Source organism: Archocentrus centrarchus, unplaced genomic scaffold, assembly GCF_007364275.1.
Source record: "Archocentrus centrarchus isolate MPI-CPG fArcCen1 unplaced genomic scaffold, fArcCen1 scaffold_87_ctg1, whole genome shotgun sequence".
Taxonomy (NCBI): domain Eukaryota; kingdom Metazoa; phylum Chordata; class Actinopteri; order Cichliformes; family Cichlidae; genus Archocentrus; species Archocentrus centrarchus.
The window spans coordinates 390,805-444,529 of NW_022060297.1; the positions used below are offsets into that span (position 1 = coordinate 390,805).

General features: G+C 40.2%; 2 protein-coding genes across 2 annotated transcripts; one reads left to right on the plus strand and one right to left on the minus strand.

Annotated features, from left to right (window-relative positions):
• Positions 1–11,597: 11,597 nt before the first annotated feature.
• Positions 11,598–25,519, plus strand: LOC115777930 (von Willebrand factor C domain-containing protein 2-like). Its single transcript, XM_030725949.1, has 3 exons — positions 11,598–12,054; positions 14,938–15,067; positions 23,078–25,519. The coding sequence occupies exons 1-3, from the start codon at positions 11,677–11,679 to the stop codon at positions 23,317–23,319; spliced, it is 750 nt and encodes a 249-aa protein (XP_030581809.1). The 5' UTR covers positions 11,598–11,676; the 3' UTR covers positions 23,320–25,519.
• A 1,570-nt stretch (positions 25,520–27,089) lies between these two features.
• On the minus strand, positions 27,090–35,111 carry LOC115777937 (60S ribosomal protein L23-like). Its single transcript, XM_030725960.1, has 5 exons — positions 35,038–35,111; positions 33,828–33,911; positions 31,903–32,031; positions 27,741–27,854; positions 27,090–27,219 (listed from the first exon to the last, which is right to left on the minus strand). The coding sequence occupies exons 1-5, from the start codon at positions 35,048–35,050 to the stop codon at positions 27,137–27,139; spliced, it is 423 nt and encodes a 140-aa protein (XP_030581820.1). The 5' UTR covers positions 35,051–35,111; the 3' UTR covers positions 27,090–27,136.
• Between the last annotated feature and the right edge of the window lie 18,614 nt (positions 35,112–53,725).

The window sequence follows — 53,725 nt, forward strand, 5'->3', positions numbered from 1 at the left end:
TAAAGGCATGGCTCTGAAATGTTAGAATATTGTATTGGAAACATTCAATGGTTTACTGGTAACTTTGGAATATTTAATGGCTATCGTTAATAATGAGCCAGTAATATAGTTAAGCAAATACAAAGTGCAGAATTTAACTTTTTTTTTTTTTTTAAATAAGGATACAGGAAATACACCTGACTATAAACCAATAACCCTCTGGGTCTACACATATACACAATGGTCCAATATCAAGTATTTTTTGACAAACCTCAAAACATCAATTATCAGGATCAAATAAACCACACAGTGATTCAGACTGACACAAACTAGTTCCTTCGTTGTATGTATTATATATATATATAATAAAAATGTGCCAACCCCGAAACATCACAGCATGTTATCAAAAAAGACAAAAATGTGCATAATTTTCTGTAATATTAAGAATTCATGTTCTTACCTTGCAACCTTACAACAGTAGAAAGTATGGTGATTTTATTCCAAAGACACTCTTGTAATCCAGTGGTTTTTGCCAGCTTGGAACTGTGAGGTACGCCAAAAAAGGAGGCAAAGTGTGGCTGTTGGCGCCAACTTCTTCTTTCTCTCCTCCAGAGATAAAAAAAATGTGCATATTCCCACCAGACCGCAGTCTGCCACCTACTGGCAGCCGGTTCTTTCCAGCAGAGCTTAGTTTGGAGGGGGAAGATTTAAAGTGATGCACAGGCACTCCTACGGCTGTAACGAAAACAGGGTACATTGTCCCACTTAACTGAATCTAAATTGACAATAAATCCAAATAAATTTGCTTTTTGCACTTAAAGAATGAAGTTATTTATTATTTTTTTTACTTTTCTTACTGCCGTGGAAGCAGAGTGAAAGGGGGACCATTAACTGACGGACCAGACAGCTGCTTTACTATCTGGCGCCAGTATGTGATTCATACTCGACTTGCAGTCCATTCAACATGAACACCGCTGAAAAATTATTAAACATAACACAAAGGGGAAATAAGAAGCTTGTACTTATAAAATGGCTTCAAAAACTGAAATTACTCTCAAAAAAGAAGATGCTCTCTGTGTGAAAGAAAAATGAAAATGAGAAAAGGTGGCAACACAAGAGATGGATATCGCTGGTAAGTTCTTGATTTCCTATAAATTTCTTAAATTTGACCTATGTCTTCCATATGCCTGAATTACACATTTCTAGGTTAGTTATTTGCATTTGGAGAGTACTTTGAAAGTACTTTAGTAAGACATTTTGTAAAATACCATCAGCTAATCAGCACAGTCACAAAATTTAAAATTATTATTGTTGTTTATTGATATTTAATGTATTAATTCATGTATTCATTATGTTTTACCAAATGGCATATTTTGTTCAAAGGGTGTGTTGAAGACATAATAGATTCATGTCCAAATCCATAAGAGATGGGTCTATTTTCTCAGGCTCTCGCTCCTCCTTGACTTCTTGGATGATGTTCATGCATAGGTTTGTTACACAGACATACATATAGTCATGATAAACAGTAAGTACATATGTACTGCATGTAGTAAACTATTTTGACTCATAGCATAATATTAAACACAAACTGTTGTAAAATTAGGTAAATGCAACCTTGAATGAGCAGCAACAACATTTCATTATTTATTTAACCCCTTAACTGGCAAGGGCCCGTGACGGGCCGTTTGTAGTCCCTTTTATATGGCAGGCTAGACCCTCCCATTTTTATTGACACGTCATTCGGCCAATCATGTAACCGGCTGCACCAAATCACCTGACAAAGCTACGTGACGCCCTCTTAGTATTTTTGGCTCTGGGAAACCCATTTCTTAACATTATTGGCCTATTGAGGTGTCAGTCAAATGGGCGGGTCTAGCCTGCCATATAAATGCACTTCATTCGGCCCGCGGACCAGACGCAGCTGATTAATAGGCTATGAAATGGGTTGTTCAGAGCCAATAATAACCAGAAGGCGTTATGTAGTTTTTGTCAGGTGATTTTTTTGCTGCCAGTTAAGGGGTTAATAAAAGCTACGCAAAAATGAAGAAGCAGTATATGAAAATTAAGTACTAACTAAGTACACCCCATGATTAAGTAGTGTGTAGAACCACCTTTAGTAATATCCCTTCTATTCTACCACATTATTATTTTATAATAATTTCATACATGTGACATAACAGTAACACCTTTTACATGATTAAGAAGTCAGTAATAAACTGTGTTAATATCACATTAACATTATTCATATAGGTTTACTACATTGCTGCAGGTTTGCACAAGGGCTAAGACTGAGGCAAGTGGACTTAATTGAAGAGGGAGTCTGTGGAAGCAGCCGCACTTTGTCCAAGATGTCCAAGACACTAAGGAGGGTGTGTGTGCAAGCAGTTAAGCACCTGAAGAGGACGGGGAAAATGAGAATAGGTGGAAGACATGGTTTTGTTGTCATTGATGAGAGCAAGTTTTGTCACAAGAGAAAGGTAAAGATATGAATTTATTTAAGATATTAATTGGTGAATAATGGTGATAGGTACATCTGTATCTATGAAATTGTTGTTCAGACAACTGCAAATAAATCATGCCTTAACACTGTCCTCTTTCCAAAAACTTCTAATTTTTCAGTATGCACGCGGGCGATTTGGTGCTACTTGGCGCAGGAGAGGCTGGGATTTTGGATTGTTGGAAGTCAATCAACGGAGAAGGAGGCCTGTGTTGAAATTTGTTCGCAGACGAAATTCTGAAAGACTACTTCCTATTATACAGCGATATGTTAGACCTGCAAGTACAATTTTGAGTGACTCTTGGCGTTCCTACTGCAGACTGAGGCAACATGGGTATATACACTACCAAGTCAATCACCAGAGGTTTTTTGTTCACCCTGCTACAGGAGCACATACCCAGCATATAGAAAGGTCCTGGAGAACCTTTAAGCAAGAGGTGTACCGTTTCAGAGGCAACATGACTGAGAAGTCACTGAGAGAGATCCTACATTTTATTGAGTGGAACTACTGGCTGGGTAGACAACACAGAAATGGACCCCTTGGTCGCCTTTTCAAGGATATAAGAGCCATACATCCAGTACAATAACATCACCCCTGTGGCTGGAGCCTTTTTGCATGGAGTTTGTATGTTATCTCCAGATCTGTGTGGGCTCTCTCTGGCTACTCTGGCTTCCTCCCACAGTCATGCATGGGGTTAGATAAATTGGTGATTAGCTCTAGGTCTGACTGTGTAAATTGACCCTAGTTGTAAATGTGAATAGTTCGTCTCGGCATTAGCCCGATGACAGACTGGTGACCTGTCCAATGTGTAGCCCATCTCCCGCAAATGACAGCTGAGACAGGGTCCAGCTCCCCTGGAAAAAATGCATAGATGGATGGCATTTTGTTTTTGTGTATTGGACATTTAAAATATGTATTCCATTGTCATCCAGATATAAAATGTGCTGTGACAGAGGATCTTCTACACTCCTATGCAATTTCAAAAACTATTTTAAATAGACCTCTTAGCAGTTTGTGATCCTCAAACAAATACAATGCAGTTATTTTCCAGCGAGCTTTTAATGAGTGTTTTATGCATGTTTATTTTTTTAAATCTAATACTTAATGTTTTTCAAACAGGTAGTTTAGCATTTTCCATGTGTTTCCAGTTCATCATCAGAACTCTTGACTTTTGTTTTATTCAGTGATTAACTTGGCAATAAATACAGTCAGTTTACAAGCCTGATTCTTGCTTATTACACAGAACCTACCACCATTATTTCCAGATAATGCTCACACTTCTTGTAGTTTGCTTTAATAGGTTATTGCATAGAAACAGTCGGTTTTGCATTTTGCAGCCCTGATTCCTGCTTAATACAAAGAAACTACCATGAGCATTTCCAGATAATGCTCACACTTGTTGTAGTTTAATTAAATAGGTTATTGCATAGAAACAGTCGGTTTTGCATTTTGCAGCCCTGATTCCTGCTTATTACAAAGAAATTACCATAAATATTTCCATTTAATAAGCCAAAGCATTAAGCATAATATTTAGGCTATTAAGCAAAGCAGAATGCTGAGAACCTAAGGTATAATTAATTCAAGCCTTATAACATGGTAATACCATCCTATTATGTTAAAACATTAGCCAATATTACTTCATAATTTTGCGTTTATTACAATTTATTAAAAATTATGAAAAGTTAAATGCATAAACATTACTTCCTTATTGCTATCTCCATACAATATTTTTACCACATTTTTAAGCTACTATTACTAAAGGGTTTAGCCTCATGGGCATATCTCTGTTTCCACAGCATTACCATCAGTTTTGGGGGCCTTACGATCCATTTACATAAATTTCAGTGGAATATTACTCAATTGTAACCGCTGTTGTTACCAGCAGTATTACTTGATATTAGCTGGTAATTACCTTGATAATTGGATGGCAATAACCGTTAAATTTCCTCATTATTACCTTCTGTTTCCAGCTTTTTCGCTGTTGTTACTAGTGGTATTACTTGGATATTAGCTGGTAATTACCTTGGTAATTGGATGATAATGTCCTGTATATTACCCCATTATTACCTTTTGTTTCCAGCTTGTTACCCCATTATTACCCCCTTATTACCACATTATTACCGAGCTGTAATAGAAAGTGCTACCAAATATTTTTTTTTTTTTGTACCATCATCTCAAATCTACAAAGAGTATTATGGTCACATTATGGCCACATTAAATAAAATTGTGCATTTTGAGAATGAAGTCAAAATTTCAAGAAAAAGTTGAATTACTATTGGAAAAAACGTTGTCATTTCAAGTCAAATAACAGCCACGGCTGCTATGACCACTACAAAATGCCTTGGGTAGATGAAACAACTCGATCAGCTGTCTTTATTGTATCTATTGTGTGATTCAACATATCCCCTCTGTACTACATGAAGGTGCAATCATCTATATCATCTGACCATTGCCAGTTTGTGTGGTTTTTCCTTCTCAGCCGATGCAGCTTTCTGCACGTCCTCGTACTTATCTACACAGTGTTTATGTACTGAAAGAGAAATAATTTCCCTGCTACTAAAACCGATTCTAAAGTATAGTTTCACTAACTCATAATACAAGACATTCTAGAGGGTACAGCAAATGTGGCGTGGCAGCTTTTTGACTTTGACTTAATTTCCACATTTTGACTTTATTCTCAAAATGCACAATTTAATTTTTTTCCTCAATGTGGCCCTAATACTCCTTTTATCAAATCAGTCCCACCATCAGTTTTAGAAGAAGAAAATTTCAAGCTCGAGACACCTAATAAAACTTTCCCAAATATCAAGACTTATGAAAGCAGACGATATCCTTCTTCATTTGAAAATGGCAGGAAGACAATGATGCCTGATAAAAATTTGGACAATCACATTTTCCATGAAAAATAAAAATAGCCATCATCTCATACAGAATGATATTGATCATAGAACACGTATTATAGTTATAAACTGTTGAGTTTGTCAGACACAAACAACTATTCATTGTGCTCCCTTGACACATTAGATGACGTTAGATGAACAAAGTCACCAATAAATTATCAGAATCAGAATCAGAATCAGAATCTTTATTGTCATTGTACACAGAAGTTGCGCAACGAAATTTAAAATGCATTCCTTTTAGGTGCCTCAGACAATAAATAATAAAATAATAAAAATATGAGTGATAAAAATGATTACTAAAATACAGTGCACAATAGTAAATTAAGACGAATCTAGCCCCAATACACACACCAACGCACGCACACAGTCAGCACTACCACCCCACATCACTGTCCAAACCACACAGAGTTCAGTTCAATGATAGCCCTGGCATAAAAGCTGTTCCTCAGTCTGTTTGTTCTGGCCTTCATTGTCCTGAAACGTCTGCCTGATGGCAGTAGCTGAAACAAGGAGTGTCCAGGGTGTGAGGGGTCCTGGAGGATGTTCTGTGCCCTCCTCTGGCAGCGGCCATTGAACAGTTCCTGGAGGGAGGGCAGGGGACAGCCTATGATCTTTTGAGCCGTGTTGATGACTCGCTGGAGTGTTTTCCTGTCTGCTGCTGTGCAGCTGTTGAACCACACGCACAGACAGTAGGTCAGGATGCTCTCTACACAGCAACGGTAGAAGGACACCAGCAGATTCTGGGTCAGATAGTTGCTCCTAAGAACCCTCAGGAACCTCAGGAAATTATCTGAAATATCTGATATGATCTGAAAGTTGAAGACTTCTGGCTTCCACTTTCTGCATCACTTTGCTTGTTAGATGACCTATCAGCAGCTATATCCCCCAACCATGTCACAATAGTAAACTAACTACTGTATGGAGGTGCTGAGAACCAAAGACCATCGTCCTACACTTTAAAAACTGAAGAATGCACATTACAGACAGCACTCCACTGCAACTTCCCTTTAAAGCCTACAATGATCTTCTAATTGCATCTGATGCAGGAAATTGTTCTGTACTCACATTGTTTGACTTCAGTGCTGCCTCTGATACCCTTAACCACAATATTTTACTGAAAGGTTTTGGCTAGTATTTCTGCCTGGAATCATTCAATCCTTTTCTGGTATTTCTGATCATTTCTGTGCCAGTGGCATTCAGCTGTACAGTCTTTCAACCAGCTGGTTCGGCCATCCACCAGAGTTGACTGTTTATCCTGGATTAGTGACGGACTCTTCAATAGTTTCCTCGTTTTAAATGCCAACAAGACTGAAGCTAGGATTATAGCACCTCCTGATATACATTCAACTATCAGTCAAATGATTGCTTCTTTTAGCCATCTGTGAAGATCATACTTTGTAATCTTGATGTAATATTTGATTCCTCTCTGGACTTTGATTCACATATAAAATCTACTACAAGTTTTTGTACTGTGGTTGACCTGTCTCATGTTTTTTTTTTCTATCCCCTCTTTTACTATCATGTTATCTCTGTGCTGAAAGTCAACAATTTATGTCACAATAAAAGACAAAATAAATATGTTTTGTGTGTTGTTACATTTGTGCTTACCTGAAATGAATTCTGTTCCCAGGATAACCAGATGAAGCAAATGCTTCCAAGTCTTTTCAGTCTGAGGAAAGCTTGTCTGTTATTGTTCCAGTGAGTGTCAGTCTGATTCCTACAGTCTTCTTTGTGTGTCTGTGACTATATAACCATACAGCTGCTATAGGTTCTAGTAAGGCACATATGCCAGAGTGAAGGTCATCCATATTTGTTTACCAAACCTGGAGGATATTTGAATATTTAAATCAAAGTGTCAATAAAACCTTCATGTTATGTGATATAGTATGGTTATTGGGGGGGTTAACATTCAGAAACCCGAACAAATCTATTTAGGTCTTTTAGGATGAATATTACATAAATATTTTATGAAAATAATAATTCAAACCCCTCAGAGGCTCAGGAAAATATTTAACATTTTTTAATTATTATTATTATTATTATTATTATTATTCTACACTCCTATGCAATTTCAAAAACCTATTGTAAATAGACCTCTTAGCTATGCTTAATATTGTGATCCTCAAACAAATACAATGCATTGTTATTTTCCAGCGAGCTTTTAATGAATGTTTTATGCATGTTTATTTTTAAATATAATACTTAACGTTTTTTCAAACAGGTAGTTTCGCATTTTCCATAAGTGTTTCCAGTTCATCATCAGAACTCTTGACTTTTGTTTTATTCAGTGATTAACTTGGCAATAAATACAGTCAGTTTAGAAGCCTGATTCTTGCTTATTACACAGAACCTACCACCATTATTTTCAGATAATGCTCACACGTCTTCTAGTTTACTTAAATAGGTTATTGCATAGAAACAGTCGGTTTTGCATTTGCTGCCCTGATTCCTGCTTATTACAAAGAAATTACCATAAATATTTCCATTTAAATAAGCCAAAGCATTAAGCATAATATTTAGGCTATTAAGCAAAGCAGAATGCTGAGAACCTAAGGTATAATTAATTCAAGCCTTATAACATGGTAATACCATCCTATTATGTTAAAACATTAGCCAATATTACTTCATAATTTTGCGTTTATTACAATTTATTAAATTTATGAAAAGTTAAATGCATAAACATTACTTCCTTATTGCTATCTGCATACAATATTTTTACCACATTTTTAAGCTACTATTACTAAAGGGTTTAGCCTCATGGGCACATCTCTGTTTCCACAGCATTACCATCAGTTTTGGGGGCCTTACAATCCATTTACATAAATTTCAGTGGAATATTACTCAATTGTAACCGCTGTTGTTACCAGTAGTATTACTTGATATTAGCTGGTAATTACCTTAATAATTGGATGGCAATAACCGTTAAATTTCCTCATTATTACCTTCTGTTTCCAGCTTTTGCTGTTGTTACTAGTGGTATTACTTGGATATTAGCTGGTAATTACCTTGGTAATTGGATGGTAATGTCCTGTATATTACCCCATTATTACCTTTTGTTTCCAGCTTGTTACCCATTATTACCCCCTTGTTACCACATTATTACCGAGCATAATAAAGTAGATACAATCTTGCTCTAGTTTCATATTTGATTACATGAATACTCAGTCAAACATACACACATGTCTCCCTTTATGCTGTTTTGTGTTACATGTTAAATTCAATTCAATTCAATTCAATTCAATTTCAATTCAATTCAATTTTATTTATATAGCGCCAAATCACAACAAACTGTCGCCTCAAGGCGCTTTTGGTATTGTGGGTAAAGACCCTACAATAATACAGAGAAAACCCAACAGTCAAAACGACCCCCCTATGAGCAGCACTTGGTGACAGTGGAAAGGAAAAACTCCCTTTAACAGGAAGAAACCTCCATCAGAACCAGGCTCAGGGAGGGGGGGTCATCTGCCGTGACCGGTTGGGCTGAGGGGAGAGAAAAGACATGCTGTGGAAGAGAGCCAGAGATTAATATCAATTAATGATTAAATGCAGAGTGGAGTATAAACAAAGTAATTAAGGTGAATGAGAAGAAACAGTGCAGAACCCTCCAGCAGTCTAGGCCTATAGCAACATAACTAAGGGAGGGTTCAGGGTCACCTGATCCAGCCCTAACTATAAGCTGATCATAAAGGAAAGCTTTAAGCCTAATCTTAAAAATAGAGAGGGTGTCTGTCTCCTGAATCCAAGCTGGAGCTGGTTCCACAGAAGAGGGGCCTGAAAGTTGAAGGCTCTGCCTCCCATTCTACTCTTAAGTATCCTAGGAACCACAAGTAAGCCAGCAGTCTGAGAGCGAAGTGCTCTGTTGGGGTGATATGGTACTATGAGGTCTTTGAGATAAGATGGAGCCTGATTATTCAAGACCTTGTAGGTGAGGAGAAGGATTTTAAATTCTATTCTAGATTTAACAGGAGCCAATGAAGAGAAGCCAATATGGGAGAAATCTGCTTTCTCTTTCTAGTCCCTGTCAGTACTCTAGCTGCAGCATTTTGGATCAGCTGAAGGCTTTTCAGGGAGCTTTTAGGACAGCCTGATAATAATGAATTACAATAGTCCAGCCTAGAAGTAATAAATGCATGAATTAGCTTTTCAGCATCACTCTGAGAAAGGATGTTTCTAATTTTAGAAATATTGCACAAATGCAAAAAAAGCGGTCCTACATATTAGTTTAATATGTGCATTGAAGGACATATCCTGGTCAAAAATGACTCCAAGATTTCTCAGAGTGTTACTGGAGGCCAAAGTAATGCCATCCAGAGTAAGTATCTGTTTTACACCATGTTTCTAAGATTTGTGGGGGTACATACGGCCCGGGCAGTGACAATGATGACCGGAGAAGAACCAAATGAACAAGATGCTGAATCTGTGGAACACCAAGTAACGTCCTTTTTCAAGGCTAAGGGGACTGAGGTGGACAGAAACAACACTGAGGGCCTGTACCCACTTCCACAAAGGAAACAGACAGACAAACCGGCCATAATACTGTGGTTTCAAACAGAAAACATAAATCTGATCTGCTTGAAACAAGGGAAGCTGCTGAAAAGAACAGATGTTTATGTGAATGAACATTTGACCAAGAAAAATGCAGTTTGTTTCTTGAAAAGCAGAAAAAAAATAGAGTCTACATGGACAGCAAACTGCAAAATCTTCATCAAGTTAAATGTGACACCAGAAGAGGACATGGTGGCCATCAGGAACATGGAGGAGCTGGAAAAATATTTTGAAACTGATGGATATTAATTACACAAATAGCATGAACAGGAGTGGAGGAGGTGTGGCAATATATGTGGATAAAACATTAACATATAAGGTGGTGGAGAGTGTGACAGAAGCCATCGATGATCTGCTAGAATTATTTACCGTAGAGAACTGTAGGGGAATAAAAATATAAAAAATATTATTGTGAGTTGTGTGTATGGAGCTCCTGGATCCAGTATTGATATATTCAAAGAGTGGATGGGAAAAATATGTCCATGCACATTTTAGACAATATTTCATTCTAAAAAATAACCAATGGACTTTAACAAAGCCAGAATATTTACAGTATGTATTTGCAGTTTAAGGTTATGTTTTCATTTCACTGAAATACAAAAAACTACAAAACTAATATTTTATTTTTTACTTTTATTAGCCAGTTGTTGTTTGATCATTTTAACACATATTCATCATAGTGAAGTGAAGCAATATTTATGTCAATAAAGTAATTTTTTCCTTTGCTGATGTATTTTATATTGATTATTATTATGTACTAGAAATTCAGATCACTTTAATTGAAGGTGAGACCATGCTGTTCAACAGAACATCAGGAATCTTTTTCTCACAACCCTCTGAATATCCTCTTTGTCAGATTGGGAGGGGGGGGGGTGTCAGGTGATGGTTTCATTTAAACTTCATTAGTGTGGATAAAAGTGTGATCAATAGTTTTTTTTTAATTGAGTAAGAATTGATTAAAAAAAAAAAGATGTAATATTATTTAAAAAAATACAATAATGGCACTGATGCAGGTGCCATGGAATAGGAATTCATCATATACAAATATTTTTACAGAGATTTTCATCCACTGTACAGTAATATTTATTTATTCATATTAACCTGAAGTTGGTGCCTTCAGTAAAGGACAAGCTAAAGTGCCATTTGACCTTATTTGGTTACATTTCCTGTTTCTATAAGAGCCAATGAGAAACCAGGAGAGCATGGCTATTGTATAAATAATTAATTTAACAAAAAAAGAGATCGTTTTTTCTTGCACCTTGTTTGGTGTAAATTCATAATTATTCTCTAAACATACCTCCTCTGACTTTCTCAAAAATGGCACCTTGGGCATATCTTTAACTTCTGTCTTAACTTACAAGCTTTTGTTGTCATTTAAGTCTAAAAACATCCTTTAATAGGCGTTAATCGGTCTCAAATCATACCCCCCCCCCCCCCCCCCCCCAAAAAAAAAAAACAACAAAAACAACAAACAAACAACAAGCTAGTCTTGCTATTCAAGACGCGGTTCTGCTGTTGTAGAAAACTAAACTATGATTAAATATTTGCTCTTCTCAGTCTTTTAATATCCTGACGATGCCTCTGGGTTTGGCTGCAGGGGAGGCGGCTCGGGGAGCCGCCTGCTGGCTCCGGGTTATTTTAGTGGCAGGCTGACGCGCATGCACGGGCGTCACAGGCGCTCCTGAGAGTAGGAGGACAGGTTCGCTGCAGCGAAGCGGCGCAGCAAACGCACACAGTCGGGTAACTTGTTCACCATGGTGAGCCGCTACCTCTCCGTCGCGCTCGTCCCGGTCCTGCTGCTGATCCCTCGGCCGAACGGTCCGTGGCGCGTCGCGGTGGCGGCGGAGTACTCCAAAACCGACTTGGACTATGAGTTCGGCGACTACAGGGGGAAGTGGTGTATCGACGACCACGGTTTCGTGTACAGCATCGGAGAGGTTTACTACCCGAGCCCCACGTCGTGTCCGTGCACGTGCACTATCGACGGCCCCGTGTGCGTCCGGCCCAAGTGTCCTCGCATCCATCCCCGGTGCACGCGGATCAGGTATAAAGCGTGCTGCCCGGTGTGCGAGGCTATGGCCAGAGTCTGTGTCTACGGGGGCAAAACATACAGGCTGCTGGAGGAGTTCAGGGTGAGAAAGATCCAAACTTCCCAATCACTCCTCCCCACCTTGTCCCAGCCACAAGTTCACAGTGAGCTGCTTACTGAAAGGAAATATGCAGCATATTTACAGGAAAGAAAAGAAAGGTCTTATTTAAGAGAGGACCTGTAAAAAAAAAAACTGTATAAAAGGGGAACGCAGGACAAAGTTTTCTTTTTCTTGATTCATGTTTTGTTGGCTCTGATTCAGACTGGTTTAAAATGTGCATACTTTTCACAGGTACTGTGCTGCATCTTGTCCAGGAGTTCTGGCTGAATAAAAGGGTTAAAGCTGCACAAATCAGTATTTTGTATTAATATTATCAAACATGAAATGTGGAAGAGGTTGCTCCCTTCCCTTTTCTGCAGTTCCTCCAGCTGCATGAAGTCTCACAGCCCGTATTTGCCTCATTTTAAAGAACACAGCTGTATGTCATTGTTTCAGTAATACATTTGTATTGTTACTGTGTAATGTGAACGGGGTCAGTTTTAGTGACAAACCTACAGAAAGTTGCAGCTAAAATGAGAGAAAAAAAAACCATTTTGCCAGATGTCTGAACAACAGGTCTTGGTTAAAAATTGAAAGGTTAAAAGTTTCATTTTTTTTAGGTATTTAATAAATAAATAAATGTTCCTGTTCATTACAATTTAGCTGAAAAGTGAGCCACCATATTAAAACTCTTTTCCACCTCTGCAAACTCCTCAGACAACCAGCAGATCCAAACGTAGATCCTTCTTGCTGTTGGGCAGCATCATGACACCATCTAGCATAAGTTATGATTGTTTTGAAGCTCGTACAAGTAAGATAACCAAGCAGCACACAATGAGGCAGAAACTCAAAAAAAAAAAAAAAATACTTCAAATGCCATAAACGTGCTTTATTTTTAAAGTATGCTAGTACTGGGCTGAACCCACTTTTACCTTAATTATTTTTGGCATTGATTCAACAAGGTGACATTCCTCAGAGATTTTGGTCTACACTGATGTGACAGCATCACACAGCTGGTGCAGATGTAACAGCTGCCCACACACCCTGCCACTCCCATCCCAAAGGTGCTCTACTGGGTTGAGATCTGCAAACCATCTGACTGCAGTGAACCCACTGTCGTGTTCAAGAAACCAGTTTGAGTGATTAGAGTTTTGGGACATGGAGAGTAACCCTGCAGGAAACAGAGGATGGGTACACGTGGTCATAAAGGCATGGACATAGTTAGGAACAATATCCAGGGAGGCTGCAGCATTTAAATGATGCTTAGTTGGTACTAAGAGACCTAAAGTGTGCAAAGTAAATATCCCCCATACCGTTACACCAGCAGCAGCCTGAACTGTTGATGCAGGACAGGATGGATCTTTGCTCACATGTTGTTTACACCAAATCTTTTATCCTGTCATTCAAATATTGGAGCAGAAATTGAGACTCGTCAGCCCAGCAATGTTTTTCCAATATTCTGCTGTCAAAATTTGGGGAGCCTGTGCAAACTGTGGACTCCTGTTCTTGTGTGGTCTTCTGCTGCTGTAGACTGTCTGTTTCAAGGGTTGATGTGTTGTGTGTTCAATCCTTGGCTGCTCCAGTCTGCATCCTTGGGCTGAACCCCAACTTGCTCTCCAATGTGTTTGTCAGACTGTAGATGTGTGTGGAAATCTTAGATTGAGGCATAGAAAAAAAGTGCTTGTATGAATGGGTGTGAATGGGTGAATGAGACATGTATGAAGCACTTTGAGTGCTCCAGTAGAAAAGCGCTACATAAGAAACAGTCCAGGGACAAGAGATTAATGTCTTGTCTGATTTTTGTCTCTGAACTAGTCCATTTACAATTTAGAGATGTTCTTCTGCATACCTCAGTTGTAAGAAATGGTTGAGTTACTGTTGCCTTCGTATCAGCTGGAAGCAGTCTGGTATCAAGAAAGCATTTTTCACTCAGAGAAGTGCCGCTCACTGCATAGTTTCTGTTCTTCAGACCTTTGTCTGTAATCCCTACAGATGGTCGTGCAGGAAGATCCCAGTAGATCAGCAGTTTCTGAAATACACCTGAAACCAACAACCAGTCAGTTAAATGTGCTTTCATCTCCATTATGAAGCTTTGCTTGAACTTCACCAGGTCTTGTTGACCATGTCTACATCACTAAATGCATTGAGTTGCTGCCATTAGATGTATACATTAATGTGCAGCTGAACAAACGCACCTCAAAAAGTGTAAATAAAAAAGCTGTCGGGTTAAAAAAAAGACCACGCTTTTATTTTGAAGCAACAGCTGGGTGTGATACAGACATCTAAACTGAAACAAACTGAACCGGAGTCTTGAAAAAAAGGGATGCTTTTTTAACATGCTGAGGTCATCATAGGTGGAAACACTAAGCCCATCATAACCCTAAAGAAAGGTAAAATGAACTGTTCTGGAAAAAATGTGAATATTTTTTGACACATGTTAAAATAATTATTTTCTTTGTTTCTTGATTGCCAAGACTGGAGAGATCAATTCAATAAAAACAAAAATTAAATACGTTAGGCTTAAAGACCATGACTGGCTGGTTTGATTTAACCCTGAACCCTGTGATAGTGACTGCTGTTTCTCTCAGCTCTGTGGTTTCTGTTCCTTTTTTGACAGTGCAGAGTATAATGGAGAAAATCTAGTATTCTGTTTACAGAGAATGGCCAAAAAAGATCACGTGGACATGCAGTCACGTGCTCGCTGGTGCTCATTGTGTTTATGTAAGTAATGGTGCATCCATCTAGTCTGATAAGACTAGAAAGAGCTCAGCTGTGTTTGTCAGGCTGCTGAACCATGAGCGTGCTGCTCATCTTCACCTCGAGACGACGCTGACTGTTCAAATACCAACATGTAAAAATGGTGTTCGCTCTGTCTGTGCCTTTCAGTTGGCGAGGTGCGAGCGATGTCGCTGTGAGGCTAACAGAGAGGTGTACTGCAGCATTTCAGACTGCCCGGCCCCACACTGCGTCAACCCCACCTACGAACCCAACCACTGCTGCCCCATCTGTAAGACCGGTAAGTCAGTCAGGGTTCATTGGTATCCAGCAGACACACCTCCTGTTTGATAAGTGACTCATCACATATCAGTTTAGAGTTTATGAGAAACTTTCACTGTTAAATATTAAGATTTTCTTAATGACATGTTTTTTTTTGTCCATAATGTCATGTTACCATAACTGCAATAAAAACTTTGCATCAATGTGATACAAAACCAGCGGCCTTCAGGTTTCTACCTCTATAACGTCTCTCTTACCAAACATAAATGAATGAGGTAGAGAGACAGAAGCAAACATACAAAGAAAAGCTGTTGGTGTGACAGTTATGAAATATCTACAAGCTGATCCTTTGCTGTTAGCTTCCTCCAGCAGCTCTCCTAGCACCGGCTGGAGCACTGATGCTGATGTGAATAGACCGCCCCATCGACTGGCCCTTAAAAGCCAATCTATTTTTTTGAGCCAGGATCGGGCTGATATCTGATCCAGATTCTGAATTGGTCACCCTGAGTAATTTCCAGAAATATTTACTTCCTCTCACTGACTGCACTCTGTATTAAATTAAATGACCAAAATTAAGTTAAAATTTAGTTGTGGCATAGATCATAGCAGGAGTTGCAGAAAGCCATTTGTGAAGCGCTGAGTTAGAGATGCACTGATTGCAGCTTTCTTGGCCAGTTCAGACGTCCCTCCTGATATGGATTTTTGCTGACTCTGATTATCTTTCTTAGAACTATGACTGACAGCATATACAAAGAAAAATCAACTTTTCTTAAATGCAAATTTTAATTTTTAAATAACTGATTAAACTTCACAGTTTCGCCCAGACTGCAGTAAGTTACAGGATCTTCTCTTATTTAACCCTCATCCTACCGACTGGGGTCAGTCATGATGTCACATCATTATTTTACATTTCTGCTTTGATTAGTGCTTTTAAAAAAATGTGAATGTTTTGGTATCCTATGGGACCTAAAGCACTAAAAAGCACCAAGTTGAGCCAGTGCAGTTTTAATAAATGGCACTTTCTTGTTTTCATTATATATGCTGCCTTTGGGATGGAGTTTTACAAAGTACAATGTTCCCTTTTGTTGTTATGCAGACGACATCCAAGTTTATTTCCCTATTAAGTTGGATGCTTCTGTCCCACTGCAGCCTCTGTTTAACTGTCTTCATGATGTCAAAGATTGATTAACACAGAATTTTCTTACCTTAAATGAAAAAAAAGACAGAAACTGTTTGGAAGTCGTATCCCTGTGGATAAATTAGCTGATATCCTTGGCCCTCTTGCTTCTTATTGCTCCTCAATTGTCAGAAACCTTGGAGTGTTTTTGTGATAGTTCCTTTAAACATGAGAAGCAGGTGAACACAGTTGTAAAGACCAGTTTCTATAAGTTATGACTAATTGCCAAAGCTAAATCCTATCTTCCTCCAAAGGACCTTGAAAAATGTATTCATACCTCCATCACCTCTAGATTGGAGTACTGTAATTCTCTCTATTCTGGTCTTGAACAGTCATCTCTCCATCGTTTGCAGTTAGTCCAAAATGCTGCTGCACGTCTTTTGACAGGTACTAGAAGGCATGATCACATCACTCCAGTTTTATCAGGTTTACATCGGCTCCCCATCCAATTTTCTATTGATTTTAAGATTCTTTAACTTACTTTTAAAGAATTAAATGAAATGGCACCCAGATACCTAGCTAAGCTGCTCAATTTATGTAGCCCTATAAGAGCACTGAGATCATCTAGCCAGTTGCTCTTAGTGCAACCGAGGCCTCGGCTTAAGCGTAGAGGGGATCGGGCTTTTGCAGTCGCAGCCCCCAGACTCTTGAATAATCTGCCATTTCATATTCATACTGCAGAGACATACAGTCATTTAAATCCTCTCTAAAAACTCACCTTTTTACCTTGGCTTTTAATTCAAGTTCAGTTGGAGTCCCATCAGGTTTCATGTTGTGATTTCTCCTGTTTTCAGTTTGCTGTTAATCATATTTATTGTATCGTATTTGGTGTATTTGTTTGTTTTTATGTTTTACTCTGTTTATCTTATTGACCTGTGGATCTATCTTGTTTAGTTTGCAATTACCTTGTAAAGTACTTTGGTCAGCTTTGTTGTTTTTAAATGTGCTATAGAAATAAAAATGACATTGATGTATTTATTGAGTTATTGTTGGGCTGTGGATCCTACATGAATATATATTATCTATGGAGAGGATAGAAGCACTCTGTCAGTCACTATTTTAAAGAAGAAAGACTCCATTGTTGTAGTGGGCAGGGGGAGCTGTAGTTAAGATAAGAGCTTTACATTATAGAAAATACTAAAATGAATTGTAACCTCACAATAATAATAATAACAGTACTATAATATATTGATTTGTAAATAATTGGACATAAATAACTTGAGCTTATTATATAATGTTATGCTACAGTATATTTCTAACTAGGCTGCTCATTCTCTTGACAACACTTTCTTTAAAGATAGAACACACTTTGGGGTCAACTTGAAAGAAAGGCTTGAAAGAAATGTAAATGTGAGGTCAGAGGTCAAATGTGACATGATATTTGGATGCACACTATAATGTGATATTTAGAATCCCTGAGCTTTGGGTAGCGACCGAAAGAATAAGATCACGAATACAAGCAGCAGAAATGAGCTTCCCCCAAAGGGTGTCTGGCCTCTCTCTTAGAGATAGGGTGAGGAGTGTGGCCATTCGGGAGGGGCTCAAAGTGGAGCTGCTCCTCTCTCACATCGAGAGGAGCCAGTTGAGGAGGAGGCCCCGGGGTAGACCCAGGACACGCTGGACAGAGTATATCTCTCGGCTGGCCTGGGAACACCTTGGGGTCCCTCTGGTTGAGCTGTGGAGGTGGCTGGGGAGAGGGAAGCCTGGGCTTCTCTGCTTAGGTTGCTGCCCTAGCAGCTCAGCCCCGGATAAACGGAAGAGAATGGATGGATGGATGGATGGATGGATGGATGGATGGATGGATGGATGGATGCCCATACACCAGTATCATTTTCTAAAATTAAGCAGAGTTTTAAAGATAAAAGACATTTTATGAAAGTTTGACCTTATTTGACCTTGGAGAAGAGGTCAAAGGTCAGAAGTAATGTGGTATTTAAAATCTTTACACAGTACTTTCTATATGTTGACAATGCACACCACACTCAGTGGATGTAAGCCAAATTTGAAGGTCAGCTTGATCTCTCTGCGCCCCTACAAAGTTTTATCAGAATCAATTCAAAACTTTTTGAGCTATCGAGCTTACAGACAGAATGACACGCACACACGCAAAACTACCAAAAACATTACCTCCTTAGTGGAGGTAATGATGCTGTGAGAAGGAATAAGTTTATTATTATTATTTTGCTATTATATTTGCTTCCTACAGTAATTTATTGTTGGGCTTCCCAGGGACCATCGTCAGGAATCCATGTATGTTAAAGATGTCAGATGATGCTTAAACAACTTAAAATAAAGTACTCTGCTACTGGAAAGAGTTACAAATAATGAAATCCTTTGTCATCTTCTTTAAATGTTTCGTTGGGTAAGGGTGATTTAAGTGTCTGATTAGGGTTTATGTTTTCATGGTGATCTTTGTGTCTTCACTCATAGTGAAGAGCTTCCACGCTAATGACATGTTAGCATGTGACTGTGAGTTTGCGTGCAATTATTTGCTTGTACTGCTATATGCATGCTGTGCATGCAAGAAACAAACCAACTTATAATTAGTCAGACTTGAGGCTGAGTCACTTGTCAAGTCCGAGAACGCTGAAAATCATCTGCTTTGGTCTGTGGCCACTCAATTGGTGCGTTTACACCGATTTTTTTTTAGGAACACAGTGGTCAAAATAATTGCATATGAAAGAAGTTTGGAACCACCAGTAATCTGAGGTGATTCTTTGTAGGACAGGGAGAATCTGTAAGAAGGATTTCAACAGCACATTATAGTAAAATAATAACAACAAAAAGGGTAAAGAGCTCATGGCAGCCTGCTTAGAGCTTTCTACTGGCTTCTCTTCATTGGCTCCCTGTTAGGTCCAGAATTTAATTTAAAATCCTTCTCCTCACATACAAGGTCCTGAATAATCAGGCCCCATCTTATCTCAAAGACCTCAAAATACCGTATCACCCCAATAGAGCACTGCACTGTCAGACTGCTGGCTTACTTACTAACACTTATAGTTAGGACTGGATCAGGTGACCCTGAACCCTCCCTTAGTTATGCTGCTATAGGCCTAGGCTGCTGTGGAAGTTCCCATGATGCACTGAGTGTTTCTTTTCATTCACCTCTTTTTACTCACTCTACATTTAATCATTAGTTATTATTAATCTCTCTCTCTCCCCCCTCAGCAGATGACCCCCCCTCCCTGAGCCTGGTTCTGATGGAGGTTTCTTCCTGTTAAAGGGAGTTTTTCCTTCCCACTGTCACCAAGTGCTGCTCATAGGGGGTCATTTTGACTGTTGGGTTTTCTCTGTATTATTGTATAGTTTTTACTTTACAATATAAAACGCTTGGAGGTGACTGTTGTGATTTGGCATTATATAAATAAAATTGAATTGAATAACAGTTCACGTCAAAATGTGGCTGTCCAATGGTTTTCTCACCTTCAGCGGTCATTTGTTTTATCCATGTGTGTATCCACTTCCCTCTGCGCGCACGCGCGGGCGCACACACACACACACACACACACACACACACACACACACACACACACACACACACACACACACACACACACACACACAGACTATTGCCCCCAGTGTGCACTATAGACATCATTAGTAAAAGCGATCGTTGCAGCACTGGTTATGTCACCTCACACATCCTGCAGCTTACGCAGTCATCCCTGTTATGTCACTCAGGATTTCAGTCCCACTGCTATTAAAGTGGATTTAAAACATTGGTAGCATCTGTGTGTGTGTGTGTGTGTGTGTGTGTGTGTGTGTGTGTGTGTGTGTGTGTGTGTGTGTGTGTGTGTGTGTGTGTGTGTGTGCAGCTAAATGTTAAAAACAAAAATCTGTGACCACTGAACAGGAACCTGCACATAAACATGCTTTTCTGTGTCCTTGTGTTTGGTGTCTAACAGCAGTTGCAGTTAATTTGAACTTTCTATTTTTACTGCTTCTGTTCTGCACAGACAGCGGGACAGATGGTTTAGTTTGTTGCGTCATTGATTTTATTTTTTTTTCTCTCTTGCCGCGGCCAAATTCCATATCATGTCAGCTGTGTTTTGTTGGATGCTGTCAGATCTGGCATCAGATGAACTGTACTTCCTGTGCTCCTGCTGGTTGGTGTTGGTAATTGTTTCTCAGGTAGCTGCCAAATAAAGGAACCCCACCTGTAAATTAGGAATGCCAGTTATATCAAAGGCAGGCTGCTTGCATTTTTTAGGCAATATCTGCTATTCCAGACAATTATAACTGTTTTTAATTGACATATTATATAGAGCTCAGGGACATGTTGGAGGGCAAGAGTCCAAAGGGATTTTTTTGGAGATGTGGCCTCACATTCAGGGTAGTTTCTCTAGCTTTCCTCTATGTTTAGAACTGTTACTAGGATACCATCTTTGGGTTAATATTTGCATTTGAACTGTAAAATGGTAAAAAAAAAACAAAAAAAAAAAACAGTGAAACTATTACATACAAGAATACTAACAAATTTTATAAGAATCAGGAAAAATAATATTAATATTTTAAACAGGCATGTTATGTCTTACATATAAATCCACTGTAACCTGCTTCTCGCACATTGTAGCTGAGACAGTTGGATATACAGCTGAGAAAATGCATAGATGGATAATTAATGTGTCAACATTATTTATCCATCAATTTATCCATGCAATAGAAATAAACTGTTTTTTATTGCATTTTGAAAGGACTACTTTTTTTTTTTTTTTTAGGAGACTACTTTTTTCTAATGCAACAATTATTTTGCACCACTTATAATTTTTTTTTAATGTTCAAATAAATGTGCTGTAATCAGAGCTGCCTGAGGCATAAGCAGACTCTGTCAGAAAAGAAAAAAAAACAGAGGAAGGAAGAGAGCAGTAGTATAAAAGTATGTTTCCATGTACATATTTGTTATATATCATTAACATCCCCTAACAATTGCATTAGTTAAACCGAAACAGCAAATGAGCCTTTGGTTCAGTAAAGGTGCTGAGCGCTTAGCTGATGTTGTAGGCATTGTAGTTAGTAATGTATTGTTAGTGAGTAAGCTTCTATTTAATATTGTATGTTTATTTTATTTCTAGCACACTAGTAAGCCATGATGATGGTTGTTTAATGCACAGATGATCGAGCATGGACAATACATAGTTGTTATTGGCAGTGCTGAGATGGGTGGGTGGTGATGGGCTTAGCTGGAGGTGGGGGCCACAAATCAAATTATGCTTGAGGCCCCATAAAACCTTGGGCTGGCTCTGACTGTAATTACAGATCTGAGATTTGAGATGGGCGAGAATGGAGTTACTTAATTTTATAAAGGTAGTTCATTTTTTTAAAGGTAAACCCGACTACAAAACAGTGAGAAAACTGTAAATGCCAGGGCCCATTAAAGGCATGCTTCACAGGGCAGAAGCTCAACTACAGAGGAAGGATACACTCTTCTATAAACTGAGGCACTATTTCAATTCAATTCAATTTTATTTATATATATTTATAGCGCCAAATCACAACAGTCGCCTCAAGGTGCTTTGGACCAACAATACTACAGGGAAAACAGTCAAAATGACCCCCTATGAGCAGCACTTGGTGAAAGTGGGAAGGAAAAAGTCCCTTTAACAGGAAGAAACCTCCAGCAGAGCCATGTTACGCATCTCAGTAGCTGGCTGTCTGAGTGGTGTCCAAAAAACGACGTGGGCTTCATAGATAATTGGCAAAGTTTCTGGGGAAAACCTGGTCTTGTTAGGAGAGACGGCATCCATCCCACTTTGGATGGAGCAGCTCTCATTTCTAGAAATCTGGCCAAATTTATTAACCCTCCTAAAAACTGACTACCCAGGGTTGAGACCAGGAAGCAGAGTTGCAGTCTTACACGCCTCTCTGCAGCTTCTCTCCTCCTGCCATCCCCCCAAAACCCCATCCCCATAGAGTCGGTGCCTGCTCCCAGACCACCAAAAACCAAAGCTAAAATCAGCAAAAAGCTATTTAAGCATAAAAATTCAAAAACAATAAATAATACAGCTTCATCAACTGCACCAAAGAATAAAACAATTAAATGTGGATTGTTAAACATTAGGTCTCTCTCTTCCAAGTCCCTATTAGTAAATGATTTAATAATTGATCAACGTATTGATTTATTCTGCCTTACAGAAACCTGGTTACAGCAGGATGAATATGTTAGTTTAAATGAATCAACACCCCCGAGTCACAGTAACTGTCAGAATGCTCGAAGCACAGGTCGAGGAGGAGGAGTAGCTGCAATCTTCAATTCCAGCTTATTAATTAATCAAAGACCCAGACAAAGTTTTCATTCTTTTGAAAGCCTGACTCTTAGTCTTGTCCATCCTAATTGGGAAAATCAAAAACCTGTTTTATTTGTTATTATCTATCGTCCACCTGGTCCTTACTCAGAGTTTCTGTCTGATTTCTCAGACTTTTTATCTGATTTAGTGCTCAGTTCAGATAAAATCATTATAGTGGGGGATTTTAACATCCATGTAGATGCTGAGAATGACAGCCTCAACACTGCATTTAATCTATTGTTAGATTCAATTGGCTTCAATTGGCATTTTGGATCAGCTGAAGGCTTTTCAGGGAGCTTTTAGGACAGCCTGATAATAATGAATTACAATAGTCCAGCCTAGAAGTAATAAATGCATGAATTAGCTTTTCAGCATCACTCTGAGTAAGGACCAGGTGGACGATAGACACTAACAAATAAAACAGGTTTTTGAGTTTCCCAATTAGGATGGACAAGACTAAGAGTCAGGCTTTCAAAAGAATTAAAACCTTGTCTGGGTCTTTGATTAATTAATTTTGATGATGGAACAGACGCAGACACAATACAAACTATGTTAACTGTCCCTCTAGGTCCCAACTGCTTTGCTGGGAGCAGGGTGATCCCAGCAGGGGAGCGAGTGAACATTGACGAGCGAACAGTATGCTACTGCACCTACCGAGACGGGACGTGGCACACCCACCCCCAGGCCACCTGTGAACAGCGCCCGCAGCCCAGCCCAACACTGAGCACCCGCCCTGAGGCCCCCAGGGGCGAGGACAGCAAAGGGAGAGGAGGGAGGCCATTTATTCCCAGATTGGATGTCATACCTTGAATTTTCTTAGATAAATTTCTCACAGAGGAAAAATCACTCTTTAGGTACAAATAATCTCATCATTCTGTCAAACTGCCGCTTAGAGGTCATCACACCATGAAAAAGTCAGACTGTAAAATAATCAAAGGGATGCTTGTTGTCAAAAGAGCTGGTTGGCAAAGACTCTTAGAAAAAAGTTATGTTTACAGTAGAAACCCAACAAAATGTTAGAACACGTGACTTTGAGACAACTTTAAATGTAAGGCCAAGGTTAATATCTCACTCTGTTTCAGGCTGAACTACCTTCATACAGAATGACAAATTGACTGAGAAGCTTATTGATCAAATACAGTTGAGATAAGCCATTAAAATTTTTAAATGGAGAGACCAGGAATTTCTCATAGATACCACACACCCCAACTGAACATCTACAGTACAGTCAGAGGATTTCTAGAGTAAATACACGCTCATTTAATGGATTTCATTGTCTTTACTGTTTTCTATATTGTTGAGCTTTACTGAAGACAACAAACAATTAAATATCCCATTTCATTTTCAATGAGGTCATCACCTACAGCCTTCATAACTATCTTGAAGGAATTCCCATAAATGCATTTGGTGGCTTTTTCCACCCTGTGCTCCTCCTCCTTATTTCAAGCTTAGTTATTCTCCTGAAACACGAATGATTGCTCCATGAAGTTCAGAGCAGATCATCTGCTGTTAGTGGAGAATGATATGATAGCCATGCCCATCCAGAAAAACTTGAATAGATGCTGAAAATATGTTGAAGACAACTTCAGTTTCCACAGTGGGTACAGCATTTCTGACACACAGTAATGGTAGAAAAGCACTATGCAAATGCCACCTGTAGTACACTGACACACTTCTTAGCTACACTGAGAACCACTGAGTTTTCCCTTTACATCTAAATTTGATTAAAAAGTGAAAATACACTTTTCTTTCTTCTGCAAACTTCTCAGGTGAGCAGCTGTACTAACCAATGTGTTCCCCTAGTATGTGGGAACAGGACTCCTGAGAGGCCCATACACATTTTGGTGGTGCAAATAATTTTCCTTACTGCAATAATGGTATCAGTACCAAGAGTGGACATTGTGTGTCTGTCTGACACAATCATTACATAACCACTAAGTAAACATAAACTTGTGGATGGTTTCAAACAAATTTAGATGTCAATGGGGCATCATTTTGAAAGCCGTGACCAGCCAACACGGTGCCAGGGCAGTGCTGGTTGATGAGGCGTGTAATCTCTACTTGGCCTGTCCTTGCAGCAGCAAGTCTTTCAGCAGCTGGATTTGAAGAAAGTTTGAGTTTTCCTGACAGAATGACATTCATATCTTAAAGTAAATTATTAGTTGAGTGTTTATGGATTACTGCATGCTACAATGTGAATAGGGCCTTTTGTTGTACTGTATATCCACACTACCTCAGTACTACACAACTGGTGCTGACAAAAGCATTTCTAGGAGTTAACTTTAGAACAGACACACCAATTAACTGAAAAACTTTTACAGTGATATCTGATATTTGGCCACTCTTCTTGGCAGAATTGGTAGAGTTCATTTAAATTGGTTGGTTTCCTGGCAGGTTCTTGACTTTTAAGTATAGTCCACAAATTTTCAGTAGGGTTTAGGTCAGGGCTTTGGGAAGGTCAGCCTACTTTATCTGTTTCAAAACCTGTTTTGATGTGTGTTTGGGATCATTGTCCTGTTAGAAAACCCAACTGTGTTCATGTTTCAACCGTCTAGCTGTTGATTTGAGGTGAAGTTGAAGAATTTATTAAAGCCTTGAAATAATGAAGGTCGTCCTCCTTCATTAATCCATCCACTGACAGCAAAACAGCCCCAGAGCATGATGTCACCACCACCATGCCTGACAGCTGGTGTTTCTAAGTTTGAAAGCCTCTCCTTTACTCCACCAAACATACCTCTTGTCACTGCGGTCACGTAGATCAATCCCTGACCATGAAACCTTTCTCCAGAAGGTTTTTGGGGGGTCTGTGTGGGTATGTGCAAATTTCAGTTGAGCTTTAAAAAATGTTGATTTTGAAGGAAGGGCTTGTTTCTTGGTCAGCACCCTCTTGGTCATGGTGATTTAAACATGCTTCACTCCACCAGTTTCCAGTTGATGGCAGACTTGAAACTCTGCGGTTCCCAGGTTGTTCCTGAACATCCTAAACAATTTCCTCTCATCTGAGGGTGACAGATTGGGTCTTACAGACCACAGCAAAGTGGAGACACATCTGAATACCTTTTACTTACACAGAATTGTTTGAACTGATGATCTTGGAATCTGCAGTTGTTTACAAATGACTCCAAGAGACCTTCCCAACTTGTGTAAATCTAGTTTTCCATCTTAGATCTTCACTGGGTTCCTTGGACTTTCCTGTTATTCTTAGTGTTGGTCCATTAAATATGCTGGCAAAGAGAAACTACCCTTGTAGTCATGCTCACTAACACAAAGCTAACAAGCCTTGGTCATGGCAAGTTAACCCTCATAATGTCCTGGGGTCTTTTTAGACCCCAGAGGACAAAAGGTGTATGCAAATTGGTAGGACATTATGAGGGTTAAAAGCTATTATTGAAAGACATTGGCAAGTTAATGTATGTATATATTTGAGATTGTATATATAATTTTGATCCTGGGTTGATTAGAGAAAATCCTAAATAAAGTCACATGTGTTCACCCAGTTCTTGTGTTTTAGTCATTAAAGATGCATGCTCTACAATCACTACACCCTGTTACAGTTCAAAGAAATAAGTCCAAATTACTAGTCATGCATGTGATGGAAACCTCTGCCCACAACTGTGTGTCCTGCAGCTCAATATTTTCAGGCATTTCATCAGTGACACTGACAAACCAACGATACAAATGAAGCTGCAGAGGCACCTGCACATATACAGCATCATCTGTATCCTTGTTAGATGGTAGCACGTTGACAACTCAAACTGATTTTTGTGCACAAATGTTTTAGTGAAGTGCAGGAAAATATTTTTTCTTTCTGTTGTTTCTACTTTTAACATGGATGGGTGTGATGAAGGCATCTGTGGCAGAGAGGAAATATGCTGTATGGAGGTGGCAGTCTGGTTTCTACCTGCCGTACAGAGAGGTGCCAAGGATGTCCAAGCAGAGCAGTAAAGCACCTTCACACACTGCCCACAGAAACAAGATAGCATATGCATACCTATTAGCATGTCACCTGCACTGTACACGCAAGGAAACATCGTTAGGTCAAAATGGCCTCCTTCAGTAACATTTTCGTGATGACAGCCATTATCAGTAACATATTTTGAACTTTCATATTCAGCACTTTGTAAATGAACTAGTTCTTAATTAGCGCTTTTCTACTCTAAGCTGTCCAAGTGCTTCCTGCCTTCCTCACGTCTGCTGTAGGACAGTCGTGTCCTTTATGGTGACACCTGCACCAGATTTTAATTCTGATCAGGTTTTATCGGTACTCAGGTTAGAAATCTGAATTTTGTCAACACCTTACACGTCTTTGCTTATATTGCGTAAAAGCTCAAAGCAGCACAGTGTAAATTACAGAATGTTGAATTATGCTTTTACAGATCACATCTAGCCCCCTTCTTAGGTGCCAGTGCGCCCTCTAATGGTTGAGTAACTGCAGTCCAGCAGCTCTGACAGTCAAACACATTGAAGACGAAAAATAAAACTGTTCACATTACCAATAATAAAATAATAACGAGCATTTATGTGTAACTCTGTCTAAATGTTTCTTTTATTTGGACTCAAATGAAACCACCCAGACAATAGCTCAATAACAAGTTTTTATTGAAAACAAACCGGTGCGTGCTCGAGCTCAGGCTATGCTGCCAGCATTGGAGGCGATCCTGGGCCACAGGTCAGCACACTCTTTGGCCACGGGGCCTGTGATGGCAGAACCTGTAGACATACACAAGGAGCTACTTTAGTGCCAACACTGTTAATTTACACAAATGCCTGAAAAGAGAAACTGTGATGTGACCTTTATGGAGAAGAGTCCACGTTTCATTGCTGGATAATGTAATGTTAATGTGATGTTTGACCCATCGCATTAACCAATAAATTTAAAAACACTTTGAGCAGGTTTGTCTCATCCCTGATTGAGCTCAGTCAGCCACAGTGGGTCGCTGCTGTCTCACCCACAGTGATGAGATTAATATTCCCTTCTACGACAACTCGCCGAGCCACCGAGCAGACAAAGCAAGTGCTTTTGGAAGGGCAGGTATGCTCCCGTCACGACCACCGAGATTAATTTGGTTCAAATTTCCTGCCGGTTAAAGGAAAATTAAAACTGAACCCTCTCCAGCAACCAAAACCTGCTCGATTCAAGACTCAGTGACGGTCACTGTGCTTCAAGACACTTTACACCAACAACCCCACAGAGAGCATGATGAATGACATGCCATCTGTCAAAAACCCACCTTTCAGTTCTCCTTTGTTGTTTACTATGACACCCGCATTGTCTTCAAAATAGAGAAACACGCCATCTTTTCGTCGATACGACTTCCGCTGCCGAATCACCACCGCAGGATGCACTGTGGAGAGAACGAGGGACATTTGAGCTCAAACCAAAACACACACGCACCAATATTTAAACACTTGCTGAAAATACCGTCAAATTTTATGTGCAACTGACAGTTAAATTCAGTCCACAAATTGTAATGAGGTCACTTCTGAAGCCACCTAACTGTCAGGAGCTGTGTTGTAGGAGCCTGGATTTCAGGGTTTTGCCCATAAAGCTCTAAAATGAGAGCCTGAACTTCACTCAATGAGTAGGAGTGTTGAACCATTCTGCTGCTGCCTTAATGGGCCTCAACATCAACCTGTGTGTTTTCCACAGTGGAACTCTGCTTCTCTAAATGCACGCTCTAAATACAGACATCTGGAAATCACTGCCACAGACTCCAGAACATGAAGCTCCACACAAGCTACTGAACTCTGTGCAAGTGTCAGATTAGCATAACATTAGATTAGCAGTCATCTTAAGACATTTTAACCACTTAACTGGCGGCTAAAAAAAACAAAAAACGCCTGAAAAAGCATACCCAAATTAAATCAGCTGCTGTTCCTGAACTCTTTGGAGTACACACAAAAGTTTAGTGTCTTTGCGAAGCAGACAACCTATATTTTTCATTTATGTAGTCAAAAGCACTGTAACTGTAATGAGTTTGTAGCTATTAAGTTTGGAACACAGAAAAAGTAGACAATTTTTGCCTCGCCTAGATTTTTCCTGATTGTTATCATGTAACTACACACTGAATATAGAAGGTAACGACTGGAAAATACATTGGAGCTGTAGAATGAAGTCTTTTTGTCGTGCATTTCGAATTTCATCAAGATAGCACAAAAGCCTATTGTTTTGTAAAGGTTTTTGTGCATTGATGCCCTGGCGTGCTCTCTCATGTGCCATTTGGATAGTCCAAGTGCCGCATCTAAGCCCCCTTTGACATGCAAATTTTAAAGGGCTGTAACTCCTCAATGCTTCAACATACAGTCATCAATGAGGGCTCTAATCAAAGATACTGTCCTGAGGAATCCTGTACTACACACAAAATTACTGAATAAATCATAAATAAAGCCATATTAATCCAATAAAATATGAATGACACTATTGTACATTGTAAAAAAAAAAATAGTCACAAAACAAATCACCATTTCTGTAAATGCTATTTTATTTTTCAGAGTAATGTAAAAAAAAAAACACAGCACAGCAAACTGCAACTATTTACAATTATTCTGCTCTACCCCCACCCCCCCTCACATGGAATTTTCAATGTGCCACCGGTTATAACAGTCTCTGTTTGGGACAAAGCACAATGGCTTGTCACATGTGGTGCACTGGCCCTTCTGGCCCGTGCTGTAACAGGCATTAGATCCTCTTCATCAGATGAAGAAGCCTCTTCCACCATCTTCTCTTTGGCTGGCTGCCACTCATGATCAGAGGTTCCCCTAATTTGTAAAAGAAGGAAAATGTCAGGCCTTCATGCACCAAAAACCCAGTCATTTTTCAGTGATTCCCTTACACACACAAATAAATACATTGTATATCAAAAAAAGTTACAGTAAATGCAGACAGTGCATACACACATAAAATAAAAACCACACAATCCTCCCAGTAGTCCTTGTCTGATACAAAATGTACAACCTCCTCCCATACAATAACCCCCAACCCCAACTTGTAAAACTTTAGACACTTACTGGTCATCTCCATCGGAAAACAAATCTTCTTCTGATGTTGGATCATCAGTTGAACCCAAAAAGTCTGATGCTGAAATGTCGCTCTCTCTCCGTGTGAGCAATTCCACAACCTCCTGAGCGCTGAACTTGGTCTTGCCGGCGGCCCGCTGTGCCATTTCGCAAAACTCCAAAACAACGATGCGATCACGACGAATCTCAAATGAAGCTCTGAGACGTTGTCCACCTCACCTTGCCCTTTTATCGGGTTATGCTGACGTAATAGAGAAGCCCACGAAACCCCCAATCGATACTTACAGTACACCTTTCCCTACCCCCAAACACCTGGCACATTTCAATACGTAAATCACACCACTATACAGCGCCCACGCAAACACACAATATAAGTGGCGCCACAGCGGCGCACGGTTATATTTTCTGTGTAATGGTGCATGCCAAGCTCAGCATTACATACATATTTACATCAGAACGGCATATAATACGAGGACGAGCTGAGAATAAAAACTTACCTTCTGCCTTCTGAGTAACAGGTGTTCATTTGCAGCGATAAAACTGGTCAAATCAGCGACGACATTCTCTAATACAAAATAATCCACTCTCGTGAGTCATTTAGTCACTTCGTTGAATAAATGTAGTCTGTTTTTGATGCATTCTGACAATCCATTGCCGAGAGAAAACATTGTAAATACTGTTTATGCACGTCAGCGCATAGACTCCTACTTCCTGTTTGGTTTACGCATGGAGGACGCAGCAAATACGCACTGAATACGCAGGGAGTTTATGCCTTCATGTGAAAACACACCCCATAGTGCCATATACCCACGTGTCGGGAATTTTATTGGCTATCCATCTGTGGTTTTAGATTTCAGGTTAGAGTTGACCAATAAGAACGATTGGAGAACATTTGGGGGCATGTCCTTAAATGTCACATGACGCTCTCTGGATATTATTGGCTCTGGAAAATCCATTTCATAACATGATTGGCTAAATGAGGTGTCAATCGAATTCTGAGGGTCTAGTCTGTCATATAAAAGCATCGTGAGGGCGAACGGCAGCGTTACTGTGACGCTATGAGGCTTCAAAGTCGGAAATCGCTACAGAGGGCCCGGGGGCGGGCCCTTGCCAGTTAACAGGTTAAACCCAGTTTGAAATGTAAATGTCAATCATCAGTTGATGAACTGAACCAATTTGTTTTTTCACAACATTACACTGCAACACACACTACACCCAGGCAGCCACCTGGGTGCAGCACTCCAGATGGTGACTGCAGTTCCTGCTCAGCTGCCAGCTGGAAGGCTACTCCAACTAGAACCTGCAACATGTTTCAGGAAACTGAAGCTGAGCAGGGAAGGAAGCTGCAGTCCCACAAGGTTTCCACAGAAGAGAGACTCAATGGAGAAGTTTCTCTTTATCCTGCCAGTATTTGCAGGACAGCACCTTAAATGGGATTTAATTCTAAGGCTGCAACGAGAAACTCGAATATAAAAAAATCCTTGGTGCAAAGATTTTAGTTTTGATACTTTGTTTAATCTGCAGCGCTCAGCTGTCGCCATGTGAGCCCACGCTTTTCACCCCCATTTGCAACTTGCAATAGAAACATGTGACTAAAAAGTATTACAGCATTAAGCCCATGCACCACAGTTTTCTCAATCAAAGACTGATAATCTAACAGCAGCACCGAAGATGACGCCATCATAGATTAACGTGAATCTGTCTCTCAAACGGTGAAGAGCAAAGAGGTGGAGCTCTCACTGACGGTGAGCTCAGGTGGCGTCAAAGAGAAACAAAAAAACAGCAGCACTTGTTCCTTTAATATTACAAGCTTTACAGGGAAACAGCTGCAGGAGTCCTTCATCAGAGCACCTCATCAACAAGCTCCAGCCTGACGAAGAGAACTTTGCAGCTGCTCCATCCACCATCCATGTTTGACACATGTGCAGTAAAGCTACAGAAGTTACAGTAAAACATGCAGATGAACTGTTAACGCAGTCTGATACATGTTTAAATCAGGCCGATGGCAGCGTCCTGCTTCATATGGCAGAGATACCTGCAGCAAGCAGGGGCGAGTCTAAAGGGGGGCATGGGGCGTTTTCGACCATCTTTATTTCAAGGCTTTAATAACATTATTTGGCAGATTTTGATTAATATAAATATATAAATTGTATTAATAGTTTAAAATAAACAAAGACTGCAATTGTAGTTGCTAAAATGAGCAGAAGAACTGAGCAGTTCATTTTAAGTGTTTTTCTTTTTGGAATATTTATTATTGTTCATTAATAAGACAAAAGTATTTCTTATACAATCACTCAATTAACCACTGAAAAAAACAATACTGAGACCAACTGAAACGTTTGGGGAACGGCACAGTCACCAGGTTTTCCCACTCACCCTTCTTCCTGAGCTCTGGCTTGCCTTTCTTGACTGTGGCCATGACCATATCACCAACTCCTGCAGCAGGCAGACGGTTCAGACGCCCCTTGATGCCTTTCACAGAGATGATGTACAAGTTCTTGGCACCTGAAAAATACAGTAAGAAACATGATAATGCAAATAAAGACAGGGTGGGAGAACAGAGGATGAACAGGACACTGTGGAAAACACTGCAGCCTTCCAGCTCAATTTAAATCCACTTCGTCAGCTTGTCTCATCCCTGATTGAGATCAGTCAGCCACAGTGGGTCGCTGCTGTCTCACCCACAGTGATGAGATCAATATTCCCTTCTACGACAACTCACCGAACCACTGAGCAGGCAGAGCAAGTGCTTTTGGAAGGGGTGAAGAAAAGGAAACAATCAGCCATTGTTCCTATGATTTCATATGACGCTGTCATTTGTTTTAAAGATCAGAGCAGCGCTGATGTTTGTCCCCACGTCCACGACATGCAGTTTGTCAGAAATTACAGAAACTATGCCTCCATATTTTTATGCATTTGTCTCCTTTCAGTCTGTTCTCGAGAAAACGCCGTTAGCCACAAGTTTAACTGCAATGTTTTTAAGTAAGCTCACAGTTAAACACAGAGGCAGGACAGACAGGATGAGGGACAGTTTTACCCCTGGGCCCTCACACTCTTCAGTATACACAACAACAGCTTCATAGACTAACTGCTCACTTCTTCTTCTACTACCTCACTGTGCTATATTAGTACATCAGTATATCATAACCCTCCTCTGTGCAATAACTGGCATTTGTGCAATATTGGCATATTTTGTATACTTGTCACATATTTATTCCCCTGTCGGTGCTTGTGTTTTTTGATGTACACATACATGCTGGTTTTACAGTATTTTTCTTGTTTAAGTTTTATAGGGAAAGGCAGTGAACTGTGGCAGCTGCTTCATTTAAATCATGCTCTGTTTGATGACAATAAAAGCTTTCTATTCTATCAAACATGCACAATAATGTGCATAATCAATTTTAACTGCAACTTCCCCAACATTTGTAAAAATAGATTTGAAGTCAAGCGACCCTTCAGGTGCACTGAAACCTGTGGCTCACAGCATTAGCTCGAGAACAACTGAAAGAAGAGAATCTCATTGAGTGCGATCTGTTTCATACAATAACTTCAGTCAAATCAAGTCTGCATATCATCAAGTCATAAAGGCAGAAACTATCAGGGAACTGACAGCCACCAATGCATGCATGCTAATTTCCACACACAGAGCTTAAAACATCAAATAATCTCTGATTATGTGAATTAGTCAGTACAGCAGACTCTATGCAGCCATGTTTTCCAAGCTGTCATTTATACTTAATAATAAAAGTACTTCCAGAACACACAAAAACTTCTTAAAAACCACTGAAAGTAGTTAAAAGGGAATAAAGAACAAGGCTGTCTTAACACAGGGAGAAGACCACGGCAGTGGGCAGCGTCCCCATATCCAGCATGAAGAGAAACAAATCCACTTTCTCAGCACATCAACCATGGCGCTAAACCAGTCATACCTCTGATGTTAGACAGGAAGCAATTTCCTCAATCAGAGCATGCTTTGAGGTCACCAGACTGAAACATTTGTTGATGCACAAAAATTAACAGGGCACAACTGAGATTTCCCCACTTTCTCCTGACGTTTTGAGTGAGCGCCATTGCTTAGCTAACAAAGAGAAGAGCCCTAAATCACATTTAAACTTGTTCACATATAGTGAAGAATGGTGTGGCCTGCTTTAATTAGTGCATACAAGTGAACAGATAACAGCTGAACATGAAACAGTAGTATGTTTTTGCCTGGTTCTTTAAAACCCGTTAACTTCTTTGGACTTTTAAGACTTTTTTTTTTTTGCACAGGAAAGGTGAAGCAAAGGTTATCCGAGGCCTACCTGTGTTGTCCGCACAGTTGATGACCGCTCCCACTGGGAGACCCAGTGAGATGCGGAACTTGGCTCCAGATGAACCACCACGTCCTGCAGGGAAAGAAACACAGCTCAGTAAGAATCAGTTCTCTCTGACAAACTGGGTATCAGAAACTGATGTTTAGAGAATATACAAATAATCATATTTCAAGTTCAGGTACTTAAACTCAGCATCTTTATTTACATTTAGTCCCAAGACACGACGCTGAAACACCTGACTCAGGTGGAGTGTCATTTGTTACCAAATGACCCTACTAGTTCTTAGCAGCTTATCACCAAGTATGAGAAATCTAAACACCAATGGCTATGCAGTGCGCCACACCAAGTTTAACTAAACTGACCAGAGCACCAAAATGACCTTTTCTCAGCACACAAAGCAATGAACCCAAGCCTAGAGAAGCTTCTTACTCATCTTTATCAGACAGTTTCCTACTGAATATGACAAATGTGTGCAGCCATTAGGACTGGTTTACTCTATTAAACACTGATGAGCTATGTGGCAAACTGCTTAAGAACATTTTAGTTACAAACTTAGCACACAATGTGCGACAAAAACAACACTTTGCTATTCTGTTTGGTTTCGTAGCCAGAAAACACCAATTTTCGTACTGTAAAAGCTATTTTCCATTGACTGCGTTAACAGTACTGCCAAGTAAAATGTAACTGAAAGGTAAAGTTACACTGTACGCCACACATTTTCCATCTGGCTGCCGCGCTGCAATCATTAGTTTGCTCCAAATGCTTCCAATTTCGCCACAATTCACGCTTCGTGTGTACCGGCTCTGCTTAGCTGTCCCAGCTAGCCTCGATTGCCACAAGTGAATTCACTATTGATACACTTTGCAGGCCGACAACTACCGTTTCAATTGACTTAATAATAAGAGCATTCACCGGACAGCAGCCTAAAGGCTGTTCAATAACAGCGAGCCGCACGTAGAAACTTTCGGCCTCTAGCATCTCTGGTTTCGTGAGTACATGGCGCTGAAAGAGAAACATGGCTTCCGTCATGCCAGCTTAACCGTGATCGCTTCAATATCGTTAAATATTGTCAGAAATTCAAAACTAGTCTCACGAAAACATTGTCGTAGCCTCTCTTTTATACATGAGCAACATTATAAGCTGTGGCGCGCCTTATAAATAGCAGATGAAGGTAGATGTTTTAAAGCGAGCCGCGTACCTCTCTTAGACATCGCTGCGGTACGGAAAGAGGAAGGCGGAGAAAGGAATTCTGGGTAAAAAAGCTGAACAGAAGTTCCTCCGGGTCATGACAATCCGCGATGCGTTCAACAGCAGTCGGGAAAAATCCCCCACACGAACTTGGCGTTTACGTTAGTTTTGGGTCTAGGATAGAAATTTGAACTGGAGAGGGTCGGCAGCAGAACACATGAACTGGACGGGCAGCCAACTTTGACAAGGGAGCATTCGTCTCAAGTTACTTTGCTACTTAAAAAACAAAAAAAGTACACTCATAGAGAAACGTAGCCACAGTTATAAAAGTACTAAAATATCTGTCTCATATTGCAGAGGTAAAGCAGGAGACCATGAGGAGAGACATTTTCTCTGGGTGAAGAATCAGTGAACTCACCACACACTGCGTTATTTGACTGCTAGCGCACAATATTCTCAACACATTTGCATTTGTTTTACTATTTTCGATTAGGGGTCATGCTTTAAAACTAGCTGCACAAACTGATGAGTGACCTCTTTTTAGTTTCAAACAGACTGAGGGCTTCTTACCAAAGTTTTTTTTTTTTTTAATTAAACATTTGAACAAATGTACAGGATCATGTGGCATGTATACACAATAAACACATCAGGTTTTACATATTTAAGGCACACAATGATATATAAGCTGAAGATAATACGTCACACGTTAAACGGAGAAAGAAATGTAAAAAGATTAATTAAAAAAAAACAGACAAAGACAAAGACAGAGGGGCAATAGTTCTCATAAAAAAAATCAGTTCTTCATAGGCATCAAGGAGCTGTACACCATGCTTGCTTTTAATCAATTTTAAGGCTCTCAGGTGGTTGTCCATTAGAAGGCATTTAAAGGCTGAAAAGTTAGGTTTTCTATTTCCCCATTTACAGGTGTAGATGAAGAATTTTGCAAGGATTAGCAGGTTGTTAAGTATAAGGTCAGTTCTTCTGTCTCTGAAGGTGATTCCAAATATTATATCTTCCCTTTTTAAGGGATGGGGTAGGGAAAGTTTTGTTGAGATCCAGTCCTGAAAGTTTTCCCAAATGTTCCAGTATGCACACAATAGAAAAAGAGATGGTCTGTTGTTTCACCGTCATTGTCACAGAAGGTGCAGCTGTTTGTGTCCAAGTTGAATCTTTGTCTTAACAGTTCCCTGGATGGAAAAATGTTGTTGAGAATTTTAAAATGTACTTCTTTAGCTTTAGGACTTAACAGGTATTTAAGGTAAGCAGTTCTCCACTTATTAACCTCTCATTCAGGAAACAAATTTAAAATAGAGTTTCTGTTTGGTTGTGCAGGAAAAATAAGATTAGTCAGATGCAGACGCATCCGTTTGTTAGAGTTACTTTTGTCCAAAAGGTTTACTCCATAGATCTGAAGTGCAGGTAATTGAAAATTAGCTGTTTGAGTGCTTATATTTTGAACTAAATATTTGACTGCAGTAGGGACAGAGTTCAATACAGTGTTAAACTGAGTACGCGAGCAGTTCAAATTGTACAATAAGCAAAAATCTTCATAGGACAACCAACCTCCATTGTCATTTAGAAAATGTCTTATGGACCAAATACCTTTTTACATCCAGCGATCCAAAAACAGAGACTTGTTTCTATGTAGCACATATCTATTATTCCATATGGGAGTTTGGTGGGGAGTAAAATTGTGCGTGTACATAAGTTTCCAACATAACAACACCTGTTTGTGAAAAGAGGATAGCTTAACAGGGAGTCTGTTAACACCAAAGTCACAAAGTCCATGCCTCCAATTTTTTAAAATAAACCTTTGGGGAGACAATGCCAGATACTATTACCATTCATTAAAAAAGATTTCAACCAGTTTATTTTTAAAACCGCATTCAAACATTCAAAGTCAATGGCTTGCAAACCACCATCTTTAAAGTCTTTTACCATGTTTGCTTTCTTTAAGTAGTGGACTCGGTTTCTCCATATGAAGTTAAAGTTTAACTGATTTATAGCTTTAATGTATTTGTTGGGTATGGCCATAGAATATGCAGGATAAATACATCGAGCCAACGACTCCATTTTGGTCAAATAGGTTCTCCCGAACAGTGTCAGAACTCTTTGAAGCCATCTATTTACCTGAGATTTGCATTTCTGGATTTTATTTTCTATATTAACAGTTTCATTGAGTTTAGCATCTTTAGTAATTAGTATACCAAGATACTTCACTGAGGATTTAATAGAAATACCGTAAGCTTCTGTGAGATTAGAGTCATGAATTGCCATCAGTTCACATTTTTCTAAGTTCAGAGTTAGCCCTGATGCTTTTGAGAATGTATTAACTAATTCAAGTACTTTAGGGGTTTGGTCCAGTGTGACAGCCGTACCTGCTGTCACCCACATTGAAGCTGATTGGGGCTGGTAATTGGTTTATATTTTTATTCTTAAAGTGTATTTATATATTGTGTATGCTAGATTTTCAATTAATACTTTATTTAGCTTCATTCCTTAGTTGACTATTTGCAGTGCACACATTTAGTTAACTTTAGGTGTCAGTTTGCTATTTTGTGGGATTAATTTCTCTTTTGTTTGAGTTATCAGTTTCTATGGAGCTGCTGCTGGAGGACAACAAGAAGCTCCAGCTGCCCTTCTCCTTATATGGCTGGCATAAACTCCTTAGTGGGTTCTACCATCTGTTTGTAAGGGGAGGGGGGAATTTGTTTGTTAATTAAGTTTTGTTTGTTAGTTTGTGTTGGTTTGTTAGTTGTTTACCCCCTTCTGTTTGTCAGCAGTGGTCTGATCAGCCACTATTTAAGTTCCCCTTTTGTCTTGTTTGTGGGTTTTTTTGTGTTCGAGTTCCTACCTGAGTTGAAGTTTGTTTGCTGACTTTTGTTCTGGGCCCAGCTTATAATTTTTTGGAGATAATTTTTGTAATAAATTAAGAACTTTTTTTTGAAACCATTCAGTGGGTTCCTGGATGGTTTGTGTAAATCCCTCACATCCAGATTCTTCAAAAAGATTGTGGTGTCGTCAGCTAGTTGACTGATTATAATTTGGTCATCAAAAACTTTCAGTTTAGGTATGTTTGACTGTTTTATGAAGAGAGCCATCACTTCCACAGCCAAGATAAAAAGGAAGGGAAATATTGCAGCCCTGTTTTACTCCCCTATTAATGGTGAAGCGTGGAGAAGTACCATGTGGAAGTGCAACTGAACTTAGTGGTGCCATTGTAAAAGCTTTCTACTATTCTGAGAAATTGGGCCCAAAACCAAACATGTGTAAAACTTTGAAAAGGAACTCTAACATATCAAAAGCTTTGTAGAAGTCCAGGAAAAGGATGAAACCTTTATCCTCAATCAAATCCCTATACTCAAGTAAATCCTGCACCAGTCTGATGTTATCGTGTATAGATCCTATGCACATGAACCCGGTTTGTGTTTCAGAGATAACATTTTTAAGACCTGTTTTTAATCTGTTTGTGAATATATATATCAATAATTTGTAGTCACAGTTTAGGAGCGTGATCGGTCGGTACTTGTCTAAAACATTGCTGTCTCTTCCTGGTTTTGGTATAAGGGTGATGATACCCTGCTTCATACTGTGTGGAAGTGAGTTGTTGCATATGATTTTTTTTAAGGACCTGAAAAAAATAAATTCTCTCAGACAATCCCAGAAATGTCTATAGAAATTGGCAGTGAGGCCATCAGGGCCAGGGGATTTATCAGGTTTCAAGCACATAATGACACTGTCTAGTTCTTCTATAGTGATATCTTTGTCACAGTATTCCTTAAAATCTTCAGTGATTTGAGGGATAAAGTCTTTGACTTGGCCTAACAGGAGGTCACAATCTTTCGTTGAAAATGAAGAGCAATAAAGGTTTTGATAAAAGCTGCTAATTTCTTTTGCAATTAGAGTTTGGTCTGTACACTCCTCATTGTTAATAAGGAGGGATTGTATGTGTTTTTTAACTTGTCGCCTTTTTTCAAGTCTGCAGAAGTATGCACTGTTTTTTTCTCCTTCCTCAATCCATTTGGCTCTGGATCTGATGAATGCACCCCGGGCCTTCCTTTCATAGATGTTGTCTAGTTTAGATTGTAGGGTCAGAAGGTTATTTTTGTCTGCATCAGTTAATGTCTGTTTAACACATAATGAGTTCAAATCTTTTACTAACCTTACTTCTTCCAGGTCATTATTTTTTTTAAGGTTTTTGCTGAATGAGATGGAGTGAGCCCGTATCTTATATTTTAAGAATTCCCATTTTCTGGTGTAGGTCATTATTGAATCATCTAGCAGGATCTTTTCCACTAGATCTTTAATTTCCCTACAATAGAGATCATAGTTTAAGAGATTTGCATTGAATTTCCAGTACCCTCTGTCTCAAATTCTCAGGAAGAGGAGTAATTGATAAATTAATGCTGCAATGATCCGTAAGAGGAGTTGGAGACATATTACAATCTGATGATAGTTTGAGAATATCATCTGTTCCTAACCAGAAATCTATTCTAGATCTGCTTGATGCATCTGATTTAAACCAAGAAAACTGTTTTTCGTTAAGATGTTTGTCTCTACATAAGTCAATAAGTCCTAAGTTGTTACGGGGCACGGAGACGGAGACTATGCTGTAGTCACGCGAGACTTTGTGAATCTCGGCAGTATCGTTAATGGCGGCGTGACTCTATCAGCAAACATTTGCGTGATTAGCCTTTTTTTTTTCTCGCCAATTTATAACTAGACAGGCTTAAAACTAAAAAAATATAGGTAGTTTCTTAGCCTAACTTAAATTATTTTCAACAATCTGGAGGACGGTGGAGAGGACCTGGATAGTTTGCTGCGGTACATCGACGGGTGTTTTGAGCGAGTCGTCATGGGGAAAACAGACAAGACGCCGACTCCCTCCACCAGCAAAGCAACGCCGTCCACAAAAAGAAGCCGCCCAGAAGATTCCCCAGAGGCAACTTCGCCACCCACCACCAATATTGTGGACATTCTGGAGTCCATTAATAACAAATTGTCCAGCTTTGACGCCCGCTTGGCCCTGGTTGAAATCCTTCACAAGGAGTTTCAGGCCCTGCGGGAGTCAGTCGAGTTCAGCCAGCATCAGGTGGAAACACTGGCTGCTGAAAACGCTGTCCTCAGAGAGTCGGTGAATTCCCTCACCGAGGAAACGACCCGGCTCTCAGAAGAAAATAAGAAAATTAAAGAATCGATTATCGAGCTTCAGGCCCGCAGCATGAGAGAAAATCTTGTGTTTTCAGGTATCCCGGAGAAGGCAGAGGAGGACCCGGAGGCTACAGTGAAGGAATTTATCCAAACTCACCTGAAGCTCCCGGAGGACGCCGTGAAGACCATCGCCTTCCATAGAGTCCACCGCCTGGGAGGGAAGCGACCCGGAGCACGCAGACCCAGACCGATCGTGGCCAAATTCGAACACTTCAAAGAAAAAGAGCTGGTGAAGAGCCGCGGCCGGGAGCTGAGAGGGACGGACTTCAGCGTCAACGACCAGTTTCCAAAGGAGATTCTGGAGCGACGCAAGGCCCTATTCCCCATCCGGAAGAAGCTCATGCAGGAAGGCTCCCGGGCTGTCATCGCCGTGGACAAACTGTATGTAAACGGACAGCTTTACCGAGACAAAAACACCACGCCATGGCTCAGCTGATCGATCAGGTGATCTGTGTCCATATTAACGTTCTTTTCTGAGTTTTTTTTTTCAACTATCTAAACAGTACCATTAAATAGTCTAAATCTGTCTAAGTAGTACCATTAACGCCGACGAGTCAGCATAGTACCGTGATCGTTTGTTTCTTTGTTTGTTCTGTTTTGTTTTCCCCTCATCTAATTTCATTCTTATGTCACTTAGTTCACTTTTTACACGTCTTTTTTCTTTCTGCACTCAGCAATATGTTTACGTCACTTACAATGCTACAGTTTACTACACTAACATACAGCGCAGATGCACACACACCAACATACAGCGCACATACACACGCACACATCAATATAAAGGGCACACGCCAACATACAGAACATATGTACACACACACACACATCCTTAGTGAGCACACAACAGTCCATCAGTTAGTTTAAATATGAGCACACTCAGATTTGTCTCATGGAATGTGCACGGGGCTGGTTCGAGGGAAAAGAGACTAAAAATTTTTAATCGGTTAAAAGACTTAAAAGCAGATGTTGTTTTTCTACAGGAGACACATGTGTCCAAAACATCTGTGCTCACTCTTTCCTCTCCACAGTTCCCTCACACGTACTCAGCCTGCTATAACTCCAAACAAAGAGGTGTAGCTATATTGATTAACAAGAAGATAAACTTTAACATTAGCAACAGTACAATAGACCCTGAAGGTAGATTTATAATACTTAATTTATCTATACAGAATACAGATTTATGTATTGCTAGTATATATGGACCAAATGTTGATGACCCCTCCTTCTTTCATGCTTTGTTCACTTCACTCTCAGATCACTCTGACACCACACTTGTAATAGGAGGAGACTTCAACCTGGTACTTAATGCAGATATTGACAGGCTCAGTACAGCAGCGAGTCAGAGGAACTGGCAGTCTGCAGACATTCTTAAACAGTACATGAAGGATTTTGGACTTTGCGATGCTTGGCGTTCACATCACCCTACTTTGAGAGATTATAGTTATTTCTCACAAGTACACAAATCTCATTCCCGCTTAGATTACTTTTTAGTTAGCAGCTCCATAATGATGGATATCACAGACACTCAGATTCACCCTATCACTATTAGCGATCATGCACCGGTGTCTATGTCTCTGACACAGAAAAGAGTCACACCACCAATCAGGAACTGGAGATTTAATACATCATTACTTAAAGAAGAAGATTTTATTAATTATTTCAAAAAGGAATGGTCAGCATACTTAGAATATAATGATATTCCAGGAATATCACCATGTGTTCTTTGGGAAGCAGGAAAGGCAGTAATGCGGGGCAAAATAATATCTTACTGCTCGCATAGGAAAAATAAAGAAAAAGCACTTGTGTTAGAATTAGAACAAAAAATTAAATCTTTAGAAACTGCTTATGCCGCTTCACCACAAGAACATACAATTATCAGCCTGAGGAAACTGAAACTGGAGCTAAATGAAATAATTGATAAAAGGACACAATTTATGTTGCAGAGGCTGCGTTTGGAAAACTTTGAGCATGGAAATAAATCTGGAAAATTCCTGGCCAAGCAATTAAAACTGAATAAAGAAAAAACAGCTATTTTTTCTATTAAAGACTCGACTGGTATTATTATTACTCATGACCCACAACAAATAAATAACTCTTTCAGAGACTTCTATGAAGCCTTATATTCACCACAGATTAACCCATCTGATACTGAAATTGAAGAATTTCTTAATAATATAAATCTACCAAAACTAAATGACAGCCAGGCTGCAGCTCTGGATTTACCTCTTTCATTGTCTGAACTTAGTGAAGCCCTACAGCATCTCCCAAATAATAAAGCCCCAGGCCCAGATGGTTTTCCAGCCGAGTTTTATAAAGAATTTTGGTCTGAGCTAGCTCCCATTTTTTTCAGAATGGTAACTCAGATTCAGAATGACCACATCTTATCTCCAACCTTAAACTCTGCTAACATTAGCCTGCTTCTTAAACCAGGCAAAGACCCCACACTCCCATCCAGCTACAGGCCAATCTCTCTCATTAATGTAGATCTTAAAATAATTTGCAAAGCCCTTGCCAAAAGATTAGAAAGTATTACTCCATTTATTGTACATCCAGATCAAACAGGCTTTATCAAGGGTCGGCACTCAGCCAATAATACACGTCGACTGATAAATATAATAGACTATTGTTCTATTAACAAATTAGAGACGACAATCGTGTCTTTAGATGCAGAGAAAGCATTTGATCGGGTAAATTGGAAATTCTTACTAGCAGTTCTGCAAAAATTTGGATTCGGTTCATCCTTTATAAACTGGATCAGAACACTACACAGCTCTCCGAATGCGCGAGTTAGGACAAATGATCTCATTTCACAAAGTTTCAGTCTGCAGAGGGGCACTAGGCAGGGCTGCCCACTCTCTCCCTCTCTTTTTGTAATTTTCATTGAGCCGCTAGCAGCAGCAATCCGTCAAAATGCAAATATTAAAGGGATTCAAACTGAAAATATGGACCATAAACTTAGCCTTTATGCTGATGATGTATTACTTTTCCTTGGGAATTCACAAGGCTCTCTTTTGAAGACTATCACACTGATAGATAAGTTCTCATCTATATCTGATTACTCTATCAATTGGAGTAAATCAACAGTTTTGCCTCTGAATTGTAATTTCCAGAGAACCTCTAGGACCCCACTAAAGTCAGGAAATATTAGATATTTAGGCATAAATTTTTCCGCCAGGCTCTCAGACTTGGTACGATTAAATCATATCCCCTTATTAAAAACAATAGAGGATGATCTCACACGTTGGAACAGTTTACCTATATCACTTATGGGGAGAGTTGCTGCCATTAAAATGATGGTTTTACCAAAAATTAATTATCTATTTTCATTGATCCCTAATAAACCTTCTATTCCTTGGTTCAAGTCACTAGATTCAAACATCTCAAAATTTTTATGGAAAAACAAACCGTCAAGAATAAGCTTAAAAACTTTACAAAAGCCAAAACACAGTGGAGGTCTAGAATTACCAAACTTTTATTACTATTTCTTAAGCAGTAGATTGCAGTATATTTCAAAGTGGATCAAATCCAACTCATTAGACAACCCATGGCTGGATCTAGAACAGGCGTTTTGTGGAAAAATAAAAATCTCAGATTTACCTTTCATTAGTTCCAGTATTAAACATCATAACTGCTATAAAGTCCTTAGTATAAATACCTCTCTGACAGCCTGGTGGGAATTTTTAAAAATAACTAAGTCTTCACTCATCCCCTGTAAACTAACACCCATTTGGAACAATCCAGATATTTGTCAGAAAAAGAAAATGCTGAATTTTCCGTTATGGCGTGATAAGGGTATAAATAACTTAGAACATATTATCCAAGATGGAAATTTTATCACGTTCCAAGAACTTATATCAAAATATAGAATTGGCAACGGTAGATTTCTGGAATATCAACAAGTTAAGTCCGTCCTACAGGGAAGATTTAACCTTAATCAATTGAATCTAGAAATGCCTACTTGGGTAACAGAATTTCTTAACCTCTGTACCCCAAAATTGTTATCAAAATTATATAAATTATTAATAAAAACTGATGATTCAGTTTCCCTCCCAATTACAAAATGGGAGCGTGATCTTTCTGTCAACCTGGATCAAAATTTATGGACAGAAATATGTTTAAATATCTTCAAAATGACTAAAAGACCCCAAATACAACTTGTACAATATAAGATTCTCCATAGAACATACTACACTGGACAAAGGATGTTCCAAATGGGCCTTACACACTCAAACATATGCACCCACTGTACAAGCAATTCAGAGGATAATCATCTACACGCTCTGTGGTCTTGTGTACCAGTTCAGAGATTTTGGCAGAGGATTTGTGAAGATCTATCCACATGGTTTAGCTGTCATATCCCAACTTCCCCCAGACTATGCATCTTAGGTGATGTCAGTGAATTAATTATGGAGTTAAATATATCACACATAGTTCTTACTGCCTTGTGCATCGCTAAGAAGATGATCCTCATGAACTGGAAGACAAAAAATAAACTATGTATTACTCAGTACAGAAATTTATTAGTAGATCATGTTAGTTTAGAGAGAATGTCTGCTTCTTCTAAAAACAAATTGGAGGAATTTGACTCTCTTTGGTTCCCACTGCTCAGCTCCATTACTTAGTGGGGGTGGTGGGCTGCGGGCTCTGCTCCTGATGTGCTTTGTGGGGGGGTGGGGGGGGACTCCGGGGGCCTGGGTAGCTGGTAGCCTCCTGGGGCTGGGGTCCTGGGGCGACCTTCTGGTGATGTCTGTGTGCCTGTCCTGGTTGATGGTGGTGGGGGCTTGGATGGTGCTGCCTTCGGTCCTGGGGTGTGGGCGGGGTGCTTGGGGGGGTGGTGCCGGCCCTCGGTCGGTTGGCTGGTCTTCCCTGTATGGCTTGGGGGCTGGGGTCTGGGGCCCCGGCACTGGGGCCGCGCCGGCTCCCGGTGGGCCCCCCCTGGCGCGGGGGGGGCCTCTGCTGTCCCGGCCGCGCCGCCGGGTGGGGTGGGTTGGCCTGACGTCGGGATGTCCGGTCTACGCTTTTGGGGCCCTGGGGTGCCTGCATTGCGGGGGGGTGGGGTGGGGGATGGGGCCGCGGTGGGGTGGTTGGGGGGGACTGGGCACTGCATTTCCATGCCCAGGCCAGTATGTCCTGTCGCCTGTTTGTGTCTATTGTTGAGTGAATGGGCATCTAGGAGGAGCGGGCCGCCCTCTGCGGTGGGGGCGAGGGCGCCAACCTCGGGTGCTGCAGTGCTCCGGGATGCTGTCACCGCGGCCCCGGGCTCACCTCCCCCTGCCCTGTGCTGGGGTGTGGGAGGTCGGGGTGCCTATTGAGCCAGCGGCCAGCTGGCTCTCTTCTTCCAGGATTTTTGCTGGTCATATGCCCCCCCCCCCCTCCCCCTCCCCATACACAAACACACACACACACACACACAGAATACACATCACTCACAGATGTAGGATGGAGAGGCCACGTGGAGAGCTGCACCACCACTTGCCTCTCCGTTTTAATTGCACTTTAGTCATTATAACTCACAACACATACACACTTACACCCTGATACACATAGGACCTTTGGGGCAGGCATGTTACTCAGAGGTTGATGAGATGGGCCGCTGAGGTGGCCCCACTCGGATCCTCGTCACTGTCTGTCTCCAAATTTTATTTGCACTTTAGACATGGAGGGTTTTGGGGGGGCAGTGTGGGCAAGCGCTGACGACCAACAGTTGGCGCTTGTGGCATAACTGTCCCCTCAATTTTAACTGCACCCTATACACCTCATTCACTCACAAACATTAACACATAGACCTACAAGTTGGGGAGGAGGAGGGGTGGATGGGTCATCTTACACCCCGATTTCCTGCGTCTCGCCCGGGGTAGGGGTCGGGTGGTTCCTTGGGGACTGGGCTGGTGGCGTCCTGGGGTCGCTGTTGGCCCTGGGGTGGTTTCCACTTGCCCCGCCTTCAGAGGGTGGGTAGCTATGGATGAATGTGTGTCTTTGTGTATTTGTCACCGTCTCCGTGAGTATGGGTGGGTGAGTGAATGTGTATGTATGGCATATCTGTGTGTGGGTAAGTATGTATGGGCATGTATGAGTATCTGTGTATAAATGTGTACACGGGTGTCTGGGTGTGTTTGTATGTATGGCTGGACCTGGGTCTGGGCCTTGTGCCTTGCCTCCTGGCCGCTCCTTGCTGGTTGCCTCCTCCCCCCTACCCCCCTGGGATGGGGGTGCCTCGGGGTTCCTGGGTGGGGCTGGGTGTTCTGGCGTGGGTACTGGCCTGCCCCCCTTGGGGGTGCGGTGCGGGGCTGCGTTGGCTTCTTCGGCGTGGGGGGGGGCTCTGTGGAGGGTCGGGCGGTCCTTGGGTGCCGTGGCCCGGGAGCCCTGCCGCCGGCCAGTGCAGGGGGCTGGCCGCTGGGGGGGGGCTGGCTTCTCATCGCCTTGGGTTCCCTGGAGCCCTCGCTCCTCGACTGGGGGGGCTCCGTCTGAGACCACCCTCTCCCGTCTGCTGGGGTAGGTGTGCGGTTGTCTTTGGACTGAGTGGCCGGGGGTCTTCCTGGCCCTTGGTGGGCTGCTGGTGGCCTGGGGTTCTGGGGGCTTTCCATACCTGCCTCTGGCTTCTGATGGGTGGAGCTGCAGCGTTTTGCCCTCATTGGTAAGTACGTTCCATGACACAGACACAAACATGACACAGACACAAACGCCCACTCAATCACAACTCAACAAAATTGTTGGTGTGCGTAACATGCTTTGTTAGTTTTGTTTTTCACACACAAATTTATTTTTGCAAGTATTGATAGTATTTTTTTTTATATGTTAAAGTGATGAAGTATCTGATTAATAGACTTGTGCTCTTTCCCCTTTTTTTTTTGCTCCCTTTCTCTCTCCCTTTTTCTTCTCTTTATTTTCCTCTTCTTCAGCCTGTCAGCTCTGGCTGTTACATAGTATGTGGAAAAATAACTCAGATAAATAAAATAAAGGGTTAAAACAACAACAAGAAGAGCCTATTGAGAACCTATAGAGCTCATCTTGAAATAGCAAATATGTTTGGCACAACAACGCATTCAGATCACAGTTCTGCTTGCAAGATCTACCAGACATGACAGGCTAAAAAAAAAAAAAAAAAAAAAAAAAAAAAAAAAAAAAAAAAAAAAAAAAAGTTGTTACGGAAATCAGACAAAGCACGATCTGGATGGGGGTTTGCGAATTTGTTCGGGTGTCTATCAAGCCCTTCATCCATAACCATATTCCAATCCCCACCTATTAAGACATAATTAGTAGGAAATCTTTGTTTAAGTTGTTCAACATTTACCTCAATAATTGCAAGAAGTTCCTTATTTTTTGAGATGTTACAGTAACCGTAAATACCTAGAATTATTAGTGAGTCCTTGATATGTAATACAGAGAGAGACCAATGGCCGTCACTGTCATGTTTTCTATATATTACTTTTCCTGGAAAGTTATTCAGTAATATAGCCACACCTGCTGATTTGGACGTACCATGCGAGTAAATTATCTGATCTCCCCATAGGCTTGACCAATATTTTTCATCAGAGTCTGTTGAATGGGTTTCTTGAAAAAGAATACAGTGTGGATTTTTGTTTCTACAGAACAGAAACATTGCCTTCCTTTTGACATTTTCTCTTAGGCCCCTTACATTTAGCGACATAAACTTAAGATTAGTTTTTAAAAAGAAAATGAAAAGAGTAAATAAATTCTAACTACACAAACCTAAAATTGAAACTTTTTGTTAAGATAAAATGAACTTAAGGCAAGCCCTTGAAACATCTAGGAAGGCCCTTTACCTTATAACAAGGAAAAATCTACCTTACATCCACAAACATCATTAAACTTAACTTAAATCTACTCCTTTTACATTCGAGTGAAAACAGAAATCACCACTGGAGCGCAAGTAAGAGACCTGCTATGGCATGTGCAACTTAGGAATATGCAACAATAATAAAGTGCTTTTTTCTTTTTCTTTTTTAAACCATATAACCGGTGCAATAAGGATGCAATAAACAGAATAATTTGGTGTCTCAAAAGGGAGAAGAAGCTTTGATCACCTTGCCATCGATTACGGCAACATGACCTCTGTAAAAGGCCACCTTACCCTGGGATCTGGCTTTTGTAATCTTAGGCCACAGTTCTTCTCGTGTCAGCCGGTCTTCCTTTATGAAATCCTGAGCAAAACGGAGACCTTGTTCTTTGGACACCGCTGAATCCTTCGTCACTTTCCAGATTGTGTCTCGATGGCGCCTCCTGGTGAACTGTAGGATAACTTGACGGGTTCCCACTCGGTGGATTGTGTCGATCACATCTTCTACCTGGTCTGCCCACTGCGGTAAGATTCTTGAAAGAAACTGTTCTGCCTTTTCCCTGAGATTTTCTCCTTCTTGCTCTTTGAGACCCGACAGCCTCAGGTTCCATCGACGCTTGTACCTTTCAGCCTCCAGAAGTTTTACTTTCAGAGCTGCATTTTCCTTATTCATTGTAGCAAACTTCTGTTCAAGGTTTTCCATAGTAGATTTACATTCAGCTATGCCAAATGTGTTCTTCTCCACTTGTAGTGTAATGCAGGTAAACATTTCTGTTTTCTTTCAGCTGTTTTCCAAAGTCATCAACCTTGCTATCCAGACTTTTAATGGCTTCTAAGACGGCAGCTAAAGAGACCTCAGTGGCTTGCTTTGTAGCAGGAGGAAGCTTAGTTGGAGTCGCATTAAGTTGTCGTCTTGTACCGGTGGCACTTTTTGATATCTCCATCGGTGTTCCAACATGAGCGGCAGCTGCATAGTTACGCATGTTTAGCTTAGTAGTGTTAGCAGTCATCAGAGTGGGGAAATCTTTCTCATTTATGACGGACATCTTTCAAAAACCTCTTATTTTCCCTTACTTTAGAACGTGGATGTTCGGCACTACCTTATGGGTGAAATGGTGCGCCAAGGGCCGGTCTATGAAACTTGCTGAGGGCTGCACGGCTGGAGCTCAGAATGACACGTGTGCCCACATCGCCATCTTGCCTGCGCCACCTTCCCAAAGTTTGACCTGCATCGATCCATCCACTTAGTCCCCTCCTCAGTAATACTGGTGTAAAGTTTGGAAGTATACTCATAGTTCATTTGATTTATAGAGCTGTTTACAGAGCCAACTATATACATATTTGCATTTATATTTAATGTTTACATGTTTTGGTATTTATATGCTTACAAGTTTGAATGTTTACATATGTGCTTTTCAATACAGTTATAATAATGTGATGAATCTACCTCTGTGGTTTTCCCACATTCACCTAAGTCTAGGAGTTTCTGGCTTCTGATTGGTTGTTAGAATCACACGGGGAATGAACAAGGAAGTTGTGTAAAAAGTGTGAAGAAGTAAAAAAAAAGGTATTGCTGAGAAATTTATCTGTCTCCATCTTGCTGGTTCTTTTAGCCCAGAGAGAACTAGTGCCATATAATGAACCCAGAGGTTACACTGCTAAACACTAAACTACTGTGAACACAATAATTAAACTGAGCTCACACTGCAATAACTTACTGGCAGAATGGGCGTTTACATTTTTCATTACAGAACTATATGAATCAGTTACATAAGTTATAGTTGAAGTGTATCACCACAATTCAGGTGAGGGGACACAGTGACTTTATCAGGCAGGCCTGGACCTCCGAGGCCTGTCCATAACGCCAGCGCTGGATGGAAGTGACTAACTCTGTCTGGATGCCTTTTTATTGAATGTCCAAGCCATTAAAGTGTAGCCAGGAAGTCCAGCAGAAGTTCATTCTCTCGGATTGGAGGTTGGAAATCCGGCCTGCCAGTTGGGTTATCCTCTGACTAGGTCAAAGACATTCAGAGCAGCCACATGGAGAGGTGAATGGCACTACTGGAGACAGGTGACAGTGCTGTGTCTCTGAAGAGGAATCCATCTGTGTTTCTGTGCCAGTAGTTACCAAAAGTAAACTCCACAAAACAAAAGATGACTAACAGGCACAATAAATCTTTATTGATAACAGAAACAAAATAAAACATATAGATAGCACACAAATGGCAGTTGATCAGAAATCATTACCAACATCCAAGGCAGTCAACACCCACAGAACTTTGGAATGTCCTTCTAGAAACCTCGAGAACTATTCCTGAAGATACTTAACGACATTACAAGAAAACTGCTGAAGAGAGTTGAGACTGTGTTACAGAATAAAAGTGGTCAGACCAGATATTGACTTTCAAGCTCGTTAGAATTGTACAAACTCATTTACACACACGTTTGCATTTTTTAATAAATCACTGCTCATATTTCACAGCAAACTATAAAGAAATGACAGGTGGCTCGAGGCTTTTGCACAGTTCTATGGGCAAAATAAAAATAGGTGACTGGCATAAGAAGGATCAATACTAATTAATATAGGGATTATGCAATACAATGCAAAAATCAATCAAATTAGGTATTTTCACAATGAAAGATGCTGAGCCTACAGTTAATGTATCAGAACTATTAGATTCAGTATAGTATAATAGCATAAACATATTGTAAGGAAATCAGCACGCAGGGAAAACTGAAAACTCAAAGTGTGACAGATCAGGTCTCCTCTTCATCCTCCTCTTCATTGTTCTTGTGGAAGATCTTTCCATCAGGCTGCTTCACCCATGCCAGCTGGAATTCACTGAGCCCATGCTCCATCAGTCTCTGACTTAACTGTGAAATGCATATTTATTATTCTCTCAGAAACCAGAGTGCATTTATTTTTAACTGTTATCTAGCTGGAACAATTTCACAATCAGCTGTAAGAAAATGACAGAGGTGTTTATATTATGTGGACTAATAGCCAATAATAGCTGAGGCTAAGGTCGATGGTAATGGGGATCCTTATAAAACAAACAAGAAAACAGAATTTTTTTGTCTGTTTGTTTTTTGTTTTGTTTGTTTGCTTATTTGCTCTGAGCTTGGCTACCACCATAGTTTTGATTGCACCTGTTTAACCCTCTGATATTTAGTCCGGCTCATTTGTTTATGATGGTACTGTGTGGCTTCCCTTTCTCCTTCTTCAGAGACAGACCATTTGATGGATCCTTGTTCAGATTCTTCACTGTGCCCTTTGCAGGATGAAAACCATGATGCTCAGACATTTTAAATGTCTTTGAATTATTTTAGTTAATATAGGCTTTATTATATTTTAATTTAAATCTTACACCAAATCCAAACTTTTTCAGAAACAAGATTTTAATTACCTTTGCCAAGATGCCTTTCTGCAGCTCCTCCAAGTCCACAGAGGTGTCTGTTTTCTTCAGCACCAGCTTTAGCACTTTCTTATCCTTGGTAGCTGTTTTCATGGGAAGAAATACAGAATGCTGTGTTACCCAAAAAATGAACTGTAGAATAAAAGATCGTATGAGAATTTATGTGAATGTTAAATAGTGTGCAAAGCCAAACACAAATCAGAGCTCACCAGTGTAACAGACGAAGTAAATGTAGTTGGTGCAACCACCGTTGTACCACTTCCCTGCATATATGTTGCCACAGGACCTTGTGTCTACATTGGATGGGTTATTGGGAGCCCAGTTAATGAATGAATATGCACTCCCATCTGACCACTTCCATGAATTTCTGTAGAGACCGATCCATGTGTGGGAATTGTTCAACAAGTTCTGGAGCTGTTCATTCTCAGATTGGTTCCTCACACTGACCAGGTCACTGTAGTACTTCCTGCAGTAGCTCTGAGCATCATCCCAGGGCTTATTCACATCCACAAAGATGAAGCTTGATGTGTCTGGAAATATTTGACAGATTTTTTATTAAGTGAATCTGCAAGAACATACATTGATCACTTTTTTGGCCTCTTGGTAACGGGGAAAAATGCTGTGGTAACTGACACAGACACATATACAGCCCCATCTATCTATCTATCTATCTATCTATCTATCTATCTATCTATCTATCTATCTATCTATCTATCTATCTATCTATCTATCTATCTATCTATCTATCTATCTATCTATCTATCTATCTATCTATCTATCTATCTATCGCAGTTGTATTTGAATTTGTTACTGTTCTGATAGACACATCTGATGGTCCTTATCATGGGCAAATGAAGGCCAAGTCACATGATTGTTGTAGGATGGACGATTCCAAATTGGCAAACCAATGAGACGTCCATAGACTGTATATAAAAGATGAATGTTGGTACAGTGACATCACCCACTGTGAAACCTCAAATATTCTTGCTACCCCTGTCTTGGTGTTTTAACACCATAGGCTCATAGGCTAGTCAGCTTACCAACACCGTTGAGTGTGGTTGGTAAGCTGACTAGAACTCAGTATTAGCTATAAGGCTATGTATGCTGTATTCACAGACATTCAGAGATCATAAAGCCAGAGACGTATCGACATGAATATCAATAGTAATCAGAAAGGGAATATTTCTCCTTTTTTCATTACTTTGGTAGTAGCAGATGAATGGGTATGAAACATGACATGTCTGATCTGCCCATTCCCCATTCTGGAGCATTGCCACACATGCTTTATACAATCCTGGACCACCACTGGGTTGATTTACAGCCCACATTCTGAACTCAGCCTCTCCTTCACCATAGTAATTCTGGTATTCCAGAGACCACCTCCATGCTTCAGTGTCAGCTTGGAGTCCAATCCAAATATTGTAAAACCCCTTTGAAATGTTATTGACCATTGCCATGTCTTGGTCATTATGCACGATGGCCAGGTCAGTGTACTTATTCCTGCAGTAGTTTTTAAGCGCTGGTCCAGTCTTTTGCGTTTAGCACAACTTTGTAGATTCGAGGAAAACAGACAGGTAGGAAGCACAGTCCTGTGATAAGAACAAAGATACTCACTTTGAAGTATTTAGTGGAAAGACAACACACAGTTTCTGGCTCCTCATACACTACTGAATGTGACACATATCATAGAGGAGTTAGATACAACTAAGGGGGGCTTGTATAATTAGGTTCAAGGATTTCATCTAAAACTTAATAAAAGTAAAGCTCCATTAAAAAAAAGTAAGGTTCAGAGATTTGAGGAAATAAATGATTCCCACTGACCTGAGAGGACCATCATCAGAGCCACACTCTGTTTCATGATGCACTGCTACACGCTTTCCTTATGTTGGGTTCTGTGGTTAGGAGATGTTTTCAGGTGTTAAGAACGAGATGCAATATCACAGATCCCAATCAATTAATATGAAACCTCAAATGAAATCCAGGAAACTCGGCCGTACACGTTATTTTATTTTATAAAAAAAAGGCTGATGTTGTTTTGGTAATATCTAGATGGGTGTTTAAATTATTAACTCATAAAGATTAAAGTAAATGACAAATAAATGATAATAAAAAACAATTCCCTCTGGATGGTAGTGGCATCAAATGGAAATATTAAGATTAAGCAAATCAGCATTCAACTCATTCTACAGTGTTTTATTTATTTTTTCATAATTAAAAATCTTTTATTATATTTATTATTGGATTAATTAATGCCAATCAAGAATGTCATAGAC

Bases quoted from the DNA above. Each gene is read 5' to 3' on its own strand.
- LOC115777930 (XM_030725949.1), top strand. From the start codon at position 11,677: ATGGTGAGCCGCTACCTCTCCGTCGCGCTCGTCCCGGTCCTGCTGCTG. The intron at 12,055-14,937 runs GTGAGAAAGATC...TGTGCCTTTCAG, and splicing joins GGCTGCTGGAGGAGTTCAGG to TTGGCGAGGTGCGAGCGATG. The intron at 15,068-23,077 runs GTAAGTCAGTCA...CTGTCCCTCTAG, and splicing joins CTGCCCCATCTGTAAGACCG to GTCCCAACTGCTTTGCTGGG.
- LOC115777937 (XM_030725960.1), bottom strand. The intron at 32,032-33,827 runs GTAGGCCTCGGA...TGTATTTTTCAG, and splicing joins CAACTGTGCGGACAACACAG to GTGCCAAGAACTTGTACATC. The intron at 27,855-31,902 runs GTGAGTGGGAAA...TTCTCTCCACAG, and splicing joins GCCAGAGCTCAGGAAGAAGG to TGCATCCTGCGGTGGTGATT.